Source organism: Ambystoma mexicanum, chromosome 7q (assembly GCF_040938575.1).
Source record: "Ambystoma mexicanum isolate Mex_15411 chromosome 7q, UKY_AmexF1_1, whole genome shotgun sequence".
NCBI classification, from domain to species: Eukaryota; Metazoa; Chordata; class Amphibia; order Caudata; family Ambystomatidae; genus Ambystoma; species Ambystoma mexicanum.
This window is the reverse complement of record NC_090941.1, coordinates 968,711,694-968,783,782: the sequence shown is the minus strand read 5'-3', so window position 1 is coordinate 968,783,782 and position 72,089 is coordinate 968,711,694.

The window sequence follows — 72,089 nt, the reverse complement described above, 5'->3', positions numbered from 1 at the left end:
CGTATGTTGCTCTGTGTTGGCTCGCTTCCAAGGAAGCGTTTACATTGTAACCCAAAAACAGGTTGCTGCCTATCGTAGCCATGCTTGTTTTGTTTGTTTTTCTTTCCTTTGGTTCCGTGCACAAACTCCTGCTCTCCCGTCGTAGTAGTGCTTCGTGTGTGCTCCAAGTGAGCTGTCTGGATCTCCGCCAACCGTCGCGCTCGTGTTTTGAGCAGTGTCAATGTTAAAAATTGAACTCCTGCTCTCCGGCTTGTAGTAGTGTTTCGGGTGGACTCGACGTGAGATGTCTGGATCTCCGCACTCCCGTCACACTCGTGCCTTGAACAGGGACTATGTTCAGCAATAGAGAAAGACCCTGCGGTAGCAGCAAACTTCCAGGAAAGCAGAAAGAAAAGAAGAAAAGAGTGGGAGATGCTGAGTGAACAGCGAACCTCCTGACTGTTTGAGTCCAAGTTCAGGGTCCACAAACAGTTTGTATTTCTCGTGAGCTGTGCAGCTCTTTTTATAAGACCTAAGGGTAGCCCTGGGTCTTTGATGTGTAGCTGTGGGGGCTGAGGCCCAGCCCCCAGGCCGGCTGTAGCTGACTGTCTGGACCCCCGGGGGGGGGGGAGGGGGGGCAGGTCTTTGTGCTCCTCCCTGACTGACTGTTGGTTTCCCCTGGGTGCTTAGCACCCTGGTGCTCATGGAAGGCTGAGGTGATTGTTCCCACCTCACCCTTCCTGTTCATTGTAGTGGGAAGAGACTCTGTGTCTCTGCCTAAGTGGGGGAGAGGGGTGCAGGCTTGGGGGAAGGAGCTGCCCCTCTCCTGCCGGATGGTACCAGCAGTTACCCGGCCTCGCTTTGGGAGGCCCTGCAACATTGCCCAGCACTAATGTATCCTCCACGGAATAATATAGTACTCGTACTACATGCTAGTGGATCCTGGTTTCTGTGATTAGTCTGGGAAACCGGACCTTATTTATTTTATTTATGCTTTTTTTTAAATGTTGTGTTAGCCATCAGATCAAATTTCCCAGTTTGGTGTAGATTTCGTCCAGCACTTTTGATTTCCTGAAGACTGCTGGGATAACAGTTTTCTCCTTCCCTTGATCATAGGCATGGTGCAGTTTGCCCATCAACTGGGTCACCTTGTCTATATCTTATTAACCTTCTCTAACACGACCCAATACCCGCTAGGACTAGTTACATAATCTGAATTTTCTCTGGTGCCCAGTTCTAGGTCATGAGAAGAAGAGGTGCATGTTTGAGAACCCTTCAGGGCCGTGGGCAAGTCACGAGTCCTTCTTGTTACGTGAAGCACTCAGCACACAGTGGGGCAAGTTAACAAGCATTGGCAAAGCAAAAATCTTTGTCTATGATATAGGCATGGGAACAGCATTTTCCAGGCACTGGCATAACGGCACTATCAGACCATAAGACAGCAACAGCTGGCAATTGTTCTTAGCTCCTCAGTATGTCATGACAGTCCCTGGCAGATGCTTATCTGGTGTCTATACAAGAGCCACATTATTGACTTTGTCAACACGTGTTATTAACAGGAAAGCCATGCTAACAGAAGCAAAGACACACATATCGGATATAAGTCAAATGCCTTGGTTGAGTCGGTTTAATTACATCAGGAGCTGGTATATAGTTGCAAATATGTCACTGCCTTACAGAAAACTGCTGCGTAGAAGTAACATAGGCTCCACCTCAACAGCTCAGAGCTAGATCAAAGAGATGCTGGGGTAAGGGTGTTTTAGATGGGGAAGGGCAGGTAGAGAGTGAAAACAGTCATAGGGACTAGCACGGCCAAGGGTGGTCAATGGGAGGATACAAATATATGCAATGCCAACAGCCTTGTGCCCCCTCACATCACATCTCTCTCATTTCCCCTGCCAATAATTGTGGGTTATAGTCGGCGCTTAAACGCCACCTTGTTGTCAAACCTTATAAATGTCAGGAGAGTTAAACATTTGTTTCAGACTGCAATGTTATTAGTGGGCTCAAACATACCTCAAGAAAGCCTTTTCATTTGCCTCAATCTGCAAACCAATGGGTAGGGTGCACTCTGTACAGCGCTCCGCTGATCTCGAGCTACGTTTGTGCTTTAAACAAGAAAATAAAAAAATACAAATAAAATATATTATGATTAGCCTCCAGCCACTCTTCTCCACCAGCCCCCACTCCAAGTTCTAGAACAGGGCAAGCTGAAAATAAAACAAGTCACTGTAAATATTTCAGAGACGGTTAGGGGAAATGCAGGGATATGGCAAGTGCCCACTCAAAAAGCACTCAAAGAGAAAGGTGTGCATGGGCATAGACAAACTAAGAATGGCGTGCACAACATGCAAAAATCACATTTGCATTAAACTATAAAATAATCAAGGACGTGGAAGTATTTACCATTTGCACAACATGCAAAAATCACATTTTGCATTAAACTATAAAATAATCAAGGACGTGGAAGTATTTACCATTTGAAAGCTGCCACTGTGTAAATGCCCTAGTAGGCACAGTAACAGAGTCTGGTCACAAATTAATAATTATCTTGCCTAAATCAATATATTGGGCCTCATTACGAGGTTGGAGGTAGCCATGGTGCTATTAGCGCCATGGCTGCCTCCAAAATCGTTCCGACTCCGGTCTGGTGGATGAAGCAATTACCGGTCCATTCCGAGGTCGGCGGGACCGGTAATTCACCATTCACCAGAGCCATTCCCCATTCCCATTTGAGCCCCCATAGGGCTCAATGGGAAGGGGGAAGGCAGCAATAACGGTACCGCTAATTGCGGTACCGTTATTGACCCCGGCAGTAAAACCAGGCGTTAAGGACCCGCAAAGGGAACTCGTAGTAGGGCGGTAAGGGATTACCGGCACCGGTGCCCTTATCGGTGCCGGTAATCTTTTTGTACCCATCGTCCACAAAAGGTTTGGACCAATAATTATCAAAGATGTTCATGTAAAGAAGGTAATGCTTGAATAAGACATTTTGATATTTCAAGGGAAACAGCTTATCTATTAAGAAACAATGTGATGGCCACTTAAGGATTTCCTTCACTCAATAATATGTAATGATCATGTGCCATGAAGACTTCCAGTTAAAAGCTGCAATGACAAATCAGAACATGTTCTTGTACCCATAGGACATAAGGTGGGGTCTATGCCTTAGATAACTATAAAATGAAATCACATTATTTTAGAGCTCATATACTGCCCCGTGTCAAGAGTGAGTAGTCTGAGAAAGTTAGATAAAACTGTTGTGTTTATCAGTGATTGTTTTTAATTGACCTTTAGTGCAAGGAAAACATATAAATCAAGTGGCTGCAGGCACACTTGGTTAAGACATTTGTATTACACACAGCCATGAAGCCATTAGCTCTCAGCAGAGAGCTTAGAAATAATACTGCATTTGAAAAGTGCTTCTGCCAAGTGCTGTTCTGCTGGCTGTGGATGTGCATACCCTCCCCCTTGAAGTTGAATTCAATTCAATGTGACTTTGCTAACCAAAACGGTACGCTATACCGGTGGACACTAGACTGCAGTCTAGGAACCCTTTGAATTAAATGTGACCTCTTTATGTACTCTATACACTGTGGCAAAACTTATCTTAGCTAATTGTATCCTGTTTGCTTCTAATGTCACTAGACTAACCCGGAAGCATATAAGTGGTAGGCTTCGCGCATCTGTGCACGCACATTTGTGAAGTGCTTCTGGCAAGTGCTGTTCTGCTGTTTTCTGGATCCCTGGGACTGTGGGCTGTGGAGGAATTATTCATGAGAGGTAACTGGAAATAGGAGCGATGTTGATATGGTGTTAATTTGCGCTGTGTATTCTTGATATTAGGTAAACTGTGCATGCTGCGAGTGCTTTGTGAGACATCAAGTGTAACGTGTACTGTGTTTAATTGTGAGAACCTCTTTTAGCCTGACTTTGAGTTTACAACATCCGGTTTTGTTTTGTGACATCTGTAGGCACAGGTGCTTTGGAAATTAGGAATAGTGTGCGCTGGGTAACACCCGTCTTAAGTTCCCTTGTTTGTCTACTGGTTCTCAAGTTGACGAGTGCGGCAGTCTGCCACTGTGTCTACAATAGAGCCTCCATCAACAGGGGGACCTCACTTAGCTTCTGCAGGTCTAACGGCACCCATCCCACATGTGCCTTTAATCCCCAGTACAGACCCTGTGACAGCAGTGTCACACATAGAGTCGGGGGTGAGACATCGGAACCCCGACAGTCTAGACATTGTCGCAGAACATGTGCTCAAAAGTATAACCAAACCTCCCAAAATGGCAAAAAAAATCAGAAACTGACCACCTATTTCCCTAAAATTGGTGGGTTAAATGCAATCTAAGAGGATTATGCTATTAGCGAAATAGTCGATGATCTAAATAAATCTCTAATTTGCTTGTGTACAAAAACGAATCAGTTGTGTTATCAGTCCGTCACAAGTTGAGAGTTCTGTATCTAATCTAGAAAAGCGTAATATATCTGATCAGACATGCCTGATGGTCCACGATACACACTCTGAATTAATAGGCTCCAATGGAGTAGCAGTGACTAGCCTAGACAAATGCACAAGTATGTATGTATGTATGTATTTAGTTTTTATATAGCGCCGATAGCCCAAGAGCATCAGGGCGCTTGTACAAAGAACACTGAGACTGCGAGACAAACAAAACGGGAAACCCGTTTGAGACGGACAAATGGTACAGCTAGCTATTGAGCGGCGAGGTCTCAGAGTGAGGTCCTGCGCCCACGATCCTATCTGAAGAGGTGTGTTTTTAGCCTCTTCCTAAAAACTGAGTGATTGACTTCAGACCTAAGTGATTCCGGGACGCTGTTCCACAGTTTAGGAGCCAGCACAAGAAAGGATCTACCCAGCCCTGTTTTTAGCTTAAACTTGGGCACGTGCAGAAGGCATTTTCCACCCGAGCGTAGGTTTCTGGTGGGGTTGTAGGGCCTTAAGTGTGTTTTCAAATAGGGAGGCGCTGTGCCATAAAGGCATTTGTGGACCAGGCAGAGAGCTTTAAACTTAATGCGCTCCTCTACTCTGAGCCAGTGCAGAGCTAGCCTCTCTTCGGTAACATGGTCTTTCCTTTTCAGATTTTTTACTATTCTGACCGCGTTGTTCTGGATAACCTGACAACTGGATAGATCCATGGAAGCGGCCCCCAACAACAGGGCGTTCCCATAGTCGAGCCGTGAGAGAATGATGGCTCTTGCTATCGTAGCCCTGTTTACTTCGTTAAGCAGTGGTTTAATTGCTTTCATAAGCCTAAGATAGTATGCTGTGTTTTTTTGGAGGAAGTTAGTTTGGGCGTGAGAGTCGACAACTGAATCGACCATCATGCCCAGGGTCTTCACCTTGGGAACCACCTGGATAATGGCATTTTTAATTTGAAAAGAGTTATATTCTGCCCCCAGTTTTTCCAACCGACGACTGGAGCCGAACAACATTAATTCAGTTTTGGAGTCGTTCAGGCACATCCAGTTTGCCTGCATCCAGTCATCAATTAGCTTATAAACCTTGGTGAGCACTTCGCTATCTGTGGCGTGATTCCTGCCCCCCAACTCCAATATGAGTTGGGTGTCGTCTGCGTAGTTAGTAAATGACACTCCGGCTTTCACCAGAAGGGTGCACAGAGTACGCATATATATGTTGAAAAGCATTGGGGATAAGCTAGCACCCTGGGGCACTCCGAATATGATGTCGCATGAATCGGAGAAGCTGTTACCCCAGTGTACTCTCGCTTGGCGGTTGGAAAGAAAGGATAGTAGCCAATCAATAGCTCCCTCCGAGCAGCCAACGCTCTCCCTAAGCGCCTTGATAAGAAGGCTGTGATCCACTAGATCAAATGCTGCGCTGAGATCTAAAAGCATCAGCATCCCCAATTTGTTGTCGTCCAGCATCGTCAACATCTGATTCTGCAAGTCCAGCATAGCTGTTTCAGTACTGTGGGAAGCTCTAAAGCCGGATTGTTGTTGGTGCAGAATCTCCTGATCTTCGACGAAAAGTTGGAGTTGCTGTGTGGCTACCTTGTCCAGCAGTTTGAGAACAAAATTCGAATTAGTTATGGGGCGAAGATTTGCGGGATCCTTGGGATCTAGTCCCGCTTTTTTAACGAGAGGAGTGAAAGTGTGAATTGTATGCAGGAAGTAATTGATGTGACTATGACCCCTGCGCTGAAACAACAAGTTGTACTGGCTCTGATTCATGCGATGCCTGATAGAGCAGACAAGTGTGATTTGTGTATGGAAGACAATATAGAAAATATGGCTGAGACAATTCCAAATATATGCATCACCAATGTATACCATCAGGAAGACAGAATTCTGGGTGATCAGGACAACATCACTTATGGTCATGATGTAGAGACCACTAATAATGACAAGGGAAACCAAAATAATGAGTGGAGGATCTTATAGCCAGTGAAGAGTTGTTGGTAGAATATGGTGATGCTCTTGGGCTTGACCTTACATCTAAGCCATGTCACAACACTATCACTGGTGAGACTGTTCTTGAGGCATTTGCAGGTGGGTAGAATAATATTCCCAGCACCGTGCTGATGCCTACTCTATTTAATAATGAGAAGGACCAATCTAAAGCACACAATATCCCCTATGACACCTTGGCCATTAATGAGGGTGATATGAGTTATGAGATTAATGTGAGCATGAGAGAACTTACTTGCGTCTCTCATAGAAAAATGTGCCCATATTGAAAACAAACCAGATTTGAAATCTCTGCTACTACACAAATGTTTTAATCGAGGTGGGAAAACATTAAGAAAACAGGTTACTAACACTTTGATACTAAATAATGTGGTAGCTGGAGATGTAATAGAATTCGAAGATGTAGATAATTACACTGAAGCAATGGCTGTGAGTTAAAAGGAAGGCAGAAGAATGACTCAAAAAAACACAGTGAGAAGGTGGTTGCCCAAGCTGCCATGTCCACCAGTAGAGGCAAAACCCAGAGAAACACGTGTTGTGAATGAGGATAATTTTAATTTAAATATTGCTACGGCTGACTGTGTAGAAGTGGGGATGGTAGATAGTATCCTTAATGGTAACCACTTATCTACATATACTAATTCTGCCTGTGAGATGGGACAGAAAGACAGCAATAACTCACCTTCTCTTATATGCTCAGTAAGAACTGCATTGCTAGAAAGTGATATACGGAATTATATGATTGAGAAGGAAAGCAGCAAGACCAACGAGGATGATATGGTTAAATGACACACGCAAACTGCAATGTATCAAACTAAAAGATCCAAGAAACAAAAGAAAGCCTGTGTTGATCAGGCTGAGAATACCCTAGGGGACATTCAATGCCTGTTTCTAGGTGAAGTAGACCCCGCTTTAGTGATCGGATTGAATCTGTTAGTTACAGCGGACGGCTTGCATGGCTACCTCGTCAGGAACAGCATTTCCCCTACGAGCAGTACACCTCTAGGAGGAAGAAGCTGTACAAGAATCAGCTTTTGTGCTCGCTAGCCTGTATTATCCACAATTTATGCATGCAGGAGATGGAGCAGCTTGCCCTCCCTTTTTGCCGCCAGTGAAGGCAAAGCTGGAAGTCCGACTTATCACAGAAGATTACTTACGGTCCTGAAGAAGATGGTTTGAACCACCCTGACCATCTAAACCGGTCGACCCCTGTGGTCTTGGGGGCTCCCATGTCCACCTAGATATCCCTATTAATCAGGAGGGATAGACAACAAATTTAGATACTAGCGCACTACTCACATCACGTGAGCATTTTAAGGCATCCAGTCAGGTGGGAATAAAACATCTTTTTTAGATATTATAACCATCACTTCTGCATATGGCCAATTAGATGCCCTAGGGTGAATAAAAAACAAGTAAAAATCCCATGGCTAACTGAAAGTCCATACAAGCTAACCAGCTGTCTTGACAATGGTCTAATAGTCAATCTTGCCATTTGCAGCAGCTTAGGAGTTTCAGTTTTTTACTGTTGGTTGCTCCTTTGTGATGATCTAAAACATCTATGTATTTAAGTTTCCCCATACAATTGGTGAGATAAGGGACAGTTCCCTTTCTATCTATCCCTATCAGATAGGGGTCACACCATATGCCACCTAGGGCCAGGCACCCCCGCTAGCTATTGGTTCACAAACATTTGTTTCTAACATTGTTTCTCCTAAAGAACTGTTGTTTATGTGATCCGGATCAAATAAACAACAGGCTACTGGTGTTATGAGACCCAAAATGGCAGCACCAATTTCCAATATTGATCAGCAATCCCAGACAGACCTGCATATGGAGACTTGTACAAACCTATTGTGGAACAAAACTAACAAGATTAATGAAAGATCACATGCAATAAAGGATTTTAATGCATTACAAATCCAACCAGTATCCACTACTGACTACACTCCCCCCCTAAATAAAACAGCTATCTTCCACAGCCTACATAACATTGTTGCACTCCGTGCCATAAACGCCAAAGAAATCATAATTGTCGATCAGATTGAAGGGGCGACCCTTTCAATATCCAAGATCTGGTTTACATCTGAGGCCAACCTTAGATGGCCACCTTAGATTACATCTTACAATATGAAGATGAATTGTACGGAATGGATTATACCTGTAAGGTGGTACAAATGACCTCACATAAAACAAGGTATGTAGACCAAGTAGATAATATAGTCTCTAATAACCAGCAAGTTGCAGAACCTATTAAGAAGATGATATGTGCTGTGGACATAGTCACAGTAGAGCCCTGCACAGAGTAGACACTTACACAGGCCAAAATGGTAATAAATGTGCGGTGAATGAACAAGAATTGAGTAGCCACCTGAGTTGCCCTGAAACAATTCGAGCAGTAGATACTACTGGCGAGGGCTATTGGCAATGGTTACCCTCGGTCTTCAAGGCACACTTCTCATCAATTAGTCGATGGCATTTGCCTTATATGCTCTTGGAATACTCGAGGATATGGCAGTTTGTCTATTGAGGGCAGCCTGCAGATGCATATCGATCTCTTTAGTATCATTGCGCTGCAGGAAACCTGGATGATAGAAAAATGTGAATTTGGCGGTAGGTCCACACAACATATGCTGGCAACTAAAGGCCCCATTGGCTGACCAAAGGGAGGATTAATGATCTCTGTCCGCCACCCGTGGCGTATTAGGCGTATTCCTCGGTCTACCTCTATGGTCCAAGTTGTGGAAACTGCATTTAAGCAGATAGAAATGATAGTGCTTAACATTTATGACCCTCCAAACAATGTAGCCACCAAACAAAACATAGCCACTGTGAAAACAATATTAGATGCAATTTATTTTAACATGCCTGTGTGGATAATGGGAGATTTTAATGCAAAGATACATTTAGAAGGCACAGATGTGTTGAACAAGGCAGCGTCTAACGCCGTGAATGTAATGCAACCAAACAAACAGGCTAAGCTATGGTCATTCCTCTTGGACTCTTTTAATATGACAAAGCTCAATTGTTTTTGCCCAGGCGATGCCCAGAATGCTTATACAAGAGTAAGTGGGCAAAGTGCATCCATTATTGATTATGTGTTTGTGAAAAGGGGGGCATTGACTTTTGTGAAAAATGTGGCCATTGTCGCGAAGAGAGTGACCACATGCCACTGTGTGTCCTCTTAAATATTACATCTAACTGCGAAACAGCTGAGATATACGATCAAAATGGCTATATCTTCGTGAATAACCGTGGCAATCATACACAGGGGAATGCAGTTAATATAAGTAAAGCCAACATGGTGACTGAGACCCTAGTACCTGCATATATTGTAAGAGGATTCAATTCAACACTACAGCTAAGTCAATGCCTAGTCTGGGATACTGAATGGAAACCCTTATTGATATATCTTTATGTCCAGTTCATGCGTTCTGGATGACTACCCCTATATAACACCCCTCTCTTGGAATCCCCCTGACCCCACTGAGCCAAGAAGTAGTTCTGTTTTGCAAGTTTAAAGGTTTATTTGATAATTTAAACAATATATATATATCACGCTTTATAATAAATTAATAATTGAATATCACACTTAATCTGATCAGTCATCAATAATGGATAGTCTGGCACTAGCACACTTCTTTATAATCAATGATGAGTGGTTATAGGATGAATAAGATAGCAACAATACTTTTATGGTTTCAAATGGATGCAATGTGGAATGAAATGCAGTACAGAAAATAACTTGATAGGATTTCAGCAAAAGACAATGTAATCACTTTCTTGGACAATTCACCCCCCCCCCTTTTATGCAATGCAAGGAAATGGAAGGAAAGCACACAGTTCTCAGAAATGCAATCAAATGTGATTCAGTTCACCCCAGCAAGCTTAGACTACAGAAGTTTGAAACACAGGCCCAAAATGCTTTTACATGTGCTGGCAATGAAGTGAAAAATATGCTAAAATGCTTTTAATTCCCCCTAGAGGTTCAGGGTGAGTGGTATCTAGTTAATATTAGTCCAGGCTCACTCTTGCAATGATTCAGGGATGATTAGCAGGTTAAACGAATTTCTGGCAAATGGAAGGCAAGCAGCAGCAGATTTTTACACGTGAAGAAATTTTGTAAATCGCGGCAAATTCGCGAGTGCGTTTTTCCCGATTGCGGCAAAACTATAGGGGGTAGGAATGCTGTTCTAGGTTCGTAGAAAAGCCACGATACCCAGCTTTCAGAGGAAAGTTACTGCAAGTCTCTACGACAAACGGTCACGGAGATATGAGCGATTTTGTGAAGGTTGTTTTTCGGATTTGAAATTTTAAAGTTCAAAAAGACAAGTGCAGCTTGCAACTAGAAAATGACAGGTGACAGTTAGGAGGCAGTTCTACTTAGATTAAAATAGATTGAATTATATTATTTTAACTAAGAGATTGGTTCTGCACAGTCTTGCTAGGTACTCACACTATATTCTTGAATTAAATGGGCCTCGCCACGGATCTGGTCAGGTTTTAGACTGGACTCTGGTCTCTGCACTTCACAGTGATCTGGGTCAGCTCTCTCTCTCTCTGGATTCTGGAGATTGATGGATTTAAAGTCTGGATCTTTCTGCACAGCTTTCTCTAGAGATTGATGGAGGTAAAGTATGGATTTTCCGGCAGAGCTTCCAGCTGCAAATGGATTTGAAGGTCCCTATCTGTCCTGTCTGTCTGCTTTTATGTGTTTTGAAAATGGGTGGAGAGGCTAGCTTCCTAGGCCCTACCCCTCTCCCCTTGTCATTGCCCACTTCATCCGCTTCCACTTGATTGGGGGAATGAAATGAAGTGTCATCATGATGAGGTCTTTTTATGGTACAGAGAACCCACCCCTGTCAACTTACACACAATCTATATTTTGATCCAAAAGGCATATTTGCACAGGTACATATTTGTTTAAAATTACATGCACCCATCACATATGACAGGAGGTATACCCTGTCCAAATCTGCTCTTCCTGGGAGCTTGCATTCAGAAATGGCGACATTTGCACTTTTTAACTGGTTTCGCAATATCGGACATTAACCCAAATTTACACACATGTGCGCAAGGAGTATGGACATTAAGTGATGAAGTGTCAGATTTTTAACATGCATACATTTTGAGTAATATCCTCTTTTCCGCTAAAACCCCCCTGAACATACCACCGGGTCCTAACACGTCTTCAAATGTGCACCGAAAAATCACAAGAATTATGGCATCATTTAAATAATTATGACAAGTCCGTACTATGAATGATCCATCTTTTTAGAGTTATGTTCTGGCCCCAAAGGGGTGTGGTTTCCCCCCAGCACAAGGTTGAATTTCTGGTTTTTCCAGTTCTGCCAAGCCAGCTTGCTCTCACAGGCAGTGCCCCTCCCCTGTCCTTCCAGGAGGAAGCTCCATTTACGACTCCCGCCAATAAAACATTTGCCTGAGTCAGGACAGGGCTTTGTTCAGAGCTCCTGTATTCTGTGGGGGCTCCCCTTAATTCAATTATCAGAGAGATGGCATATCCTTAGTGTGGCCAGCAAAAGGCAGATAGGCCTGGGAACACAGCTGTGACTCAAGATTCACTCCTGATGGGGGGTAGTTGCCAGGCAAAATTGGAATCTCTTTAAGCCAGCTTTTAGCTACATGTCATTTCTGTTCCCCAGTTTTCTGCATTCAAATAAAACTAAACATTTTTACATATGCAGCTAGAATGCTGATTCTAAGTTTAAAACTATGACATTTAAACAGTTGAAACCTATGTGACACTCAAAAGTAGGTCACTCAGTCAATTTAAACATTTAGATTTTTAGAGTCTTTCAGTCCAAATTTACTTAAACTGCTGAAATCCACAGCTCAGCCAGTCTTGTTATAAACCTTCAAGTCACTTCAGAATATAACTTTACATTGGATCCACCTCTCAGTAAGTCTTTCTTTGGCATGCTTTGGGTTCATTTATTCAGTTTTACACAAAAAAGTAAAATCTGGTGTTGTTTTAAAACGCCGGCTTTCTGATAGTGGTGAGTACTGGTACTGCACCCCTTTTTGGGATTTAAGAAAATGAATTCCCAACAGTTATGGGTTTGCTTTTGGCAATCAGCATTGCCATTCCCAATGGTTTCAGACTACTGTGTGGGTAGTCCAATGGTGGTTTTAGGCAGTGCCCTTCTGTGCCCATAACATCGGCAAAAATGAGTGGCAGCCTATTCTTCATGCATTTCCCTGTGCATTTTCTGGGAAGCTCTGGCCATCATGATGTTTTCCATGTCAATACTGCACAGTTTTGAGGTAGGGCTTGGATGGGTGGATAAAAACATCCCACAAGCCCCCCTCTTGCGATGGCCATTCTATTTCACTAATGGGACTCGCAAGACCTGGGATGTTTCCTCATCTTCTTCCAATAGATGGCACAGTTCAGCATCTTTTCCTCCATCCGGTACTGATCGATCGGTCCTCCTCGCCGGTCCTGATGGGAAGATTGGGCGGTACCCCGGGCCCGTTGCGTCTCTGCTCCCGGTCTCCGGATCGTCCTCCTTGGCCCGTCTCCCGGTTTTCTTTCTCCTAGGACGACAAAGGAAGAGCGGCAATACCTATTCATAGACATTTTTCCACCACTGTTGAGATAGTGGGGCAGCATCTGCATTTCATCATAACGAAACATTACATTCTTATTTTGAAAAAAAAAAACAGTATAACTAAGTGACAGTTTCATGCAAATCACAATATTTTAGAGACTCGATGTGGTATGTTTTATGATTGGAACTGAATTAGTCTGAGACAGTACCCGCTAGGATTCCAGAGGATTCCTCCAGTTGTTGCAGAGTGTGCCTGGGATGGCAACATTTCAACTGGTTTATGTGGACCCACTTGTCTTCCCCCGCTGCCAAAGGACCTTTGGGGATGTGGATTTTGTAGGCCACAGGGGAGATCTTGTCGATGATCTCAAAGGGTCCCTTCCATGTAGGCAAAAATTTGCGCTGCTTGGCCTGGTTCCTTTGGAAGTTGTATAGATAGACCCGGTCTCCCACCTGATATTCCTTCCTGGAAGTTTTCAGGTCATAATGGGTCTTCATGCTATCAGCCGATCTTTCTAGATTCCGCTGAGCATAAGCAAAAGCATGTTGAAGGTGTTTCCTTAAATTCTCCACATACTCATGAGTTGTGGAGGCATTTATCAGTGTCTGCTCTTGGGTCCTGTAGAGCAAATGCTGAGGAAGCACCATCTTGCGTCCAGTCATCAACTCAAATGGTGACATTTTGGTTGCAGATGTAGGGGTAGATCTGATGGCCATTAGGACCAGAGGTAATCGGATATCCCAACTTGGCCCAGAATCTGCCACAAACTTTTTTAAGATGCTCACAATTGTCCGGTTATACCTCTCTACTGCCCCAGAAGAAGCTGGCCGGTAAGCAATATGCAACTTCCTTTTGACCCCCAGTATCTCCCACATCTTTGTCATTACTTCACTGGTGAAGTGGCTACCTCTGTCTGACTCAATCCTTTCAGGTAGACCAAAACGGGAAAAGATGTGGTTAATCATCAAGGCAGCTGCCGTTTTTGCCTTGCAGTTTGGGGCTGGGAGACATTCCACCCACTTGGTAAACAAGCATGTCACAGTCAACATGTACTTATTCCCCCTAGCAGAGCGAATCACGGGGCCTACAAAGTCGATTTGTAAATCTGACCATGGCAGTGTCATCCCCCTCTTTTGGAGAGGCGCACGGTGCGTGAGGGATGATGGCTGAAATTGTGCACACACAAGACACCCCTTCAAGTATTGGTCGAGGTCCTGCCCCATGTGTGGCCAGTATGCAACCTCTCTTAAGATTTCCAATGTTGTGTGAAACCCCCTATGACCGGCGGTGGCCGCATCATGGGCGTGACTTAACATCAGGCTTTGGAATGAGGTAGGAACCACCCACTGATCGTGGCCAGCTTTGGATTTCCTTACCAGTAAACCGTCTTGGATTCGGAACATTTTTGGACATTTCATCAACACTCTTAGGTCCTCTTTCCCGATGTAATCGGTATCCGTCAGGGGAAAGTTCTCAGGGTCCTCAAGGTGTTGGTAAAACTTACCAATAATTGGATCCCCCTTCTGAGCTGTAATCAAATCAGCATCAGGGGTCTCCTTACTCCATTGTGCAATTGAAAGGTCGTTGTGAGCATTTGTCTGGGACCTAGTGATAGCAGTGACCTGGATTTCCCCCAACAGGGACTCAATCTCAATTAGATCCCCTTGGATGGCCCCGGTTTTGGCCAGCTGATCAGCTAAGTCATTTCCAGTTTTGTCTGGTCCCTCTACTTTGGAATGACCCTTGATCTTTTTCCAATAGATGGTCATCTCATTCGAGGTGACCAGATCATCAATGTTTTGGATCAACTTCCCATGTTTCAAGGGTTTGTTGTTAGCACATAACATGCCTCTGGTTTTCCAATTAACCAGGTGCTCCACGAACCCGTTCCGTACATAATCCGAATCTGTGATTATGACCAGTTTGTGGAGTTGATGCTGGACAGCAGTGAGGATGGCCTGATGCACAGCCATCAATTCTGCCACCTGACTACTTCGGGGACCAATTTTGTATCCAGCGGAGGGTTCTGGGGACTCATTCACCCATGCATTCCCTACGCCGGCCACCAGTTCTTTCTCCCCGTTGTTGTCAACATGGTAAGAGCATCCATCCACATAGACAGTGGGCATTCCCTCACACTTGTCTTCTTCAAAGACTTTGTGGGGGGAATTAAGGTATGCCTCCATGTTGTCCTTTATTTTTAGACTTTCGTCCTCGAGACAGTTTTCTCTGGCACAATCATGCAAGTCAGCCAGACCTTGCGCGAGGGTACTCTTCTTCTTTTGGCCATATCTGACCTCCACAGGAAAGCCTTGCATTGACAGAATCCAGGAAGTAATTCGGGAATTACTCACATTTCCGGCCCGGATTCTGTCACTTTGGAGATATTGCAGAGGCTGGTGTGGAGTCTCCACTATGATGTGTTCCCCCTGGATAAACGGGCGGTAATTCTTCAATGCCCACACCGTTGCCAGGAGTGCCTTCTCACAATCATTGAATTTTTCCTCCACAGAGGATAAAGTTTTGCTCGCATAGGAGATTACTTTATTGACCTTGTCATGCTTTTGGTATAATACTGCCGTCAAGCACGTATTAGAGAACCCCGTCTCCAGGAAGAACTCCTTGTTTCTGACAGGGTAAGCTAGGCAAGGCGCTTGTGAGAGGCTTCTTTTGAGTTGTTTTACTGCCTCGGATTGTTCTGGACCCCATTCCCACTTGACCCCCCCCCTTCAGGAGATGAATCAGGGGTCTGGTGATCTCTGCGTAGCCCTCAATGAACTTTCTGCTGTAATTAGTCAGTCCAAGGAGGCTCCTTAGTTCCCGCAGAGTTGTGGGGTCTTTCAGTTTCTGAAGTGCTTCCACTTTCTTTTCCTGGGGACAGAGACCCTGAGGAGTAATCTCATGCCCCAAGAAATTAACACGGGTTCTACACCACTGTGCTTTCTGAAAGGAAAGTTTTGCTCCGGCGGCCCTCAACTGCGTCAGAACATAACGGATCTCCGCTATGTGTTCCTCCACAGATGAACTTTTGATGAGGACATCATCTACATAAGCCAGGTTACCCCTTGCACCCAGGTCGGGCATGGCCTTATGTAGAAAAATATTGAATTCATTGCCGGAGTTAAGGTATCCGAAGGGAGTCCGGGTCCATGTGTACTGCTGGCCCCCAAAGGTAAAAGCCAGTTTGTATTGGTCCTCCCTGCTGACAGGCACAGTCCAGTATCCATTGGTCAGGTCTATTGCAGTGAATACCTGTGACCCCTGGATCTGGGCCAGCCCTTGGTCAATGTAGGGCAGAGGCCATCGGGAAGTATGGACCCGTTTGTTGAGCTCCCTGAGGTCGGCGCAGAGTCTCCACTGGCCGTTTGGCTTCAATATTCCCAGCACCGGATTATTGAAAGTGCTGTGGACTGGACGGATTATTCCCCGGGACTCAAGGTTCTTAATTATTTCAGTAAGGGACTCCATTGATGCGAGAGGCAAACGATATTGCTTCACAAACACAGGAGTCATGCCAGGGTCCGTGGGGATTGTTGTTGTGTGGATGTCAGTGCGACCACAGTCATATGAGTCTACCGCAAAGAGATCTTGGAAATCCAAGAAAACTTGTTTCAACTTTTGCTTTTGTTCCAGAGTCACACAGGCATCAGCTAGGTTGACTCTCTCTTCCACCATCTGCCTGAAGCCTGGAAAGACTTCTGGTTTGGCTATCTCAGTGGCCTCCTCCAGCTGGGTGGAGAAGTCCCTGGTCAGAGTGCTGATTTGGACTGGAGGCTTCAGGTGGAAAAGGCAGCCCTCATGGACCTGGAAAATCACCTCATCCCTCCTGAAGTCACAAGTCACATCTTCCTTACCATAAGGGCAAGAAGTGTACACCAGGAAGTTCCCCCCATGCCGGGTAAAAATCCTGTCTGGTGTTGTATTGTCATCACTGTCGCTGTCAAAGCAGTCCTTGGGGATTGGCCCTAACAGTTCATTACCTAAGTCTATGGAAAAATGTCGGTCATCAACCGCCATTCCAATAATGGTGCCTGCGGCTAGAGTAATACTCTTTAAGTCACTGTTATCCACCTCTATTAGAATGGTGTCATGTTCTTTGTTGACCAATGGAGTTGGGTTTACCCCTAACCCTTGCTGTTGGAGAGAAGCATTTAGATGTATGTAAGCATCAGGGTTTTTCAAATGTTGTCCTCTTTTAACTTTCACTTCCAGGGAGAATTGTCGGGTCCTTTCTGGGATGGTGCCTTCCTCTTTGATCTGGATTTCAACTGCATAAGGTATCAATTGAGCTGACCTAAATGCTTTTTCTGGATCATCAAAGCCCATGGGATTATCCGCTAATCGGGACCAAGCTTTGAAATTTATTAGGTCCAAACTAATGGCAAAGCGATTGAGAATGTCACTGCGTAAGTAAAAGGCGGCAGTGACGTCTCGCACGACCCAACAATTATGGACTATGCTCTTGTTGCCAATGGAGATTTTGAGCATACACCTGCTTGGCAGGAGATGTTTGGAATTAGGTGCTTCCAGGTCCATTTCCCATTTGTCTATCAGTTTGAAGGTGGGAATGGCTGGATCTTTTGGGAGTTGGCGAAACATGGCTTCGCTGATGAAGCTCTTACCATTGTTCACGCACACTCGAGCGAGAACAGAGTCCTTCCCATCATTTAACTGCACAGGGATGAACAACTGCTCTCCAATTTGCTGTATATCAGCCAGGCTCTGAGATGATTTCACATCTTTCTGGACTATAGGAGTGGGAGTTTCTGATTGTGGATTAGTATAGAATCTCAGAGTGTTTCCTTCCAGCGTGGAGTACCACTTTAGACTGGAAGGAAGGTTGATTTTCAGAAATAGAGAGGACCCTCCATCACCAGTCTGTTGTCCTACTGCTATTACTGTCACGTCTGGAATTTGGCTATTCTGGAAGTGAAATTCTACTTGGTCAGATTTTTGTTCAACCATGTGGCAGGTGCCGTTTAAACTAACATGGTTGACACTCTGTTTTAATTTTATTGGTCGGCTAGTCTGGGTCCAGAGGACCTTGTTTACGCAATCTATTAGGGGTGACAACCTTCTCAGGAGGTCATTCCCTAGTAAACAAGGGGTGCCCTCTGGAGTCACAACTATGACTGGGTGTTTCAACTTGTGTCGCCCAATTTTAATGTCCAAGTCTGCAGTCCCCTCAACGGGAATTTCCTTCCCGTCAAAGTTCTGCAGTTGTCCAGGAAGAGTGGTGAGAGGAATTTGGTAATTCTCTCCGCTTCCTGCATTCAGTTCGTCAAAGGCCCTTCTGGACAGAAGGGTAGCTTGAGATCCAGGGTCCACCAGTGCCAAAATTGTACCCTGCCCCTGTACTTGTACCGGGGCATAGTATCTTCCCTCCTTCTTCTCAAGGGGGCACAGATAATGCACATTTTTGGACAACTGGTGGGCTAACTTTCTGGTTTTGGACATCGCTAGCGAAGAGATTTGGGCAGAATTCTGTGGAGAGCCTTGGGAATCTGAAAGAAAAAATTGGCAACTGGAGATCAGAGCCATTGTGGGTTCCCCTGGCTCCGGTTTCGGGCCGCCCCCCCTTTTTGGAGGCAGTCACCAGGATGGGTTTGAACCAGGGGATTTTCTTGCTGTTGGTTCTGGGATGAGATGGTGGGCGGCGGTAGCTCAGTCTCCACATCTCCCCAGTCTGGATTTGCATCCCTAGGGACCCATTTTTCTTTGGGAGGAGTTCCCCCTCTCTGAAGGAGAAGATCCTTTTCCCAGGATCCTCTGAGGATCCCTCTCCCTCAAATTGGAAGATCTGTACCTCCTCCTCAAACTGAGTCTGTTTGGGTCTTTTGTTTCTCCTACCCCCCCTCTGCTCCTTAGGAGGCAGACTATCAGGGGCAGGAGATTTTGTTTCCGGTTCCTGGTTTTCCAGGGGCTGTTTACAAGTAAGGAAGGAAGCTTCCTCCAAGGCTTTACACCCCCCTTCCCCTTGTGCCTCCTCCCTGGGAACCGGTGAGTTATCGGGGTGCTGCCCCCGTCATTGTTCTGGGGCACCAGGTCCAGAATTGGGTGCATTCTGCGCCGGCATGCCGATCTGAGGGTTCTGCTGAGCCCTCAGTATGTGACCCAGATCCCGCGCCATGTTTTGAACCTGGCGCTCTAACTGGGAAACCCGCTCAGGCTGATACGGGGCCCTGTTTTCTCCCCTGGGCTGATCCCGGGAAGGGTAGCTATCCCTTCTTTGGTAGTACCCCTGGTTGGGAAGATTTGGGTACCCCTCCACCCTTGGCCTCCCCTCTCCCGGATTAGGTTGTCTGGGCTCAGGGAATTGGGGAAAGAAGGATGGATGATTTTGGGGTTGTAAATTGGGTGGATACCTGGGGAAAAAGTTCTGCCCAGGATTTGGAGAATTTCTGCCCTCCTGTGGGAAGTTAGGAGGGAAGTTCCCTGGGTTAGGTGCTTGGCTGGATCCCCCCCCTTGGGCTGGAGGAGTCCACACATAACCCAGGATGGGTCTGTTTCCCTTGTAACGGGGGCTTACATAATCAGGAGAGCGAGGGACCCCATTTGTGGGGCTGCCTCCCTGGCTCCCTGTCTGTGACTGGCCCGAGGACCTTCTGGGCCTAGCATTATTAGGTGCAGGTAGGTTTTTAGGCCCCCCATCTCCAAATCCAAAACGGGGGTGACCTTTACCTTTGCCACCTTGGCAGCAGCAGGGGTGCTGTTGGCTTTGGGGTTTTTCTGGGCATTACTTTTGCTATCTACCGGTTTCTGCACCTCATAGATCCGGGTAGCCTGTTCAATGACCCAGTCTAAAGATCTTTTCTCGTGAAAATCCCTCACGAGCTGGGTCATTATGTATTTGGGCAAGGCATGAAAAAATGTATTAATGAATTCTCTACTGTCTGTGCGCACCCTTCTGGTGGTCTGCGCAAAAGCACGTTTCAGTTCTTGCACAAATTCTTGTGGGGCCTGATCCTCCCCACATTGTAAATTGTAGGCTGCCTTGCGAGCCTCTTGAGGATTTCTGTGAACAGAAAAATGTTTCAAGATGGCCGCCTTATAGGCGGACCATCTTAAATGATTTTGGTCCTCCAGCCCCGCAAAGAAACTGGAGTATTCCGGGGAGAAGGTCCACTTTACATATTGAATACAGCTTTGGCTGTCCTTCAAATGGAAAGTCTCCATCATTTGCTCATAGAGCTCCAAGTGTTCCCAAACAGAGTACTTGGCGTTCTTATGATAAGGCGTGATGACACTCCTGATTGCCTTAATATGTTTCAATGGGTCCTTAAGCAAGGCCCTTTTTGCCTTATTGGCCTTTTTGGTTCGGGTAACCCTGGTCCATTCATCTTCAGACTCAGAGGCACTGCTCCCAGAGGTTCCCGTCTGTTCTTCCAGGTTTTCCCGGATTCTGCGAGCCTGGGAATGGCTGGCAGAATGTGGGGACCTGGTCTCCTGTGTCCTGTACCGCTCAGAGGAGTCTTCAGATCCCTCCTTGCTGCCAGGATTTGATGGGTACCCCCCCACTGACCTAACTGGGCAGAGGTTTTCAGGATGCCCTTAATGGGCCTACTCTCCTGGGGTTCCCCATTAAATTGCCCTGTGCTTGGGTGCCCATACCCGGATGCCCGCCCCTCCATTCCTGGGTGTTACTGGCCTATGAGCCCCATGCTTCTGGCTGGATAGTAATCTGCCATCCCTGTGGCCCTGTGCTCATGTGCGCCAGGGGACATGGGGGTGGCAGAGTCCAGGGACTGAGAGAAATAAAGGCCTCTGGTACTAGGGCTCCTGGGGTTATGCTCAGGAGTTTCTCTTTCCCAGCGAACCTCATCTCTATCCGCCCCTGCTCCCTGTTGCAATGCAAGAGCCTGCGCCTTCAGTTCCTCAGTTAAGGCCTTACTCGACTCTATCAGTCTCTCCTGCATCGCTACCTGTTGTTGGAGCCTATCATGTGCTGGCAGAGAGCCTCATTCTCTCTCTGCGTTTCCTGATTGGTCCTGGAGCACTGGGCCAGTCTTTGCTGCAGGAGGGTTACCTCCTGAGCTGTGTCCCTATTGGCCTGCTCCTGTCTTGCCAGAGCATCCTCCACCCTCCTGGTGTGCTCTAGCAAGTCCTGGTGTTCTTTTTGGAGGTCACCCAGTCCCTGGTGGGCCAGGTGATTTTCTTCCAATTTCCTTTTTAAGTGGCAGACTTCCTGGCCTAAGGTATCCCTTTCCTGACTAAGAGCCTGCATCTGTGCCGCCAGGTCGTCCCTCTGCCTTTGAAAGGCACCAGATTTCTGGCGCTCCTGGTCAAATTCTGCCTGGGTATCCAGGTCTTTCAAAATCAGTTTATTGCTCTCTGCCTTCTCCCTATCTAGGTGGCTTTGCAGGGTGACTACCTGCTCAGCACATGCCCTATTGAAGTCTAACTGTTGCTCCAGCTTTTTCTGGCTCTGCAGTAGGGAGTCCAAACCTTCTTGGTACTCCTTCTGCAAGGCCAGAAATCTGGTATCCTGGTCAGCCTTTTCCTGTTGCAGGATGTCCATATCCCTCTTTATTTTAATGATGTGCTGTCTACTCTCATTTTCTGACTCCTGGCTCCCCTGCAGCCTCTGCTCAGAAGAGACCAGGTCAGATTGAACCTTCTCTAACGCCATCTGTCGCTTATTCGCCAGATCTTGGCTTTCAGTACATTTATCCTGCATGTCTCCCATATATAGGTACAGGTATGCTGCTATCCTAACCATCTTGTCTTGTTCATCCTTAGCCTTAGGAGCCATGTATAGTTCACTCAGGGCCACATGTAAGGGACCCTGATCTCTCCATATATCTGACCCTGTTTCCGTGACCTGTTGCGTGATGGCCTGCAACCAGACAGTCTGGTCCTGGTGAGTCCACTCACCTCTCACAAATAACTTATGTAAGAAGTGCTCTCTGGCTATTTTCATGTCTACTAAGGTCGTCATTCTGGAATTTGAGTTCCTTCCTGACTTACAGAAGTTTGTATTTTATTTTTGCAAAACAGACCTTTTTCTTAGAGCGTTCCTTTGAGGAGCGCTTTACAGCGTAACACAGCGTGTGATCCGACCGGATATGTGTATCTGGTCAGCTGGCACGCTGTATTAATCTGCACAAGTGATAGATCTAATCCAAACGTCCGGCACGAGCCCCCAATTTGTAAGAGGATTCAATTCAACACTACAGCTAAGTCAATGCCTAGTCTGGGATACTGAATGGAAACCCTTATTGATATATCTTTATGTCCAGTTCATGCGTTCTGGATGACTACCCCTATATAACACCCCTCTCTTGGAATCCCCCTGACCCCACTGAGCCAAGAAGTAGTTCTGTTTTGCAAGTTTAAAGGTTTATTTGATAATTTAAACAATATATATATATCACGCTTTATAATAAATTAATAATTGAATATCACACTTAATCTGATCAGTCATCAACAATGGATAGTCTGGCACTAGCACACTTCTTTATAATCAATGATGAGTGGTTATAGGATGAATAAGATAGCAACAATACTTTTATGGTTTCAAATGGATGCAATGTGGAATGAAATGCAGTACAGAAAATAACTTGATAGGATTTCAGCAAAAGACAATGTAATCACTTTCTTGGACAATTCACCCCCCCCTTTTATGCAATGCAAGGAAATGGAAGGAAAGCACACAGTTCTCAGAAATGCAATCAAATGTGATTCAGTTCACCCCAGCAAGCTTAGACTACAGAAGTTTGAAACACAGGCCCAAAATGCTTTTACATGTGCTGGCAATGAAGTGAAAAATATGCTAAAATGCTTTTAATTCCCCCTAGAGGTTCAGGGTGAGTGGTATCTAGTTAATATTAGTCCAGGCTCACTCTTGCAATGATTCAGGGATGATTAGCAGGTTAAACGAATTTCTGGCAAATGGAAGGCAAGCAGCAGCAGATTTTTACACGTGAAGAAATTTTGCAAATCGCGGCAAATTCGCGAGTGCGTTATTCCCGATTGCGGCAAAACTATTGGGGGTAGGAATGCGGTTCTAGGTTCGTAGAAAAGCCACGATACCCAGCTTTCAGAGGAAAGTTACTGCAAGTCTCTACGACAAACAGTCGCGGAGATATGAGCGATTTTGTGAAGGTTGTTTTTCGGATTTGAAATTTTAAAGTTCAAAAAGACAAGTGCAGCTTGCAACGAGAAAATGACAGGTGACAGGAGGCAGTTCTACTTAGATTAAAATAGATTGAATTATATTATTTTAACTAAGAGATTGGTTCTGCACAGTCTTGCTAGGTACTCACACTATATTCTTGAATTAAATGGGCCTCGCCACGGATCTGGTCAGGTTTTAGACTGGACTCTGGTCTCTGCACTTCACAGTGATCTGGGTCAGCTCTCTCTCTCTCTGGATTCTGGAGATTGATGGATTTAAAGTCTGGATCTTTCTGCACAGCTTTCTCTAGAGATTGATGGAGGTAAAGTATGGATTTTCCGGCAGAGCTTCCAGCTGCAAATGGATTTGAAGGTCCCTATCTGTCCTGTCTGTCTGCTTTTATGTGTTTTGAAAATGGGTGGAGAGGCTAGCTTCCTAGGCCCTACCCCTCTCCCCTTGTCATTGGCCACTTCATCCGCTTCCACTTGATTGGGGGAATGAAATGAAGTGTCATCATGATGAGGTCTGTTTATGGTACAGAGAACCCACCCCTGTCAACTTACACACAATCTATATTTTGATCCAAAAGGCATATTTGCACAGGTACATATTTGTTTAAAATTACATGCACCCATCACATATGACAGGAGGTATACCCTGTCCAAATCTGCTCTTCCTGGGAGCTTGCATTCAGAAATGGCGACATTTGCACTTTTTAACTGGTTTCGCAATATCAGACATTAACCCAAATTTACACACATGTGCGCAAGGAGTATGGACATTAAGTGATGAAGTGTCAGATTTTTAACATGCATACATTTTGAGTAATATCCTCTTTTCCGCTAAAACCCCCCTGAACATACCACCGGGTCCTAACACGTCTTCAAATGTGCACCGAAAAATCACAAGAATTATGGCATCATTTAAATAATTATGACAAGTCCGTACTATGAATGATCCATCTTTTTAGAGTTATGTTCTGGCCCCAAAGGGGTGTGGTTTCCCCCCAGCACAAGGTTGAATTTCTGGTTTTTCCAGTTCTGCCAAGCCAGCTTGCTCTCACAGGCAGTGCCCCTCCCCTGTCCTTCCAGGAGGAAGCTCCATTTACGACTCCCGCCAATAAAACATTTGCCTGAGTCAGGACAGGGCTTTGTTCAGAGCTCCTGTATTCTGTGGGGGCTCCCCTTAATTCAATTATCAGAGAGATGGCATATCCTTAGTGTGGCCAGCAAAAGGCAGATAGGCCTGGGAACACAGCTGTGACTCAAGTTTCACTCCTGATGGGGGGTAGTTGCCAGGCAAAATTGGAATCTCTTTAAGCCAGCTTTTAGCTACATGTCATTTCTGTTCCCCAGTTTTCTGCATTCAAATAAAACTAAACATTTTTACATATGCAGCTAGAATGCTGATTCTAAGTTTAAAACTATGACATTTAAACAATTGAAACCTATGTGACACTCAAAAGTAGGTCACTCAGTCAATTTAAACATTTAGATTTTTAGAGTCTTTCAGTCCAAATTTACTTAAACTGCTGAAATCCACAGCTCAGCCAGTCTTGTTATAAACCTTCAAGTCACTTCAGAATATAACTTTACATTGGATCCACCTCTCAGTAAGTCTTTCTTTGGCATGCTTTGGGTTCATTTATTCAGTTTTACACAAAAAAGTAAAATCTGGTGTTTTAAAACGCCGGCTTTCTGATAGTGGTGAGTACTGGTACTGCACCCCTTTTTGGGATTTAAGAAAATGAATTCCCAACAGTTATGGGTTTGCTTTTGGCAATCAGCATTGCCATTCCCAATGGTTTCAGACTACTGTGTGGGTAGTCCAATGGTGGTTTTAGGCAGTGCCCTTCTGTGCCCATAACATCGGCAAAAATGAGTGGCAGCCTATTCTTCATGCATTTCCCTGTGCATTTTCTGGGAAGCTCTGGCCATCATGATGTTTGACATGTCAATACTGCACAGTTTTGAGGTAGGGCTTGGATGCGTGGATAAAAACATCCCACAATATACAGGACCCTACACAAGGTGGTAAAGGTAATGGCTCTACTCGGATTCAAGATTTTATGAACATCACCTTGGCAATTAAGGTAGTAGTCCAACAAAGAAGGAAATATGCAAGCCCATATGAACGCTGGCATTCTTATAATAAGAAAGGGATGCACTATGATAAAAGAATCACAGCCACAAAAAAAGAACTAAGGTTAAGCATAATCAGGGTAATTTATCCAATAATGTGTGTATATCGCGAGTGATACCAATGATCGGATACAAAAACTTAAACATATCTACCGTATATGGCTTAGATCACATAAACAGAAATGTGAAACGGAGACATGGTTACAAATAGCTGACCAAGCGAGAACAGGCAATACAACAGGAATATGGATGACAATTAGAGGTACAAATAAAAGAGATCTCCCTATTAATAGTGTACATGAAAGTGAGTGGCAAAAACATATCCAGCTTACACTGGGTGCCACGTAACCGATAGATGTAGGAATAGTGATCACTTGTGAAAAATGCGTATGTAATCATCGATCACAGACATTACCAAGGTCATCGAGAATCTTAATAACTCTCGAGCTGCAGGTCCTGATGGTACTTTCAACAGTTTGATTAAACAATCACCAGGCATGTGGGCACAAGCACTAGTTATACTCTTAACCATATAGGTGAATGTGGGATACTCCCGAGGTTGTGGAGGGAGAGCCACACACTCCCTGTCCCTAAAAAGGGTTGTTGGGCAACTCCCTCTAACTACAGAATGCAAGCTATGCTAGACATCCCTTGTAAAATATTCGCAAAGATTTTGCTTTGTGTATTGACTAAGTCGATTAACTATAATAATAGTGGTTTAGACATAAGGAACTTTTTGGGCAATATCAATCTAGTATACACCTGCGCGTCAGATTGAACTTTAAATGTGTTGCATTGGTGGATGACAAAAACCGGAGATCTCGAGTTGCTCCACTCCTTTGAAAAAATATTTTACTAAAATGTATTCCATCCACCCTTTACTGCACCACATGTTTAATGTAGCTTGGTAGACGGTATAAACACTGTTTGGTGAATGAAAATAAAGTTTCAATCTGACGGTTGTCCAAATTAGTTTATTAATTGCCCTCTGCGATAACACGTGTTTTTGTGGCGCAGTAAAGGGTGGATGGAATACATTTTTGTAAAATAAATATAATAATATCCTACCCCCTAATCAGATTGGGTTTTGTGCAAACTCAAACATGACACATAATCTGGCGATGTCAATTTTTGCTGTCGAATATGCCTGCTTGAGACACCAAACAGCTGTGTATGGGGCCTATATCAATTTTAGCACAGCTTTTGACACTGTAATGAGAAACAGATTGTTAAGCAAACTCATTGCCTTGAATATCCCTTGTGGCCTGTTGCAAATTATTATGTTGCTCCATCAAGACACTAGCATCAGGGTACGCCTGGATGGTCGAGGAAAGTTATCTGAGCCAATCCCCACATACAGAGGTATTAAACAGGGATGTATAGTGGCAGCAACCCTGTTTAACTTATATTTTAGCGATTTGGCAGTTGCCTTCGAGTGCTTGGATCATTGTCCAGTTAAAGTGGGCACACTGAAAATTAGTTGGCTTGGCTACGCGGATGACTTACTACTGTTAGACCATACTCCCATAAGACTGGCTGAGGTTATGGCTGAGGTTCTCTCAACATAGGCAACCTTGAATGGCCTCAAGGTTAATATTAGCAAAACAAATATCATGGCATTCACCGGCAATGGGCAGAAAAATATACTGAGTATTGTGTGGAAATATGATGATGCACCCAATGAATATTTGGGGATTACAACTAATGAGAAATTTAATTGGAACGCACACTCGGAGGAAACCAGGAGAAAATGCATGAAGATGGTGCATACCATAAGTTCCTTTATTGGGACAAATGATGGATGCTCCGTGAAAACTATCTTATTATTCTATTCATCCAAGATTGTACCGGTGATGACATATGGAGTGGAAGTGTGGGGACATAATTTTAAAACATAGTTGTCCAAATTTGAAGCAAAAATTCTCCGACTTCTGTTTCACATGCCTAAAATGCAATTGAGAGAATGTATAAGATTAGAATATGACCTTAAAATGATATGGGTTGAATTTTTAAGTAAAGTTGTATTGTGGTTTGAACGAGTACTTCATCTTGATAATGAGACCATTATGGTAAATTATGTAAAAACATTTGTTGGCCTAACTCGACCCATGGGTGTAGGTAAGATCATGTTGCTGCACACAAAATGGTTACAAGGTTTTGAAAGAAGACTGAATGGCTTGACGCTGATGAGATGTAAAAGCTGGATGAAATGTAAAATGGCAGATTTTAGTTAGGAAACTGATCTAATACAACTATGTACAAAAAATAAGAGGAAACAATATATTCACTATAGTATGACATGGACAAGCTTGCCTAAACACATCTTGGACTATCCAAATAGTTGCGTGATACAGCAGTATCTGCTGCTAAACTGTTATGCTAGTCAAGTAATGGAAATGAAGGTGCTCTCAATGAAATACCCAGAGAAAAACACTTATTTCGTCAATGAGGCAGTGATGACATAATGTCTGTAGAACACACCATGTCCAGTGTGAGAGCTTAGAACAGCTAAGGTGCCGACACATTAAAGCTTACAACTATGCCATAATACACTGTGTGGAAATACAAACTCTATGGCAAATGCTCCTTGATGGAAATGTTTTAAATTGTATTTTTCATATGGTTACATTTTACGGGAAATGGAATGAGATTATGTGTGAATTATCTGTAGGAATATTTTAAGCCTCCAATCTATCATGATTTTAATATTTGACTCCTAAAGTTGTGTTTTCACCAGTGTAATCTTTCACCTCTAGTTCAGAGGGGTAAATCTACTTTTGATGTAAATAAGAGGGATGTAATGTTGATGAAATTGTTGTCTCAGACTGAAAATGATGGCATGGATACATTTGTTGTTTTATGTATTTGTGTGTTTTGTATATATAAAGCCAACGTGGCTATGCACATGTTAATAAATAAATAAATACAATTATACTGGCAGGCTAGCGTTTGATGTTACTGTTTGTTAAAGATACCTCAAAGAGATGCCAGGAGGATGTGCTTTAGGTGGGGAGGGGCATGTACTGAGTTTAGTCATTTAGTCAATCGGTGGCTAATTAACCAAGCAGCCCCTACAAGCTGGTTGTCCCTCCTCCCATGTCCTCTTCTGCCTAGCTGTACTGCAGTAGAATAATTTTGGCTTTTGCCGAAACGCCACCTAATAGCCAGAATTAACCATTACAGGAGAATGATGAGCACATAACTTTGCTTTCAGATCCCAGAACATGGCAAAGCACAACTGTTAATAGAGGTGGCAATCAATCTAGTAGCAGGTTAGACCATCAGCGTTGGCAACTCCCTGAATATTTTTATGTATGATCGGTTTAAGGATGTACATGCATGTTTTGTATTTAGCACAAGGCCTTATCATACAAAACATCAAACAGGCGTTTGCAACCTGCAGCTCTCAAGATGTTTTGGGCAATGTTGCAGTGCCTCACAAAGCGAGGCAGGGTAACTGCTGTTACCATCAGCAGGCCTGGAGAGGGGCAGCACATCCCCTCCCCCTCTCTGCTCCTCTCCTCCCCCTCCTAGTGATAGAGACACACAGTATGTCCTGCACAAAGCTGAGAAGGGTGAGGTGTGAGCAATCACCCCACCCTTCCTTCATGCAACTAGGTGCTAAGCACCGAAGGAAACCAACAGGCAGGCAGGGATCAGGTTCAAAGACCTGCCCGTCCCCGGGGGGCCAGATAGTCGGCTATCCGGCCGGGGGCTGACACATAACAGCCCCCACTACTATACACATCAAAGACCCAGAGTGGCATGCTCTGAGAAAACACAATCAGTTTGTGGACCCTGAACGGGCCCCCAAACACACAGGAGGTGCACTGTTTACTCAGTGCCTTCCAAACCTTTGCTTCTTTTACCACAAAACCCTCCCACCATACAAATAAGGGAGAAGAACAAAGGAAAAGAAGTACAGGGCACTGTACGGTGCCCACAACAAGTCGTGGGACATAAGAAGGCGGGCACGGGCCAGAGGGGGTAACCCCAAGACCCGGTGCCCAAAAGTATTATTTATTATCTTATGATATGTCATTATTGTTATTGGCATAACCATATCTGTACAATAAAAACCTACGGCCTTTTATTGCCAACACTTGACAAACAATGTGTGAGCCAAATTATTTCTGGGTAAGGGTATGGTTTTGGCAAAGTATAATGATGCATGCATATGGTTCAGCAGTTATGGACTACGATTCCCATGAGTCCTGACCATTGATTGACCTGGCAGGGGGTGATGGGGTTTGTAGTGCAACATATCTGGAGAGCCAAAGGTTGCTGATCTCTGAGAGCCATTCGTTGGGCATGCTCTAGTAGCACATGCACTATTGTTGACCGTTTTTTTGTGTAACTTTCGCAATCTTGAGTCGTGACACAGGAACAAACTCTAAATATCGCCTCTTTCTGGCCACAGTGCTGATGGTTTTTCCTCCAGTTGGTTTTTTGTCCTGTTCTCTACCTGAGGCTCGTTGTATATATACATCATAACGGGTCGTCGGGAGAGCCGGCTTGGCAGACAGTGGAGCCGAAAAAGAGGGGACCTTCATTAAGGAAAACCACAACCACGACATAATAACAAAGAATATCCACAAAAAGGCCGGCTGCACGTGACGTCACAGGAACTCGCGATCACATTTATTCAACCTGATTTTCTTTGGATTAGTTTCCTAACATGGCCTGCATATTTTCCGGGGCATATGTTAATAATTATAATTCCCTGCGAGATTTCTAAACAGTGACTGATTGCAATAGTAAACACTTCAGATCAACTAAACGAAGGCCGCAGCGGTGTGGGGCAGAGGGCCTAGAAGCCAACTGAGCCAGAAGGCGAGGACCTGCTGTACTGTGAGAAGCAGCAGCAGCCCTTAGCAGGTAGCACACATATTCATTCCACAGCAGCGCAGGCCCACTTCGAGGTGTTTATTGTCTTTGCTAACCTTTAGATTGCTTTGGAAACAACTGTGCCATTGTGGGCTGGCAGGATTAAGGGTACCTAGAGTGGAATGTGCTGGAAATCAAGAAGGGCAGGCAGTGGTGGTTTTACTTAGAAACTGATTGCCACCACTAAACAGTGAGTTGGCGATTGTACAATTTCAATCTTAGAAAACAAAAAATTAAATGGGTTCTTATATTGCGCTTCATGCCAGAGTCCAGCCCTCAAGCGCAGGAGCCAGGTCTCGAACCCTGTGCTGCTCAGCGTTGCTTGCTTTCAAGGTGAGCACTTTGCACTTGGGCTATCCTCCAGGCCAATCCTGGTGGGACCAGGTCGCTTTACTGTGGATTCTCCTAATGGTAAAGGTTTTTACAGCCTCCAAAAAACAGGGGATCATTGCAATGTCCCCACGCAAAAAGGGAACTGGAATGCCTGTCAACCAGCCTACTAAATAAGTGGCAGTAGGGAGGAAGTGACACGGTAGATCCGGAATGCGAAAACATGACGGGCAAAGGGAAAATCGGTGGCAGTAATCGTTCCACACTTCATGAAAACACCAATCCATGTTATCTGCTTCTGGAACCGCTAGTCTCTGCTTCAGAATCAAGTGCGACTTTTACAGTACATATTTTAGTTTCTGTTCCTAGAAAGAAGCACCTGCTATGACATTAGGGAGGATGGGGGCTTATTTTGAAGCCCCCCATAGCGTAAAACATAGCATTCAAGAGTTAAGCTAAGTTTAACCCGTTTTAAGGTTGCGCCAGTAGATGTTGCTTGGGACGCCTGCATTAGAGTACTGATAGGGAAACATGGCATCTGGGGACGGACATACAGCCTGTAGGTGCTGTATGTTCATCTGCCCAACCATTGACGGTCCATGGCCGTTCTAATCCCTACGGCCATTCCCATCTCATCAAACTTGGACTGCAAGCTGCAGCCAGTGTTTTTTCAAAGGAGTCTTCCGGGAGTTACTGACTTAATAGGAATTGTAAACTTGTTACTAGTGTAATAAAAATTTCTTAACCAGGTCTGCATTCAGCCACTCATTTATAATCACTCCTGTATGTCCTTCACTGAAGTCCTGCTAAAGGCAATCATTGGCAAAGCCAACCGTTTTGTCATGTGCATAACACATTTACCAAGGTACTGCTATTAGATGCCCGTGTACTTGCATCATTTTGCATCTGCTACCATCAATGGGCAGTTAATAGCACTACGGCTGTGCTTGGCAAGTGCCTTTTCTATGCCTTCATACAATCCAAACTGTTGAAATTGCCCATGCTTGTATAGGGGGAGGGGAGGATTTCCAACTTTTTTTTTGCAAGCAGAGTGGCTGCATGGAATTAGATGTTTAGTCCAGCCAGGTGTAAATGGTGGGCAGAAATATGGAGTGCAAAAGCAAGGTGTAAAGGTGAGTTCACCTGTTTAAATACTTTTTTTCATACTTCATAATACAGATGATGAAAATTACACGAGGGACCGAATTGATCTTAATGCAATTTCCAGTTTTATTTATTTATTTTTCAAAATGAAGCCCAGTGCTTTCTGAATGTGCTACACCCTGGTTGTTTATTACTGCCATGTAATAGGGGGAAGGGCTAGTCCATACCTTTTAACAGAGATGCTCTCCCAACATGTGTAGTCAATATTGCATGTTTCTGACATCACATGCAATTTGCATATGACCATCATTTTAATTAGTAACCCCTCCTCTCCCCAATAACGAAGTCAATTATTGTGTGCTCTGCTTTTCCTCACTGACTGAAGGATATGCATTTCTGCAGCTTAGCGTGCACCGTAGATTGTCACCAGCTTCAAACAATTATCTAAAATGAATGAGAATAGAAGATTGGGGCAAGAAGCTAAGGGGGTCGTTTTACATTGAGAGCACATTGCCCAGATAGGGCACAACTGCCAACACCTGCATGCAATGTAAGCAGTCACACACATGCAGTTGTGATCACATTAGGGACCAGGTGTACTTGAGGAGCTGAAATCCGGGTGGTCGTGGGTTTGAATGCCTTAAGTACAACCTTTACCGAAAATAGTCAAAGGTTCCCTGCCCTGTGCATGGCTAGGGGACGCCATTTACATGAAGGCACATGGATTCTGCCTCAGGAATTCAGTGCGGATGTGAGCATCTCCACACAAACTAAATTCAATGTGGGTAGAGATGAAGCTAGATTTTCTTTTTTTCTTATTTGCTCTTTATTGTGATTTAGCTTGTAAAAACCTTTCACAATAGCTAGAACACACGAACTAAGCATACACACGAGTAATCAAGAAAACTACAAATACAACAATACAACATTTACAATGTCAAAACAAAAACCCATTCAACTGGGAGAATAGCTCAGCGTCAACGTGCTCGCCTTGGAAGCAAGACGACACGAAGCAACACAGGTTGGATACCCAGGTCCGCGCTTCGAAACCTCTGGGTATTTAAGCGTGTTATAAATACGCAACTAAGACAAAAAAACAATTACACAGCTAAAAAATGAACAATTCCTGTAACAGCGCCTCGATGCCTGCGGGCTGTGTGAGCGCTTTAAAAACGCAAACAAATCAAATAAATAAATAAAAGTGAACGCAGCTATTGACAGCGCTGTCTGTCCTGCCGTGAGGATTATGGGCCAAATTGATGAGTTTGCAAGCTGAACTTCTGGCATACACATTTACATAGTCAATGCCGCTGTATTTGCGACAGAACTTCACACTCTACAACCGAATGCATAAGAGCCTCAATATAAGATTTACTTTTTATGGTTTCTACTGGACGAGTTCCTATAATGATTGTGCCTCGGACCCCGATACTCCCGGGTTCCCCCTTACCTTCTGCTTCAGGTGGGAACGTCTGGGGGTTGCTCATGGTTCGGGTACCTCTGGGGTACCTCTGAGCGTCTTTGCCTGACGCGGCTCGTCTTCTCTCCCGGCTTTGTTATTCCTCACTGTGGGACCGCCGTTTTGGCGACAAAACTTCACATTCTGCAACCGAAAGATCTCCATATAAATTTTGCAAAACCAACATAATCTCTCCTCTCGAGCGACTCTACTTGTAGCAACCATCGCTTCATTGGTTAAGAATAGATACAATTTTAAACTAATTAAATTAAGTCTAAAATCATGAGAAGGATAGCGAAGCAAGTAAAAAAAAATCACATTAAGAGATTTCACTTCCGTCAGTGAATGATAAAACAGCTGGTATTTTATAATGCGTTCTCTATTTACAAGCTAGATTTTCCGGAATAGTACCAAAATGTCGACCTGACAACTGCGACGGCCGAAACTGCCGACTTTTTTTTTTACCCCCCTTACACCACATATATATGTAGGGCGGTATAAAATATAATATTAATAAGGGGAGACACATATGTGGTGCAAAGGGTTAAAAAAAAGTCGGCATTTTCATCCGTCGCAATAATCACATAGATCCGATTTTCCTGCATGGAACAGCTCTGGTATGGGGGAGCGGTCTGTATGGAACCGTCCCCCCTCTCCAAGCAGCAGTGATAGCAATTTACTAAATTACAATTCAGGCCTGCTTACAAAATGGCCCCCAAGTGTTGATACATGCTGTAGAGTCACAATTATAAACAGCAGTCCCTCCTGCATATCAGATGTATGCGTTTGAAGAAATATATTTATAAAATAAAAAAACGAGGGTTGTTAATACTATTTTGCTGTATAAACTAAAAGTACCTACAAAGATGGCAAACACCTATATTTGTAAAGGTCAAAAATAAAGAGACATAAACGTGCATCATTATGGCATCCCTGTAACAGTTTTCCACTTCCTGCATAGTTTTGGCTACCACGTGGCTACCACGTGGAGCTTCAGTGCCACCTTTTGCACTGAGTATGGGGGAGATGACAAGCAAGGAGAACACATGGATTGTGTGTTTTTCTTGGTTGTTTACCTACCCATGGCTATGCGCAGGGTCGAACTGGGACATTCAATAAGCCTGGCAACAAAATAAAAGTGGCCCACAAAAACAATATTCCACATCTGTAAGTTCCAGTGACTCACAACATTTGTCCGTACTTTATTTTATAGCATGGTGGAAGGGCTGCACTATACAGACATTTGCAGTTGTTGCATAACATAACAGATACAAACACGTCATCACAACCGAAGGGGTCTACTTTAGCGTGAGCTGATTGCATTGTCTCAACATTACTTGAGAAAACAATTCCTTGTGTATGTCAATCTTAGCTCATTAGTAAAAAATAAAATACCCCTGTAACCCAGCTGTTGTCCTCCCCTTTGATTATCAGCCTCACCAGCTGCAATAGGTGTGAAATATAAGGAGCCACTATATCCCTACCCGTAGGGACTCCTGACATCCACTCACACCTTTTTCTGGGCTCTGATTGAACAGAGCTCCATGAGACCAGGGCATTCTCCCCAATCGGAGAATTCACATCGTGGCCTGCCCAAGGTCACAGATCACAGAGTACTAGGAATTTTAGGGCAAAGCACAGAAGTTAACATTACACTTTAGAAACTTAATTCCCACTTTGCCACCCACCTTACACTAAGAAGGTATGCAAATCTTACAACTTGAAATTTGTGAACAGAATTTCTCTCTGTACACATATTCCATACAGAGACCCCGCAGTTATGCTTAAGTTGCTCATCCCATACTAAGAGTAATTGTTGAGTGACTTATATCTTTGGCACTGTTTTTATGAATCCTCACAGTACTTTGATATGATATTTTATTTATATCGCGCCTATACACAAGTGTTTCAGAGCACGACGAGGCAAGGGAGGGGTACAAGGGAGGACAAAACAACGATCTTACTAGGCCCAGTGACATTAAGAACGTGCAAGTGCAGGAGCAAAGGAAGGGGGAAAAGTGCAACGGGCAGGGGAGGAGTGGAAAGTGCTGAACACATGATGAAAACAAAAACACAAACAGGTAGTGCGGCCAACAGGTGGCAAGTTCAGGAATTAAGTGCGGACAACGGGTGTCTCATAAGTGCAGGTAAGGGGACTGAAGGATTGCAGATACAGACCCAAGTGCAGGGGTTGCCAGGAGGCAGTGCGGGTATGCAGCTGGGTGGGCAGGGATCTGGGCCCGAAATCAGAGGGTTGCCAGGTGCCCAGTGCTGAGACAGATCAGCAGGGGATAGGAAGAGATAAGGCAGAAGCCAAGAGGAAGGTCTTGAGGTGCTTCCGAAGATGGCTCTCCTCAAGTTTTATAGAGGAGGGAGGCTTTTCCAGAGGGAAGCCCCAGCTGAAGGAAGAGATCTACCACCAACTTGTTGATTGGAGAAGCAACTGACCCTGAGGGAGTTAGAGGTGGAGGAGCGAAGAGCTTGAGTAGGAAGGTATTTACGAAAGGAGAGTTAAAGGTATTGCGGACCGTGGCCCCAGAAGGCCTTGTGGACAATGCAGACGGTCTTGAACTTAATCCTTGCAGCCACAGTGAGTCAATGGAAAGATTTCAGGGCTGGAGTGAAACGATCCCTGGGCTTGAGAGCAAGGACAAGTCTTGCAGTCCCATTCTGGATGAGTTGGAGAGGGTGGAGAGTAGTAGCATGCAGATTTAGAAAGAGGCTGTTGCAGTAGTCCAGCATAGAGAGTACCAGTGCTCCAGAGACAGTGAGCTTCTGGGGGAAGGAGAGGAAGGGAAGAATACCTCTGAGGAGGTGCCGTTGGTAGTTTGACTTCTTAGAGACATCAGACATGTGTGGAGAAAAGGAGAGTGTGGAGTCGAAAATGACCATGAGGTTCTTAGCCTCACAGGTGGGAGCACGGAGAGGGCTAAGGGAGGCCGGTCAGAGAGTGACAGGAAAGGAGGGTGCAGGAGGGCCAATTATGAGGATCTCTGTCTTACTGGCATTAAGGAAGAGGTCATTTGGTGGCACACCACTCCTGGATTGAAGACAGACAGTCAGAAATGAGAGAAGGAGAAGAGGTATCAGAGGGAGCCTAAAGACAAGCTGAGTGTCATCCGCATAGCACTGAAAGTTGGAGCAGAGAGCAGCAATGCAGTGGGCGAGTGGGTGCCAGGTATTGGTTGAAAAACAAGGGAGAAAGGTCACAGCCCTGGGAGAAAAAGTATATACTTTTGCAAAATAAAAGTATACAGCCCACTCTGAATTATTTTGTGAAGTTTCATACTATTTCGTCAAGAGGGGTTTATAGGGAGGGTCCCAAAACATTTGAAATCTGAATAGACTGCCCAGTCCGCTGGAAAGATTTGCACCAAACTTGCGCAAGGAGCTGTGGCCTTGTCCTGAAAGCATACATGGGGTTATAGTGGACACTGAACCAGGATGCAGATAGGTGCAGTGGATAATGGGGGTGGTTTAGTATTTTACATACTTTGGGACCTGAGGCATAGCCTGAGTCCATGGACAATCTGGCAACTGGCCATGACCCCTTTTGGGAAGGGCAACGAGCTACAAGTGGGCATGGCCACCAGGGACCAGCCACGTGGTCACATTTTAGAAATTATGATGGGGAAAAGATTCTGTTTGCGGCTACACACTGAAGTGCTGGACGGGTTTGCAGCAAACATGCGCACGGAGTATAAGTAAGGACCTAAAACCATGCTTTTGTAAATCTGCCCTGCATTTTTATTTTTTCCAAAGTGTCAAAATGTAGCTCCAAAAAATAGTGATATAACTTTGATGCCTGGTCAGTGGGCCTGGCCCCCGGCAAGGACAAACTGTCTACTCTGATTTGCTTATTGGCCCCTGTGGCATGGTCGAAGTCCGTGGCCCATGGATTGTGGACACTGGCCATGGCTGCAAGCCAGGAACACTGCCAATTGGTCACATGATGGGGGTATAGTTGACACTGGACCAGGATGCAGGCTAGGTGCAGCGGATAATGGGGGTGGTTTAGTGGGGCTGAGGCCATGGTCGAACCTCATGCCATAGGCAATTCAACCATGACTTGCATCCCGAGAATGTGCTTCTGAAAATGACACACATCAGAATACGCTGCAAAAAAAATGTTTCTTAGGGATGTTTATTGTCCTTCCATATATGTTAAAAGAGCAATTATTAATAGCTTTTACACAGTGATGTAACATCATGAAACAGTTTCACTTATAAAAACCATTGAAATTCAGTGAATAAAAAATCTGTTAAAAGGATGTTATGGCTAAGTTGTACTAATAAATTCCTGTGGAATTCCCTGAAAAAACATTGTTAAAGGAATGTTTTGTTTGCAAGATAAAAAATAAATAAAACAAATGTGCACGTTATGGTAAGCGGTGCAACCAAAACCTGCCCCATTGTCATGCACTGTTAAGACTAACACCCAGAAATCAAAGATGACATCACAAATGGCATCATCGATGACATCACATAAATAGAAGCACACAGTAAGACAGAGATCCTACTCATTGGGACCCCTGCTCCTTGTTTCCCACCTCTCTATGGTCAGACTCCCTGGGTTCACATCCCCTCACCCACCTGTGAGGAAATAAACCTTGGGATAATCTTTGATTCCTCTCTCTCTTTCTCTCCACACATCACAGACCTTGCCAAAAAGTCCAGCTTTCAGCTCCAGCTTCTAAGGGGCATTCTACTTTCCTCACCTTCCCCAGAAGATCAACGTCTCTAGACCCCTGGTTCTCTCTATGCCTGACTACTGCAAATGCCTCTTCCTCAATCTGCCTCTTTCCTCCCTTCGTCCCTCTCTGACTAATCCAGAATAGGACTCGAGACTTATCCTTGGCCTCAAGCCCAGGGACTGCATCTCTCTAGCCCTAGAATCTCTCCACAGGCTCCTGGTGACCACAAGGATCAAATTCAAGACCCTCTGCAGCATCAACAAGGCTGTCTGGGTACTGGGACTTCTTTACATCCAGCTTTATCTTCCCAAATACCTGACGGCCAGAATCCTTTGGTCCTCTGGCTCCAACTCTCTGCAGGTTAAACATTTCTCCAAGCATAGAGTTGGAGGTAGATCCCTTTCCTCGACTGACTCCTCCCTCTGCAATGCCCCCCCCACTTGAGCCGGATCTTCTAGAGTTCCGGAAACTTCTGAAGACTTTGCTTTTCTCCTCTTCCTTCCCTCTCCCCCTCCCATGCTAACTCTCCCTCTGCTGCTGCGACTGGGGACTGGTCCTTTCAGAGTCATACAGGGGCCAGATCAATCCCCACCAGTCCCCCCTGCATTCTTTGCCAGCACTTGCCCTAGGGCTCCCTTCTCCAGACAAGTCCAACTTGGTCCTCCCTGCCCATTCCACTCATCCTCTTTGCCCCCTTTTCCTCTGGCACTTCCCACCTTCGCCTGCCCAGCACTTCCATGCCCCCTTCCCTGGGGGGCACCCCACTCTTGCTCTTCTCCCTCCACCCCCCTGCACTTACCACCTTCTCAGGCACTTGCACAGTAGGGTTGTCACAAGGCAAATTTTACAATTTTTTGTTCTACGTTTATGATTCCCTCAGGACTCCCCCCATCTTGTCGTGTGGCGCCTGGAAAAACTTGTGTATAGGCGCCATACAAATGTTCAATAAATAAAATAAAAATTGACTGAGCACCCAATTTTGATGGTGCACATTCTCTATGTAAGCATCGTGCGGGTGGGAGCACAGCACCTGCACTGCGATTGGTAACCGCACATTTCAATGCTGCTGTTTCTGTCCTTGGGGAACAGAGGCCAGGATTATCAACAGGCGGGTGCTGTTCTTGTTTTAATGCAAAGTATCCAGTTACTGTTTCTTTCCAGATAAAATAAGATAAAGCGACAGTGTGTGAAGCAGGATTCAAGACTTCAGGATTGTTGTAGTGTCAAAGAAAAAACGTTTAATAATATAAAATAATCATATGGCAGTCGCCCATAAATCAATGTTATATTACAGTGACCTCAGTGGATTGCCTTGGTATTCTTTATTATTTCTGCTTGCTTTTTTGCAATTGTAACATTAGCTAGATCGCTCACTGTGGTAACTTCTAACCCCTAAATCGATCAGTACAGCTTTGAATCCTCCATTCAGTATTGAATGAGGGCTTCATATTGACAGATTATGTGGTCTAATTGGCAATACAGCAAAAAAAAAAGCGATGGTGACTGAAGGGTTTCAAATTAATCGTAATCACTAGCATTATTCTGGGCAATTCCTCCAGACCATCGTTCTTCACCGGCCAAGTCATTACCAAAAGGGGACTGACCGTTTGCAAATCAGGCTTGGTCCAACCCCAAAATGGGCGGTCCTGCGCAAAATGCTTTGGTCAAACCTTCTTGCACGAGACTACAAGCAAACCCAGATAGGTTTTGGCCTCATTGGGCATCATCAGTGAGGAACAGCTTAGTTCACTGGCCCAGCAGGCATGGTACTTGCGTCTGGGCATACCTGTGCCTTTCAGGGTAACTACAACAAACAAACAAAAAATAGAGGGTGACCGGAAGGTTTAAAATTAATCTTAACCACTGGCATCACTCTGGCAACCCTCCAGATCTTCATTCTTTGCCTGGCAAGTCATTACAGAAAGGGGAAAGATCATATGCAAATTAAGCTCTTTGCCACCCGAAAAAAAGGCAGTCTGGACTGAACTGCTTGTTGACATCCTTTTTGCATGAGGCCACAAGCAACCCCAGACATGCCTCATTATGCATTATTAGTGAGGTGCAGCTTGGGTCTCTAGGACAAGCAGGCACAAGACCCACGTCTGGGCATCCCCATCCCACTCAGGTGACTACAGCAAAAGAAAAAGTGGTGGTGGCTGGAAGTTTTCAAATTGATCTCAACGTCTGGCATTGCTCTGGGCCACCCTCCAGACCATCGTTCTTCACCTGCCAAGCCATTACAGAAAGGGGAAAGACCATGTGCAAAACAAGCTTCGTCCCACCCCAAAAAGGGGCAGTCCAGCCAACACTGCTTGGTCACATCCTTTTTGGTCCAATTGGTAATGCACACACCATTCAAAGTCTTTTCACAAAACTGTGGAATCAAGGGTGAAGGGCGTGTATGTGCTGCTCGCATGCTTTTGTGGCATATTACACATTCATAGTTATGAGTGTGCCATGGGTTAGGTTAGGTTATGATATGCTATTTTCAGCCAATGAGTGGATAGCTACATTACGTAACTGAAGTGGTTACTTGCTAGTAATGACTCCGTGCTATTAAATGAGATAACCTGTTAATGTATAAAAAGGATGTTTTCGGTGTTCTTCTGAATGATGGGTGTTACTCTTTGAATCCCTGCACCAAATGCAAATCATTCCACACAATGTCCACATGAACCAAGAAGATACTGCTTCCAACTTGTCTTTTCATGTAGTGTGGGGCTACAATATTACACAAAATTGTGGGACCCCCTCTACTGAGAAAGAAAACGGTTCATACAACCTGTTCTATGGGAGGTTTCCCACTCAAGAAGGTCTACAATCACGTTTTAGCTCACTGTACCTTTCACAGAGGAGAAAGATCTATTTGCATATCAGTCTGGTAGGTAGTGTGGGACAATTTGTTAGTGGTTGCATTATCTCTCAGGGACAGTAGCTAGTGATCTGACCCATCAGAAACAAGCTTTATCTATAAATGTCAGATGACCTTGAATGTTATCTGTTGCACCATTTCTTTCCTGGCCCATACTCTTGAAGTCTTTGAGGATTTGCTCATGTTATGGTTTGAATCTACTTTTTGAATAATCCAGCATTCCTCTGTAACATGAAACCATGTTTGCTTCCGCAGTGCTAGCAGGATTCCAGGTCTGCGAGTCCATGCTTCGCATAGAAACGGAATTCAGTTCGGGAGAGGATCAGGCACAGTTCATGGACCTCTTCTTTTGGGCAAGGTATCATCTTGCAGGAACGTTCATTCCCTGTTTGGTGGTAGTCTAAGATCACACGTCTTCATCACGTGCCCTGCAGCACTCACACTGCTCTGGTACACCTTCCAGGAAGAGGAGGAACACACCAGCTTCTAAAGGACACTCTGCGGGACAAGTGACCTGCACGGCCATGTCAAGTCTGGATAGGCACCACCTAAATATCCACCTGGTCACCAGCTGGCACCGCTCACAGATTCTTTTAATATTCTTAGCCTCCTCTGGACTTCCAAAATTCCAAATAAGAAAGCCCTTTCAGACATCAGTGTAGTATAAAACCTGATTATCTTCTCATAGAAACAGCAGCCAATGTCACCCATATGTTATTTAGTAATTTTAGCAAAGTCTTCATTAGTTTTATTCACGGTAGTACACCCAGCTCCTCACCAAGGTTCAGCTTTTCTGTCTCAAATTTTGTTCATGAAATAATCTACTGGTCATCCACTGCTCACGGTTTTAAGAAAGGGGCAATAATCGCCTACATCGATGTGGAAAACCGAGCAATGGTTAAATCCTTTTTTCCACTTTCAACTGAATGTACTTAGATTCAACACAGCAGAAATGTGTGGTTTGAAATGATTTGAAATGACTGTGAGGTTGTTAGTGATCTAATGGGTTCAAGACCCAGTTTGATGTGCTTCGGTCATTCAATTAGCTGTTTTTAGCATCATTTTAAAATAAATTGGATTCATCTTTGTATTTGTACATATTTGGGGTACAGGGTGTTTCTCCAAGGAAAAATATAGAAAAGCAAAAGTAAAGTAGGGAAATCCTAAATCAGGTGCCCTACATGGAATAGGACAAAATGTCCGAGTAAAAATTACCGACCCCACCAAAAGACCTAAAACACACACCACGAAAAGTTCTAAGTACCAAAACTTCGAACCTTTCGTGGTATGTGTTACCGCCCCCGTGTTCTCGTGGGGTCGGTGTGAAATGTTTTCTTTTTAAAAAGGCTGCAGAGGGCTGGGGGGGGTGTCACCCGCAACACCCGATTCACTACAGTGAGCGGGAGGCACAGGGGAAACTCTGAGTTCTCCCAACAGAACAGGGGGGAAGAAAAGAAAATATGGGGGCTGTGGGGGTGTCCCCCGGACCATCCCGCTCATTATATTACACAGTATAGTGAGTGGGGGTTGCGGGGGAAACCCCTGCATGTTTGCATGGGAAATGCACGAACATTTTGTGTTCGTGCATTTCCCATGCAAACATTTCCGTCGCGGGAAATGCAGCCGTGTTTAAATCACGTAGATCCGCCGTACATTAGCAGGAAAGGTATTGAGCAACATCCTGCAGGATAAAGCGGAAACCATGATAGAGAAACCGTGGGGTAAAAATACGTGACAGCCAGTAGTCTGAGGGGACAAAGTATGTGCAGGTTAATATTTTATAATAGACTTAGATTGAGGGTAATCAGGAAGGAAGAGTAATGTGGACGTGTCCCGTCAAGGTTAAGGAGGTGGGGCTTTAGTGGAAGTGTATAGCATTTTTCACACAGGGAGAAAGCGAGTGCCCGTGGTGAGGGGAAAGAAGGGAGAAGAGGTGAAATTGAGAGGAGGAACAGGATGGCCATGGGATGGAGAGATTAAGGAGTGTACTAGAGTGGATGATGCATGGAAAAGAGCAGGTTGCAAACTCCTGCAGGGATTTGAACACAAGGAACAGGAATTTAAATAGGGACCTGTTTTTCAAGAAGGCAATGTTTGGCGGTGGGGGAGGAGTAGGGGACATTTTAGAGAGTACGGGTGGCGATGTTAAGCACTTCCTCACATGACAAGAACATGAAGAGGGAGGCCACTGTTGGCATAGTAATCAAGGCAAACCAATATAAGTTAATTACAAGGGTTTAGTGGAATTGAAGGGAAGAAGGGGTAGATTTTGCTGATGTTCGGTAGGTTAATACTGGCCTTCATCAGGCAGGAGTAATGGAGTGGTGAAGGCTAAGTTTGCTATCAACAGGTTGTGCACCTGAGGGGAATGAGACAGGTGAAGGAAGGAAGGAATGAGTGAGAGAGCCTTGGAGGCAGGAAGGTAGATCACTTTGGTCTTGAAGGAATTAAGCATATAACAGCAAAGTGCCATCCAGTGATGATCAACAGAGGCAGGGAGATAAGCGAGGGTTTCCTAGTGATTGCATCAAATGCAAAAGCCTTGATTGCAAAACTGTCGAAAAATAATGCATCGAAAAAATGCATTTAAAAAAAAATGTAATGGGGGAGTTCCACCAACCAAACCCCCGTTTTTTTACCCCTTAAAACCCATTATAGTAAAAAAAAACTTTACCTAAAAATAAATGCATTTTTTCAATGCATTTTTTTTTTTACACTTTTGCTTTCGAAACTATGTATTCGATGCAATGCCTGGATACCTAATCGAGGAGATGGATCAGAAGTACTGCTTGGGAATGTAAAGAGGAATAACAAGCCATCTACAAAGAGATGGAAGGAGAACCCAAAGGAGGCAATCAGTTGGCTGAGGGAAGAGGTGTGGTGATTGAACAATAAAGAACAAGATGGGAACTTTTGTGGGTGACAACTGGGGTGGGGGGTTGCATCAGAGGTGCCTGTTTACAAGAAAATGGAGAATTATTGAGGAAAGATGTTGGAGGCCACCAAGTCAAGAGCAGTGTCTGGGACTACAAGGTCAAGGTCCAACAGAGAGAGTGGTGGTTGCTTGTATCAATGGTACCTGATTGGACCAGTAAAATAAGGATAGAGGATATTTTACAGTGAATAACAGAGGTTAGAATGTTGGAGACATGGGTGAGGGCCAATTCCGTTGAGTGTACATTGTGAAATATAGATTCAAAAGGGTCCTGGAGGTCATTGATGTATAGGTCAGAAGAGATTATATTGAACAAAACCTACTAAAGGATTTTAAAACAGTGGGGAGAAGAGATACAGGTTGCTAGTTGGCAGGAGTGTTGGGGTCAGCTTAGCACCCCTTAAGAATAGGTAAGGCAGACGCAACCTTCAACCAGGCTGGAAAGTTTCCAAAGGAGCGAAAGAAGATGAAGATGGAGAAGACATGGGAACATGTAAGAGGTGCCAAATCATAAGGAGCATTTAGAAGAAGGAGTGAAGGCCAGAGGTAGTAGGTATAGGCAGTGGGGGGTCAGAGGAAGAGGAGGGTAAAGAGGGTGGCACAATTACTTTCTACATTAGAAGTGAAATTGTGTGGAAAGTCACTAGCAAATAGGGAAGACAAAATAACACGAGGGACAGGAGGATTCAGCATAGTCTGGAGTGTTTCACAGAGGTTGTGATAGTATGAACACAAAGTAGTGATGAGATCTGTGAAGTAGAATGATTCTGCAGCATTAAGAGCTGTGATGAAGGAGAGGAGGGAATACTCATTGGTGAGGAGAAAAGGGGAGGACCAGTACTTGCACCTGTTGCAAAGGTGGTTTGCTTGTCAATTTTGAGAAGGCAGATCAGAGGGGTGACCCGGGCTGGGGGAAAGGTCACAAGGTATGAAGTTCTGAGAGAGATAGCAGTGGCCAAAGGGTGGGGTCGAGAAGCAGTTTAAAGTCAGAGAGGTCCTGTTCTATAGTGGAGGCCTCTGGAGGAGCAAAAACAAACAAGAAGGCAAGACCTGACTTCAGCTACGTAACTAAGTGGGCATTTGAGTTTGCTGGCAATGTTTGAAATTATAATTTGTGATGGCAAATTGAGAAAGGGAGGGAGTGATGGTGAACAATAGATACAATAAAGTTAGCATTGTGATCTATTGACATTCAACTCCCCGGACAGAGAAACTGGCATTGTTACTAAAATCATTTCTATCTCTCGAAATGGTCAAAACCAAGGCTCTGCAACCTTTGGCTCTCCTGATATTTTACAAAGGCTCCGCACTTATTCTCATCTTTGTGCTATAGTACAGGCACCCATCTGGGGAATGCCTCAATCATCTGTAAGTGCGTTATTGCATGTCATTTCCGAGCAAATGCAACATCCCTGTTTTTCAAAGAAATAGCAATACAAACTGGTTTGGTCTGCAACCCCCCATCAACTCTAGCCAGCATTGCAATGCTGAGGGGTCATGGAAGTTGTTGTTCAAAACATTTGGCAAGCTGCAGGTTGCAGACCTCTGGTAAACTCTGCTGATCAGGGATGTAGCTGGTGGTTTTCCTTAAGGAAACGTTCTAATTACGCAGAACACCTTATTTTTTATCAATATAGCCAGATAGAGCAGGTTTTGAATATTGGAGAGTTGCTTGCTAGATTTGAGGGGACGATTTGTGTTTTTGATGGTTTATAGTGAATGTTTCGAATTACATTTTTTCAAATGCAAAAATGTCGAAAAAATTAAGAAAAGAATTTTGAGTGTTTTTTTTGTTTTTTTTATGGGGGGGTTCCCCCCAAACCCCGTTTTTTTTTTCTTTAACGCTTTATTTTTCTTACAAAACCCCCCAAAAAACGTATTAAATAAAAAATATTACATTCGAAAAAAAAATCCTGACTTTATTTTGTCGACATTTTTGCATTTCGAAAAAATGCATTCGACATATTGACTGGACACCGTTTTTGACAATAGTGGATTCACTACAACCCTTTCAAAATGAAGGGTCACCGAAAGTGATGCTGACGACACAGCTATCTAAGCCTTTCGCGTAGCTCTGTGGAAAACGTGTCAATTTCAATGTTTACTTTTTTATGATAATATGTATTAGAATTGCACACATTTAATTTAGTGAGTAACATTTTTGGAAATATAAACATACATTGGTATTGGTGACATGTCTTTAAATGATCAGCTTTCTTCAATAACTTTGAAACTATTCTGAATACAAAAAAAACTTTAAGAAAGGGGAGACGAGATTCAAGTAAACGCTCATTTATATCACAAGAAAATCGTGATAATGTATAAACAATTAAACATATTTTAATGTATGTTCATGCATTTTTAGACATTTTCAAACTATTTCAATTATTTGATTGACATGGTCAAAGGTATTAGAATACTTTATGAATCCAAAGTATAACAGTTGGCCCAATTCATCGAATTTTGTGACTTTGCACTGCTAAAACGTGCGGACACAAACCTTGATTCGTGGAACTGTGCAAAGTGTATTTTTGCAGTGCAAAGTCGCTGCAAAGACACTTTGTACTGCAAAAATGACTTTGCACTGCAAAAATACACTGCACAGTTTCATGAATCAGGGTTGTGACGTCAGTGTAAAGTCAATTATTAGCAGTGGAAACCTTGCACCGTGCAAAATATTCCATGCATCGGGGCCAAGTCTTTAGGTTAAGTGTATTTCCCGAACATCAGTAGTTTGAGCGCTATCGTATTATCTGCAGCAGAGCTACCCTTAATGAAACCTAAACATGACTGAGAAAAATAAATCATGCAAATACTATCTGATCACTCTTTGAAATAGATGCATCGCGCTTTTTCACAATGCCAGGTCAGCAATCGGGATTTCTAAACCTCCCCTTGTCCTGAGATGATAGGAACCCCTCTCAGCCATGGCTAAGTGGCCTGCAGGGTGGAAGCCAAAGCCAGTCCTACCCCACAAGAGGGCACTCACAGTTGTGATGCCCCAAGTTCCTGTCCCCTCCACATATCCCTGTTTGTATCTGAATAGAACCAGCTTGGATCACCCTAGACTACTTGCGAACCATGCTCGCCGATTTCTCTCTTTTTCTCATAAACCAAATAACAAGCCTTCCGAAGTTTGGAAAGACTGCCAGCAAGACAACAGTCCACGAGTGCATCATGCTAGATGCCTCCAGTCATCTGACTGCCGGAACCGACAGGGAGAGAGAGGGCCGGCGAATGAAGGAACGGAAAAAAGCCTGTGCCGCCACCAGGGATGCTGCGTACTACTACCCGGCACCGGCAGAGCTGTGCCGGACCTAGAGGAAACAATGCGAGTCAGACTTGCTTCCACATAACTATTGCTTACTTGCTTTGGAGTTAACTTCAACATGGCCCCCTAGCATGAACTGGGACACTCTGCAACCTGGGCCGCCATTGTCGCAGCATGGCGGTCCTGTGGGGAAGAAAGTGACTTGGCTTGGCTCCCTATTTGTAACCATTGATGTTTGTGACATCTCCCGGGTGGGGACGATATGGCCGGATTGGTAAGGACCAGCAGTCCAATGTGAAGGCGAGGATACCAGGAGTGTTGGCAAACAGAAAGCTTTGGGTTGTTCAGATGAGGTCAGAGGAAGAGGTGGCACGCATAGACAAAGGGCAGGAGGAAGGATAAGGACTGAAGTGTGGGGAAGGTTTAATGAAAAGGTGAGGTATTGGTTGGTGGTACTGTGGTGTGAGTGTGCCTGCAAGGTAGGTAAATCAGAGTGATAGAGGGAGTGTAGAAGGTAAGTGAAAAGTGTGTATGAGTGTAAGGAGGATGACCTAGTAGAAGGTGGTGTGGAGTGGTAGTAGTGTAGAAAGTGGAGAGTAGTAGTAGTAGTGTGGAGGAGGGTGACTATTAGTAGAGTGGGGGGGAGATAGTAGTGTGGAGTAGTAATGTGGGAAGGAGAGAGTAGTATTAATGTGGAGAGGAGACAGCAGTAGTAGTGTGGTGAAGAGAGAATAGCAGTGTTGTACAGTAGTAGAGTGGAGAGGGGAGAGTAGTGATAGAGTGGAGAGGGCAGAGTCATAGGAGAGAGAGTATTAATATCAGTGGGTGGTGGTAGGAGAGAGAGACAATGGAGGAACAGAGTAGGAGGAAGTAGCGAGGAGCGAGGAGAGAAGGCGGGTGAAGTTGGACAGAGAAGAGATGCGAGAGGAGGATATCAGTAAGAGAAATGGAGTGGAACATAAGGGTGCGAGAAAGGAGACTGAGTTGGGGTAGAGTGTCTGGATGGCATAACCCTAATATCCCTCTAGAAGTAATGACATTGACAGCATGGGCCCATCTTAGAATATGTTGCCAGGAGTTTAGATAGGTAAGGTGATTGCCTGTAGACCCTCATTGGCAGCCACTTGGGCAATGGACAGTAGGTATAAATAAACTCTAGAACCTTAACTGAGGAATAAGAATGCCTTGGCTCGGATGTAAAACACTTTGTTTGGATGAGAATGCAAGGGATTCATTCACAGGCCTCACTCATGGTTTAACTGGCTATATTGTAGCTGAATGTATGATAGTAATGACTGTTGATGTATTGCACACCACAACTATTATTTTCCTTGCTGTCTAATGGCAACACCACTTAGAAACAGTGTCCCCCTTCTTATATCCCTCTATGTCTGGAAAGGTTCAACTTTCTGGTAGCTTCTAATCTGCATCCACCATCTATGCTATGGTGTGTGTACCTTTCTTCTTGCTTCCAATTGGCAACCAGTATCCAGGCTTGAACACTTTTTCATTATTTGAGGGTGCCAATCTGAGTTCTCTGTTTATTCTGGGGTATGCACATCTTTTTCATATGGCTGCTTAGATTTGTCCTGCATTTATACAACAGTCTGTATAGCTTTCTTATGGCAGATATTGCATATGCAAAGCATATGATGTGCCTCTGCTACATCAACACCGCCTATATGCCAAAACTGCTGCATTGGAGTACAGTTAGGAGGAAGATGGAATGTGATGAGGGACACAAAGCTTGTAGGTGTTAGGCTATTGACTCACCCATGCACTGCCTATGGTCATACTAATTCCTATGACCATTTCTGCTCAGTACCCGCCCCTCCCAGCCAAAGAAACACCCTCCTGGGATCTCTTGGAGCTATTTTTATCAGGAAGTAGCATCACACCTTGCCCTGACAGTATTATTTCTAAGCTGTCTGCTAAGAGTTAAAGGCTTAGTTGCATCTGTAAAATGCAGTACTGGTGCAATACAATGCCTTCAGCCCCTTGATTTAAATCTGTTCCATGCACTAACGTGCTGTTAAAAACAAGCATTGCTAAAGCCAAACGTTTCACCTGACTTTCTCAGACAACAGGCTCCCGACATTATGAGAGATATAAAGTCATAAGATTTCGTCTGACTATTATATAAGGCAAATTCCCAACCTTGCAATGCGCTGATACAGACAGGTTTTCTGGCTATGGGAACACGTTCTAGTTTGCCATTGCTCATGAACAGCTTTTAACCGGCGGTGCCCATTGCACACCTTCATTACATTTTATTGAGTGCATGTATTCTTTATATCTAACCATGTGTTGTGTGCTCCATTCCGAGTCTGTCTAAGCGTAGGCACGCCTTTCTCTCTGACTGCTTTTTGAGTGGCAACATGCCATACTCTTACATTTCCCAAACTCTTTCCTGAAAAATGTACAGCAACTCCTTTTATTTTAAGACCGACCTGTTTTAGAGACTGGAGTGGGGGTTTGGGGGAAAAGTGGTTAGGGACAAATTACAATATACCACACTACCCATTGGCTTGCAGATGGAGGCAAATCAAAATGCTTTATTTAAGTGTGTTTGTGCTCATTGATAACATTGCAATCCAAGCCTCAAATACTTATCTCTCCTGATGTGAAAGTGAGCCATGGGAATCAGAGGTTTCAAGTTCCCCATGGCAATGAGTGAGAAGGCCACCCGCTACTGTGATTCAGGAGTGGAAGTTTTTCTAAATTTCGAATGAGAAGGAAGAAACTACAATTCCCCAGATCCAAAGGGGAAATAAACACAGCTCTGGGTGGTCTTCTCATGCATGGCCACTTGATACTTGGAAGCTCTGGTGTCACAATATTTAAAAGTAGCACAATAATAAGATAACGTACCTATGTTAAGATTCTCTAAAAGCTTTTGGCAATTTGGTGGCACTTTTGGCACTGCCTAAAACCCACAACTATTGGCATGGGAAGTTATGCTAGGAGAGAGATGGGATGTGAGGAGGGGGCACTCATGCTTTGGGTATCGTTTGGATGTGTATTCATCGCCATTCTAATCCCAATCACCATTCTCACTCACTACCTTGGCCTCCACCAGCTAAAACTGGTGGAGGCCAAACTCAAGTTTCACCGTGGCAGTCGGGGGTTCTTGGTATTATTGTGATTCTTTGCTATGGTCGATGTTACAAAGGCCTTGTAATAAATGTGTCTATATTTTTAATACAATACCTGTCTGGAGTAATTTGTAAGTGTCCTTGCTTTGTGTGCTCATTGAGGTCTTTCAGTCACCCTCACCCCTCTCGAGACTTGAAACAGGTGAGTGGACAAGCGGTGCAAGAGGGGGATATTGGGACCAGGGAGGCAGTGAGGGGAAATGTGTACAACATCTCTTGTCTGATTAAAAAAAAAGGTTTTCTCTGTATATATTATGGTCTGGGATACAAGGGCATTGTCACCAGGTCCTTGATATCTCTGGTATTCGAGGTATCACAGTAATTGTAAAACAAGTAATTCTGTACCTTAGTCATATTGTGAAGTAGAAATATACAAATGTAAGCACTGTGACTGGGGCCGATATGGCAGTAAACATGAGCTGTAAACATAGTTTCATCCTAGTCCTCATCTACCTGAGATACGTGCATTTCATGTGAATGAGCCGCACATATTAAAAGGCTCAGCGGCAACTCCTACACAAACACATGATGTTCCACGATGAGCAGCAAATGCACCACACAGGAGTGTGCTGCTAGCAGTGAAGTCCACACATGTTTAAAGGCAGCTACAATGAGTGGGTGAAGGGGCACGATTCTCTGTGGGTGCTCTGGGGATGGAGGGGTCATCGAGAGAAGGCAATCAGTGGCTGGGAGAAAGGTCTCTCGGAGCAGCCCAGTGTGCTAAGGGTATCCAGGCAGAATACTCTACAGGTAGTGTGTGGTGCACATCAATGTGCACAGGGGATACCAGGGATTCGGGGGAAGGGTTGCAGTGTGTGGGATTCAAGGAGGATCAACAATTAAAATAACATTAAAAAGAGAACATAGTTGGTACATAGAATAGTAGCATTAAGAAGAGAGAGAGGCCCAAGTGAACAGGAAAGTGCGTTATTCACATAGCAGCATTTTTGTGAGCGAGTATAGCAGGCAGCAGGCAAAACACAGTGACAGAACACAGAAATGACTCATGAGGCTTTGGGATGTTGCTTTGTGGCCAGTGTGTGCCCCACAACCAAGGAGTTGCTTGTAGATAGGACCAAGTCTTGGAAATGCAGGTGCACTCAACAGATCCCCTCCAGTATCACCACTGTGGTACACTGCCACACTTTGATAGCAGGAATTGCCATTAGCGGTTAAAGGTCTGAGGCAGGGGTGTGTGGTTGAAGAAGGTATAACATAAATGTTCTTCTATGTAAGGGCACCAAGATGTTCTGTGATCACTGGCACATTGCACCAAAAAAGAGAAGTGACATATTTACAATGTTCATTTCTGGAAGGTAAACCATTCTAATCTGAGGTCAGGTCCTCATCTTCCCATCTCAGGTGCATGTATTCAGATACTACAAACCAGTGAATCTGTTCTTAATGAATCACTATGCCGCTCCCCAGTGAGAGGGGGGAAGATACAGCAAGCAAGAAGCACACGGAAAGGGAGAGTACCAGTGTTAGTGACTGTCAGAGACTGAGAGATGGTGATTGAGACACAGACTACGACTAGGGCAAGGGGCTAACATGACACCAAGACACTAGGGCCAGAATGAGATGCTCGAAACTAAGACGAGTACTGGGGCGAGGATGTGAGACAAGTACTAGAATGAGAGACTACGATGAGGACAAGAATGAGGGACTGTGGCTAGGGTGAGGGAACAGGATGAGGGATTAGTACTAGCATGTGGGATTAGGCCTGGGGCACGAGATTTGGGCAAGAGTATAGGACCCGGGACTAAGAATGATGTACTAGGAATTGGATGAGTGACTAGAACTAGGAATGATGGAGTAGGATGATAAAGTAAAACAAAAAGGAGAGAATGATCTAGAGAGGCCATGACAACGGATGAGGAACAAGAGACTAGGAGGAGGATAAAATGCTAGGATGAGAACAAGAATCTAGGATGCGGGTGAGTGACTAGGATGAGGGTGTGACACTAAGGCCCTCATTACACAGTAGTACCGACGGCCCACCAGCCGCCTTGACTTACGATTTTCACCACCGGATATCCCGGTAAAACTGGCTGCCATCATCACATCAGGGGCCCTGCAGTCCCAACATATACTGCAAGCCTCATTGCCAGGGCCCCTTGTTCCAACCTACCAAGCAGGGCGGCCTGCGCCCTCTGGTGGGCCATTTATTTTACACTGCTGATCGCATCTTGGAAATAGCCAGGCAGGCAACAGCCATACTCTCAGGAGGGGGATCCCCTCCCCGGCAGTGCCCCGGGCTGCGGGTGCGCATCTACCACCAGTCATACAGTGTCATCACCAGCCGGTGGAGGGCTCTACCCCACGCCTCACGCCCTGGACACGGAAAATTATCACACTTGCTCTGCGGGGTTGACTGGGCGGTCCTCTAGCGCCTCGCCCCGCGTGCCCCTGTCTGCTCGAACCTGGTATCTGGGGCCCACTCTGCCCCCCTCTTGAGCTCATCCTGTTCCTGCACCCTCCTTTTGTTGCACTTGGAGGCGGGGGGCCCCCTACGGTCTCCTGCTGATCCCGGTGCTTGGCGGAGAGACCTGCCCCTGACCTTGCGACTTCCCATCTGGGCCCCCCCCCGCCGGGCCACTCTAAGAAAAGTTCCACCAACTGGTGCGCCAGCACTCTCGGTCGCCTAGACTGGGCCCGCTTCTCACGCCACCTCACACTGCTGCCCCAGGGGCCCACCAGACCTGCTCCCCGGACAACACAAGTAGCGCCTGCCTACATCTGCACGCCATATCACCCACCCTCGGGATGTCCAACAGGTCTTGCGGAGCTGCCAAGGCTGGGGCCATGGACAAGTTTACAAAACTGACACCTAGGGTGGAGCAGGGTGCCACCTCCTCAAACAACGACGACATGGAAACGCCATTGGACCCCCTGCCAGCCAAACCTCACGGCAATGATGGAGTCCATGGCAAAGAACTTTGCCTCCTTCCATGAAAAGCTAGATGATATAAACGCGAATTTGGCCTCACTTAGGTCGAAGCTAGATCAACATGGCACCATGATTACTGAGGCTGAAACCAGAATCAGGGCAAACAAGGATGGCGTACTCACCCTCCAAAATACTGTGATAGAGCTAGTGCGTGACATGAAGAGTGTCAAGGCCAAGTGTGCCGATCTAGAATCGAGATCACGCAGAAGTAATATCCACATTGTGGGGGTTCCTGAGTCCGCACTCAAGGGTCGTATAGAACTGGCGGTGGAGACCCTCCTCAAAGATCTCCTCGGCGACCCTCCACTTTCACCATTCTTCACAATTGAGCGGGCGCATCGCTCACTAGCTCCCTGCCCCAAGCCAGGTGACTTCCCCAGGCCAATAATAGCGAAAGTCCTCAGCTACAGAGACCATATACTGCACCTTGCATGTGAGAAGGGTGAATTGAGGATGGACTCGCAAACTATTCGAATTTTCTCAGACATTTCCGTGGGGGTCCAGGCAGAGTGCAGACAGTTCAACGGGGTGAAGAAAATGCTGTGGGAAAGGAAAATCGAATATGCAATGTTATTCCCTGCACGCCTGAAATTCACCTACCATAATAAGCTATACTTTTTTACGGTTCCAGATGAAGCAGTGACATTTATTGAATCACAGATCACACTGTGAGCACCTGCAGACGACCTGATGGACAATGACTGAGGTGTCCTACACTTCCAATATACTAACAGCAACCAGATTTTTCCTCGTCTGCTACCATCCGACATTATGCCTTCCTTGGAACATAGCACATTGGAATGCTGACACTGCCCCTGAGGCGCATCTCGTGCTGCACTACTTGCTAAATTGGATACACGGAAGTGGCGACCCCTGCTGCAATTGCAATACCAGTATTTTTGCTTTGTTCTCAGTTTCGCCCCTGTTGGGCAAATGGGCTGGAGTTGCCAGGTTGGACATGGCACTCTTGCACCTCTGTTTTGGGTGGGGAATACTACACTGCTGATAGGGGGAGCGTAGTGAGGGAGGGGGGTGGCAAAGGTGAGGGTTGTTCAATTGAAAATGGCATGAGAGCAGGGGCAATGGTTGCAGGATGGTGTGGTTTCATTGAGGCTGTGTGCATGGTATTGAATGGCAATAAATATAGCTGCAGGGATGTTCCTTGATACGGCACTATGCCCCTTAGTCTTATGACATGGAACATCCGTGGGCTGAGTAATTTTACTAAAACCCGCAGGATAACTGCGTATGCCCAGCAGCATGGAATTAAAACACTCCTCCTTCAAGAAACACATGACACGGGGCGCATAGCAACATTTCTAGCTCCGGCCTGGGGCTGCAATAGGTACTTCACAAAATATTCAACCCAGTCTAGGGGTGTGCTCATCTTGGTCCACAAATCAGCCCAATTTTCATTGTGCACCAGTCATTTAGACCCAGAGGGTAGATATGTGATTCTTCATTGCTTTCTTGAAAATATGGAATGCCTCCTTGTGAACACATATGCCCCGAACTTCGACTCCCCAGATTTCTTTGATGAAGTCATCACCATTCTTCTGAGATACATTGGAGTCCCAATCCTAGGGGGGGGGGCAACATGAACCTAATTCTGAACAATGAGCTGGACAGATCCGGCACTTCCCGCAGAGCCACTTCACGCGCGGCCAACCGTCTCCATACATACGCTGCCACACTGGGCCTCATCGATGTGTGGAGGGCCCTTCATCCACTTCTCAGAGAGTATTCCTTCTACTCATCAGTGCACGATAGCCTATCAAGAATCGACCTCTTTATCATATCAAGCGAGATGGTGGGTAGGACTACAGACACACAGCTACTACCATGCACACTTTCAGATCATTCCCCAGTAACGCTGCGGATCAAGCTGGGGCAGGGCCGGCCTCCCCACTCCGCCTGGTGCTTCAAATCTGAGGCACTGAGGGATATTGTTTTCAAAGCCGATATCCTGGCCGACATTAACACCTTCTTTGAATGCAATATAAGACATGATACATCTGACGGGATTCGGTGGGAGGCGTTCAAGGTCTTTATTAGAGGGATATGTATCTCCATGGAGGCCAGGGTCCTCAAAGACATTAAAAATAGCCTGCAGCGCTCTGAAACAAAGCTTAAAGAACTTGAGAGGGACTACATCACTGCCCCCTCCCCGCCCATACTGGCACAGATAAGGTCGGAACTGGAGACCTTCGAGGCCCAAGCTCATAGTGAGGTACAATACTATGCCCGCCCCTTGGTGGCGCGAAAGTACGGTGAGGGTGAGAGACCTGGGAGAACTCTGTCCAGACTGGTCCGCACGGAAGGGGGAAGAACCCGCATAGACTGTATCAGGGATGCTGGGGGCACCCAGCACTGGTCCGACCAACGCATCCTCGAGACATTCACCGAATTCTACACAACTCTGTACGCACCCCAGCAGGAGCACAGCACACAGGATACGGACCTCCTTCTGGGTCAAATCCCCATGACCATTCTCTCCCGTGCTACCAGGGATCAGCTAGATACCCCAATCACCCTTGATGAAATTACAGCTGCCATCTCGGGCCTCCCGAGGGGTAAAGCCTCAGGGCTCACCTCTGAGTTTTATTTGGAACACGTTGCTATCCTAGAACCCAGGCTCCTCGCAGTCTGGAATGAGTCGCTCAGGCTGGACACCTTGCCCCAGTCCATGCGCGAAGCCCTCATAACCGTCCTCCCCAAGACGGGTAAACCATTGGACAAATGCGGTTCCTATCTCTAATAAACACGGACCCAAAAATCTTTGCCAAAATCATTGCAAATAGATTCCTTCCCATAATGACTCACTTGGTCCACCCTGACCAGAGTGGCTTGGTCCCTGGCCATTCGATGGCCCTCAACATTCGCCAGCTGTTCAATGTCATGTCCAGAATTGATCCTGATGCCAGAAGGCATTCGACATGGTGTCTTGGCAATACATGTGGGCTGTGCTACATAAAATGGGTATTGGCCCCTGCATGATTTCATACATCAAACTACTGTACATGAACCCGTTGGCTAGGCTCCTGGTCAATTCCCAGGCCTCACCTTTCTTCACACTCCACAGGGGCACACGCCAGGGCTGCCCCTTCTCTCCAATACTGTTCGCACTTGTTATTGAGCCCATGTCTGATAACGTTAGAAACAAGCACGCCCGAAAGGGTATACGTCTGCGAGATACTCCGGAGATAATCTCGCTATACGCCGACGACGTACTTCTTTATATAAGGAACCCATCCACCCACTTTGAATCGATTATTCGCGACATTACCAGAATAGGCACATTCTCTGGCTTTAGTATAAACTACACTAAGTCTGAAATATTCCCGCTCACCGCGGCAACCCCCCAACCAACATGCAAATTCCCCCTCCGCTGGTCACCAGGTGGGATCAGATATCTCGGGGTTCATATATCCATCTCTAGACCTTCGCTGGGGAGGTGGGGGACCAGATGCTGAGATGGCGCAACCTCCCCCTCTCCCTATCGGGCAGGCTGTCCCTAATCAAAATGATAATTGTCCCTAAGCTTCTATACACCTTCACAAATGTCCCGATCTGGCCGGGGAAGCAATACTTCAAGAACCTACACACCTCATGCACCCAATTCCTGTGGCACTCCGGCGCAGTTCGTAAAAAGTGGCAACACATGGCTCTCCCATATGAGAAAGGGGGCTTCACTGCCCCTGACCTTGCTCGATACTGGATAGCTGCACAAGCACAACATGCTACACACTGGTATACATGCTCAGAGCCCCCCACACGTGAAACTTGAGAAACTAGCAAGCGAACGGATCAACACTGTCCCTTATCCTTCACCACGCATACCGCAGCAACACTCCAGTGGACCCTGCGGCTGCCACGACCATGGCGTGGAGATGGTTATTGCAATCCCATTCTGACTCCCGCCCATACTACATATGGCAGTTCCCGGGCCTCAGCCCCACTCACAACAAACTCCTTATGCGACTTGGCTATCATGCGCTGTCTGACCTATATCCCGAAGGGAAATTTATCACCCCGCAGACTTGGCATCCTGGTCACTCTGGCTCGGCGCTGGAACTACTACAATATTTTAGATGGAGGGCGGTGGCCCTTCTTCCCCAATGAACCCCTTGACTCTCCTGAAATACACTTTATAAACAACTCAGCTGGGGTTAAAGGCATAGCATCCTCCCTATACAAAATGCTACCTGAAAAGTTAGGTGACACTCTTTCACCAACGGTGGAGGCATGGAATAACAAACTGAACCTGACTATCACAGATGCCATGTGGGGTATGATGTGCATGCACACACGTAAGGTCTCCCTAAATGCCAGATTTCGGTGCATACAACACAAGCTCCTGAACCGCCTATACTACACTCTGCATAGGGTGGGGAGATTTGCACATAGCCAGACCCATACTTGCCCGAGAAGTAAATCCATGGAAGCAGACCACATTCACATGTTTTGGTCTTGTGATGCGCTGGACCCATACTGGAAAACCATCACAAAGTCCCTCGCTAAGATAACTGGGATCCACATTGCTCCTGACACACCGGCCGCTCTGTTTGGACTATGGGTTGGGCCTGAGTTGAGAAAGGCGTCCAAGTTCCTGAACATAGGAAAGATGGTTGCCAAAAAATGCATACTACAGTGTTGGAAGCGCTGCTCCCCCCCCTCTTTCGAAATGTGGCTGAAGGCCCTCACCTGGACCGAAATGTGTGAAGAAGACTATATCAACACTCTCCCATGTCCTCTCGCCCAAAAAATATATGGGTTGACTTTTGCAGCTATCCGAACAGTAAAGATGATATTGAACTGCTCTCCTCTCCCCCGTCGGACTCATAGCCCCTGTTACTCCTTGAAATGCTTTGAATTGCGTGAGATTCCGGCTGTCCTTTTCTGTTAACCCCTGTATGTAATGCCAGTCAGTTATTTGTAACACTATTTGCTATGTGCACCGTTTTGTTTACCTGCTCTTGCCTCATGCCAATAAAAAAAATTAATAAAAAGAAATTCAAACTGAAGTAATCCATGTGCATATTATTGTATGAGCCATAAGTGAACTCGGCACAAACTCTAGACCACAGATTATTAACCTGTATAGGGGCTGGACATTATTACTGAAATGTATAAATATGCGAATGTCCAGATGTCCAGTACCCCTCACTCCTGACTCTGAAGGGCTGGTACTCATTACTCATTGTGATGTACTGAGGGCCAGATAGCTATCTGAATTTGTTTCTTTGTAACTGCGCAGTAGAATAAAGATCTGTGAATCTTTTTAAGCCTGTGTTTGGTGTATTGCCTTTTGTGGTACTCAGCCTCGATATTTCCTTTTGCTTTTACAGATGGCACCTGAACAGGGACCCTCAAGATTGATGCCATCTCGTTGAAGGTTGATGTGGCTATCGGACCGGGATCGGACGGGGAAAAAGGGGGCCCCTTTCTTGGATGAGACGCGATACCACAACAGTACTGCACGATCCGATCCCTGGACGGTGAGCCCACGGTCCTAGATGGCATCTTGAGGAGGGTCCATATATCGAGGCGGGCAGTTTTGTCGAAATCACCAACCACGTGGGTCCTTAGATATCCGATCGGACCTCCTTAGTCCTTTGATCAGGTGAGTCGTGACCCAATTCTTAAGTCTCCTGATAATTTGTTTTGGGGCATTGTTCTCGCGAGTACAATTATTGACCAGGTAACACCAGTAATCTGATATGCCTGAGAAAATGTCTGCCTGTTTCAGGGCGTTATTCCGTAAGGACAGACAATCTTTGGAATTTAGCTGTCTGGTGCCACAGGAGGGGCCGCCGGCATTTACTATGTACTGTAAGCATGGCATTGGTAGTATAGTATTTAATGATATTTGGCACAGACAAACTAGACATGCTTCCGAACTTCAGTGGCCAACCAATGGTAGTTTTGAAATTCCTCGTATAGAATATTTAGTCTGTATTATTAAAGAAAAAGGCTAGACCTGCAGCATTTGATGTATTACAGAATTGGAAGAAAGAAGCTATGCAGCAACTTAAATGTAGAGAAAAACATGCACGTCGTCACATGTCCAATGCCGAAAAAGCGTTGTTGTATGATCAAAATAAACAATCTGAGTCAGTTAGAAATATGGATAGGGCTTTTCAACTTGGTATTCAGAAAATGTATCCATCTGAAGACTTTTATGAATCTGATGAGTTAATTGACAAACTTCTAAACGAACGAAGGTCTGGTGCCACTGCGCCACCTCCGTTTGTACCTATTCCTGCTGTTTTACCTCTTCCTGCTGTTGTTCCTTCTCCCGTAGTAATTCCTGCTCCTCCTATCATTCCTCCTATTGTTCCTCTTCCTCCGGTTATTGTTCCTCCTCCTATCGTTGCTCCTCCACCTGCACCTCTGCCTTTGCCTACTGTTACGGGTTTGGTATATTTGTCTACTTCACCAGCGATAGCACCTTTGTTACCGATTGTACAAGATTTGTCTACTCTTCCTCTTCCGAGTGATTCTGTCCCACTTATAGTTGATAATGGAGCGGAATCAAAGATTGTAACTCCTAATACTTTGTCTAAATAGAGAAAGCGCGATTTGACTACATGGGCTAGACAGTGCATGGAGAAGGGTGAACAATCTGACATTTTTGCCACACTCTCTAATCTAGAAAGTTTTCCTGAGAAAAATGTTTTTATTGAAGGACTGGGAATTCATTTATCTGTGATGTGGACAGACTGGATGATGTAGATCTCCCTCAAGGGTTGAGGGATTTACATATTTTAGCATATTCAAGGGATACTGCGGAGAAAGTATATGAGCACGTCAAAAGGGTTTTTGAGTATAGAAGGGAGTTAGAAAGGTTACAGAATGAAGAAACTGATGGTGATAGTTTGAGTGCTATTTTTGTACAGAAACGGTTCCTTCCTTTTTGTAAATCAATGAGTGAGGAAACACAAATTTGCATAAAGGATGCAATTAGATGGATTTCAGACATGTCGATATCTCCCATAGAAGTATATGACACGTATAGTCAGTATACGCCAGAAATGCAGAGGAAAGTGACACAGGTTATGTAGAATACCTGCAGGGTGAATGTATATAGAAAGATTTGTTGTTCTGCCGAATTATTGAATATCTATTAGAGAGCTTTTTCGTCTGACACTTCTTCAGCTACTTTAACGCTCGATTTAGCTCTGTTGCTCAGTAAGCTTTTAGAGTTTCCTATCTCTCAGATGCCTATGAGAGAGGTTCCTCTGACATTTGTCCCAAAAGTCGAGGTTCCAGCTGATGCCGCAGCAGGCACAGCTGCCTATGACATTCCTGCTCATTATGTATCGCAGTTTGTTCATATCCCGTTCTCAAGACAGGAAGTGAACGCCATCAAAAAATCCATCCCAGATATCAGAAAGAATCCAACAGGGTTCTATAAAGAGATAGTATCTGTCTTGCTGTCGTCAGTATTTACTCTGAGTGATATAGATTTGTTATTTCCTGTGCTCCTACCCGTTGATTTGTGGAAACAGATTAGGATAGTAGATGATGTACCAGGGTTAGGGGACACATGGGATAATATAGCTAGACTAGACAGAGAAAGACCAGCTGGCGAGAGACCGCCACAGGTAATACTGACTTTGCCTGATAGAATAGTCACAAAATTAAAAGCTATAATTCCTGTATGAAGGATTATTTGGGACAAACTTACTGCTTGTGTCCAAGGGAAGTCTGAGGGTGCTACCAAATTCATTAATCAGTTTGAACAAGTATTTTCAGATTTCAGTGGACAAGATTTGAGCACAGCGTCTGGAAAACGACTATTTATAGATACATTTGTGCATGGATTGTTGCCTGACATCCAGTCGCAAATGATGTCTTCCGAGAGCGCTTGGCAGGCTAAGTCTCAGTCTGAAGTATTACATATGGCTCAATACTATGAAAACCGAGTCAATAATGAGAAAAAAAGAATTGAAAAGAGAAAGGGTGACTTGAAAACTAAAGTTATATTGCAACAGATTGTTAGAGGCCCTAGAGGGGGTAATTCACAATTTAGGGGACAATATGCTCCACAGGGTAATGTGCCGTTGGGTCCTGTACATGTAAATAAATGTGCTTATTGCAGACAAGAGGGTCATTGGCGAGCAAAATGTCTGATCCTCCAACAGAGGTCGAATACACATTTGGTACCATGGGTAGACAATCCAGAGGCCGCCCTGGGGCAGATGGTCCTGGTAGAAACCAGTTTTCTCAGAATTCGCAATCTTTTTCACAAGAAAATCAGTCACCGAGTGTGGATAATAGAAACATTTTTGATCATCCTTCTACTGCATATCTCTCTGAAGACCTTCCTTTTGACGATATATTGTTTCACTAGGATTGCCCTAAGCAGGGTTTGGAACCAACGCCTATTTCCGGTAATCAGAAAGGTCCCTAAGTTGAAATGATAGTGGGAAATAGGAAACATCTATTCTTGATAGATACAGGAGCACAGAAGTGTTCCATTGACCATTCACGGGTTCCAAACATTCCACTGTCAGGGCAAACCAATGTTTCTGTAGGGTTACCGATTACACTGGGTCCATTCACGGATCAGTGTCCATTTCTTTTAACAATGAACTGTGGAGCGAATTTATTGGGGTTGAATCTGTTGAAAGAATTAAATGCGGTAATTCATTGTTCTTCGGATGGAGTACGTTTGACGATTTCACCACAGCAACTTTCTGTCTCTCAGTTCCTGACTAGACTTTTGCCGTCGGAATTTAGTGATGTTCCAGAGTGTTTATGGGCAATTGATGATAATGATGTTGGTGTTCTACAAATTGAGCTTGTTAAGATCATTTTGAAACACGGAGTAAAGTTGCCACGTATTCCTCAGTATAAGATTTCGGTTGATGGTGAGCAAGCTTTGAAGTGCATAGTCTCCGATTTTGTACATCGTGGGGTAATTGAGGAAATTGCAGGTAGTTTGTGCAATAGTCCGATCTTGCCTGTGTATAAGAAAGGCGATAATGCAATTCCTTTTCGTTTTATCATTGATTTACGTGCCATCAATAAGATTGTTGCCCCACAATTTCCTATTGTGCCTGATGTGACGACAATACTAACCATGATCCCGGCTTCTGCTACTCACTTTAGTGTTGTAGATCTCAAGAATGCTTTCTTTAGCTTTCCTATACACAAGGATAGCGGATACCTGTTTGCGTTCACCTTAGGGGGACACTCATTTACATTCACCCGTGCGCCACAAGGATACATGGAAAGTCTGAGCATTTATAGTAGAGCTTTGAAAGAGCAGCTTGATTAACTCGAGTTACCTACCACTAGTACACTGCTTCAATATGTAGACGATCTACTTTTAGCTGCTGACTCAGACAATGCCTGTAAGGAGGGCAACGTGTTGTTGCTTATTCACCTAGCAAAACATGGACATAACACTTCACTCAAACAAAATGTTTCAATATTGTTGACAGGAGGTCGCCTATTCAGGCTATCTCCTGTCAAAGGAGGGAAGAAGGTTGACGCCTGAACAGATTAAAATCATTTCTACCATGTCTGTCCCAAATACACAGAAGGAAGTCAGAGCCTTGATAGGATTGGCTTCTTACTGTAGGCAGTGGATCCCGAACTTCTCCTTAGCGATTAAACCAATGTTGGCTCTGACAAAGAAGGGCATTTCTTTGCCATTGCCGTGGAACTTGGAACACCACAAAGTGTTTGATCTGCTCAAGACTGCACTGTGTTCAGCACCAGTTTTGGGCACACCAAATTATGAAAAGGCCTTTGTGTTGTTTGTGCAGTGCTTTGGCTGTATTAACGCAGGAACATGGATGGAAGAATAGGCCTTGCGGCTACTTTTCTTCCGCCCTTGATCCTGTTGCATGCGCTTTGCCAAGATGTTTGAGAGCTGTCCCTGTGGCTGCTGCGTCTGTAAAACAGAGCAAGGGTATGGTCCTAGGCCATGCTTTAACCCTGATGCTACCTCACTCTGTAGATGTTCTATTAAACAGAACACAAACACAACACCTCACCTCCACACCATTAACGAGATACAAATTGATCTTGTCGCACCGCACATTAAAATTCAGAGGTGTTGTGTATTGAATCCGGCTGAACTATTACCTTTCCCGCAAGATATTGCTTGCAGTGACGAAGTGTCACATGACTGTCTCTATACCACAGAGCAAGAGACTAAAGGCAGGATCGATCTGAAAGATACTCCTTTGAATGACCCACAAGGGGAGCTGTTTTGTGATGGCTCCTGTTTCAAACTTACGGATGGTACATCCACGGCTGCTTATGCCATCACCACACTAAGCACGATTGTGGAAACCAAAAGAATCACGCATAACTCAGTGCAGGCCGCAGAGATTATAACATTGACTCGAGCTCGTGAATCTTCTGAAGGGCTTAGAATAAACAAATATACTGATAGTCAGTATGCTTTTGGGGTCGTTCACAACTTTGGTAGACTTTGGGCAGAACGAGGTTTCTTGACTTCACATGGAACAAAGATCCAATATGGTTCCTTGATAGTGCAGTTAGTTTCAGTGCTTGCACTCCCCACTGAGTTCGCAATCATGAAATGCGCAGCGCATCAGAAAATCATAAATGATGTAGGAAAAGGGAACATTTTCGCTGACCAGATAGCCAAATAAACTGCCACTGATCTCTATTCAGAAATGTATATTACAAGGGAAGCTACAAATGTTTGTACTATGGATGAGGGTATTGTATCTGTAAAGAATATCCAAGCCGATGCCACGTTAGAAGAATCTAAGCAATGGGCTGAGGGCTTGGCGAGGTTGGATGATGACAGGTGTTGGGTGGACAAGTTAGAAGGAAAATGGTTGCTGCCAGATGCGTACATGCATACATTACAATGATGGTCGCAATGGCTCATGGGCCCACCCATATCTGTGCGAGGAAGGTTTTCAAAATGTTAGAAAATGTCTGGGTGAATGACAAAATCTCGAAAACAGCTGAACGTTTTGTTCAGAGTTGCATGATCTGTCTACAACACAATATGGGGAAGGGTACATCGACACCTAGGGGTAGTTTTGGTCTACCTTCTGTCCCCTTTGAAGTCACCCACTTTGATTTCATTGAAATGGAGCGTTGCAATAACTTTAAGTATGTCTTAGTGGTTATCTGCGCCTTTAGTAAATGGGTTGAAGCCTTCCCTGTTAAAGATGCCATAGCAATGACAATGGCGAAAACCATGCTGAAGGAATATTTTCCTAGGTTTGGTTTGCCAAGGGTCATCTGGTCGGACAATGGTCCACATTTTATCGCTGCTGTAATTCTACAGATATGCGCGGGATTACAGATCAATAAACGCTTCCATTCGGCTAGACATGCTCAAAGTGCTGGATTGGTAGAAAGACACAACGGAATTATAAAGAACAAGCTCGCTAAAACGTGTGCCGGCACCAAACTGAAATGGCCGGACGACTTACTGATCATGTTACTGTTGATGAGAACAACCCCACAGACTAGGACTGGGCTTTCCCCTTTTGAGGTGGTTATGGGTAGGCCAGCTAACATTTGGAACTTGCCTAAACCTAAGGCCCTGAGGGACATTGTACATGTACTTCTTTCTGATAACTGTGACCGGTTAACTAAAAATGTATATTTGATTCATCAGCAGGTGTGAGAAGCCCTCCCAGTCAAATATGAGGGGCCAGGTCACAGTATCCGACCTGGTAGCTGGGTGCTTGTAAAAGCATTTGAATGAGCATCCTGCCTCGCACCGCGTTGGAGGGGCCCTCGTCAGGTCCTCCTGGCCACACAGATCGCTGTATGAGTGACTGGACGAAAACATTGGATCCACGTGTCGCATGTCAAGAGGATTCCCTTCCCTTTGCCACACAATACAGAAGATACAGAAAATCCTACCTGCTCTGCTTCCAGCGATCATTCAGCATTGAGCAGCATCGGGAGTGCTTCGGAAATTCTCCCTGAGCACGTGGGGCCTGGGGAAACAGCCGCTTCATCTCCACACTCTCCTACAGATCCTTTTTCACCACTGTTAGGGTCCGTTGCGAATCCACCACTTCCATCAGGAAGCAACGACACGTTGGTCGCAGATCACGCCGTACCAGGAGTCACAAGGTACGATCTGAGAACACGGAGCTAGACTTACTGCATGGTTCGGCTGTGCCAATGGGAAAATCATCACAGAGCTTATCTTTTGGCCCTGTTCTTTTGCATACACAGATAATTGCTGACTAGGGATAGGGAAGGACTATCAGGAGATCGCCAGCAAATAAACTCTGGAGTATTTCGTTTGAAGAAACAATGTCTGCAATCGCTCTCACTCATACAGAACAAATAAGTGACTGTGTGGCCAATCGAAACAATGGACAATCGAATGCATGGTCTCTTAAAACATATTGTTTTCTCGTAATAAGGTTAACCGGCTTCACAATGGTAATTGCTTTGGGATTTTTGTACATGGAAGAAGTACATCCGCTTGAAATTCTTTTGCCCACTGAAAATGTACCTACTGTTTCTGTACCTTTCTCCTAGAGACTCTCAGCACAGTCAGAGTTACTACAATAATACTTTACTACTCATCATGAATGCAACACATGCCATTTTGAACAAGTCTAATTGTTGGGTCTGCTCACATTTACCGCAACATGGAGACAAGGGGTTGGGCTGGTATATTCATCCTTTGCCTCTGACTACTGCATGTTAGGCTTCTTTAATGGCTCTATTCTTTGGCCGATGGAATGATAGCATCTCGGGGAACATTGATGGAGCAAATTTGAACGAATTTGAAAAATGAGTTTTAACGCCCCTGCGATGCTCACCTTTTGCAAATAGGAGCAAGCTTAATGTTGCTTCTATTAGGCCTTCTGATAGACTGTCTCGACCTTTTCAATCTTTGATCTCTTTCAAGATGGCTCTTATAGGCAATAGGGATGCCACGCCACCTTCCCATACTGTTAACCAAAGCCCCGATTCAGTTTCTTTCTGCATACAGAGGAATGGTACTCAGTCAATGGGCGATTTCAAGGGCTGCACCAATGTTGCGAACTTGACCAGTGAGGACAGACCTTTGTATGTAGGCGAACCTGTCTATTTCGTTTGCAGTAATGAAGCTTTCCCATGGCCACCTAGGGATTGGCAGGGAACCTGCTATTTAGGGATTCTGTTACCAGGGGTATTCCTAGCAAGAATCATAGAAATCTCTAAGGCTCGTCCAAGGCGGGATGAGAATGGCAATACTTCATCACAAGTTCTGGGTGACGTAGCAAAATCCTTTGTACCTTTTTGGGGACAAATATTGAATTCTGAGGATATCAGAAGACTAGCGAGAGTACTGGAGAGGACCATCAACTGGACCACTGACATACTCTATAACATGACTCTAGAACAGAAAGCGGTAAGGTTAGTGGCGCTACAGAACCGGATGGCATTAGACATCATCCTGGCTGAGCATGGTGGGGTATGTAAATTAGTGGGGTCCGCTTGTTGCATTTTTGTACCAGATTCCTCCCCAACCATCTTTAAGGCTACACAAAATCTGCACGTCCTTAGTTCAGAAGTGCACGTTCCCGAGAGAAATTGGGATTTTAGCACTTGGTTCTGGGACTTCTTACAATCTTCGGGATGGAAGCTTCTTTCGGTCTTGTTGATTATTCTGGGCATTCTGTTGTTTTGCTGTTGCTGTATACAGTGTCCTCCAGTCATATGTTTAGTGTTAGGAGGATGTTTTGCACAGACTATGGGAACGTTAGGACAAAAGGTACGCGCAACGGAAAGAATGACTAATGAATTTGTGCTGAAAGAAATTTCTATTACAGACCTTATGGCGAATGATATCTCCGATGATTGTGATTCAGGGTGTATGGACATTTAGACATGGGGTTACTTGTAAAGTGACTAAAAATAGTTTAGCGCTTGGCTTAGGCCAAAAGGAGGGTTTGTTAAACAGGAAATCATATTGTGCCTCTTTCTAATATATGTTGACCTAAGCCTAGTCGCTCTGCGAAGAAAACCGCGTTGCAAAGTTCTGATTTTAGATCGACTTCGCCGCCATTTTGATTTCTGTTCATATGTAATTCTGTGTTCTAAAATGGTAGAATGTGTTTCCAACTTGTAACCGAGCCTTCCCGACCTTTGTGCCCAAGTTAATGGTTAGACTGTCCACGGGCGAATGTTTAGACTAGGTAATGAGACTTTGTCTCAAGCATGACTTGTGGTCTAAGGATTGTCTGTACTAACAAGCCTCATCCACGAACATACATTGAGGACAATGTAATGCAAATGTCGAGCGTGGACACTGGCAGAAACACATTGTGAAGGGATGTGTTAAGGCTTACTGCTAAATCCAGGAATACACTTTGCCATTGTAACTTGTTAGAAATTCAAACCAAAGTAATCCATGTGCATATTATTGTATGAGCCATAAGTGAACTCGGCACAAACTCTAGACCACAGATTATTAACCTGTAGAGGGGTTGGACATTATTACTGAAATGTATAAATATGCAAATGTCCATATGTCCAGTACCCCTCACTCCTCACTCTGAAGATCTGGTACTCATTGTGATGTACTGAGGGTCAGATAGCTATCTGAATTTGTTTCTTTGTAACTGCACAGTAGAATAAAGATCTGTGAATCTTTATAAGCCCGTGTTTGGTGTATTTCCTTTTGTGGTACTCAGCCTCGATATTTCCTTTTACTTATACAATACCACACCAAACTCATGGGACAATCAACAGTCTGCCTTTGCACTTAATCTCACTTTTTTTTAAATAGTAACTCAATATCACAGGTGGTCACCAACATTATGCAAGTGAAGTCACCCACAACATCATATAATCACAGGGAACTTGGCTAAAAAAAGAGAATCATTTGTCTGCTTTTTCTCACTAATTGTCAATGCACAAAAGCAGTCATTCATACAAATCAAATCTATAAAGTTTATTCTAGGCAACAATACGAAATGTATATTCAAATTAGCACTGCTTGTCAGGTTGCATATCTTTACTTATCTTACTGAAGAGCGGATCATTTAAGACATTTTTTTTTCTTGAACACCATTAACAAATATTGTGATCAGAGAAAACCTTTAAATAGACATTTTGCTGGCATTTCTCTCACATCATTGACAAGTATTGGCATTAGAGAAAATCTACATCATATAAAATAAAATACACAAATAACCTTTTAATTTCCTAAACACATTTACAATATGCATATGATTTGGTTGGTTTCTAGTTTAAACATATATGTGGAATGCACAGTGTGATTTGTTGAACTAGTAACCTATAGGCTTGGATTCCATACCCCTATGCTTTCATGTTGGAGAGCACGGAATACTGGTTGATTGAATAAATTACACGTGCATGGCATTATAATTCTCTGAAAGGGCAGCAGCTAACTTCCCCCACCCACAAATCCCACTTGACCTTGGCATTAGAAATCTGCTTAATGCAGAATCATTTATTTTCTGCATCATGCACTTGGAAAGGGGGCAATGGTTGTTTAAATTAGCATAATTTTCTTTGGAATGAAATTGCACACATTAATCTCACCCTCTTCCCACTGGTGTGGCTTCTCTCATAGCGTCTCTTTTTTATATAAACTATGGTCAAACGTTGAATAATCATCTGTAAACTGTGAATATGTTGTAAACCAGTTCACAATTGTATTCTTAAAATACCCCATGAAAATACATGTATCCATTTATTTGGCTCTTGTCAAAGAAAAATGTGCATTTCAAATGCAAAATGCTATGGCATCGTATTTTACATAACTTTCCCGTTGCTTCCCTTACATCCCAGACCTCATTTAAGGGTCTAGCTGGTAAAGGATTTCGGAGGCTATATAGCTATTTGCACAGAGATTTCTATACTCACTTTTGAATTTGTCTTTTACAAGGCACCGGACAGGTAGGACATCACAGCTCCAGGCAGCTTCCAACAGTCAACCCTCTGCTTCCAAAATCCGTCTATGAGAATATAGTTCTGTTTTGGGCACATTTTCTGTATAAGGCTCCCCTGGACCAAAGGCCTTTATGACAGGATCTGCCAGCTACCTCCATAGCATAATTCCACATCAGTACTCCTCCGGTTGAATAGGGTCCTCCCATCTGCAGACTTGCCAAAACCCTATTACTCTCTCCTCTTCCAGTGTGTTTGGACTTAAACAGAAGGTCAACTTTTTATATAAGTGTCATTTGATGCAATGATTTTTCATTGAACAAGTTTTGCACATTGAAAAAGGAACTGGAATCCTGGTGGATCAAGCTTCTCTGGCAAATAATTATTGTGTGAGTATTAAGGCAAGGGTAAGCATGGCTTTATGCGTTTGGACAAAGGTGTGGTGATGCCTAATGCCACAAAGAGAAAATATGAAGAAAAGATGCACTAAGTATTTTTCAAAGCTAGAAGAAGCATCCAAGTTAGGACTAAGAAAAACAAATACTCCCACATAAATTCTGATCAAATAGTGAAAGTGCGACAAGAGGGCCTTTTTGAGATAAAAAAATATGAACGGTAATTCTGTCACAATCAAAAGGGTAAAGTTTCAGACCTGTTCTTGTTTCACAATGTGTTCAAAACGACTGTAGTACTTCTATTATCTGAGTGTTTTAAGATGATGGGCTAGGTATGGTGTGCTATATGTTCACCATCAATCGCACATCGGGGTACAACAGAGCTTAAAACACTCAGATAAAGTGTAGGTCGACACACATGTTGGCTGTAGTGTTTCCTTAAATACTCACACAATAAAGAAAACAAACCCAACATATGAAAGTTCTTGTTGATTATTCACCAGCCATTTGGCTTGGGACCTCGATTGTGCTTAAACCCAATATTTCTTATCTATGCAATTGTGCAGAGTGCATGTTTTGTCCATGGATCTTTTCTTCAAGTTTTATCATTGGTTCCCTTCATTGGATAGTTCCAAAATATTTAGCCATGAGAAAAGGGAAGTTCTGGTCAGATTATGACCCAAATCCATTGTACTTCAATACCATTTGTTAGGAACATATTCTATTATTGAAACATGGATTTTTAAAACTGCATAATAATCATGCATTTGTAGACATGTTACAAGACCTACTAGCATGAAACATGAAAAAGTTATACAAATATGTAAATGTATTATTTATTGATAAATGTGAATATATCATGTTAAGACTTTTTCAAAGGGGCATGCTCCACTGAATCCAAAACTGTTTACATGTTTTCAAACAACCAAATGTTGCAAATATATAAATAAAAAAGGTGATTTACATTATTCGTACTCTATTAACTGGACACCATGGCAATTTACCTGTTTTCATATTTCAGTACACTAAAGTCCTTTCGTAGCCCAATTATTAACTTGAAAGGCTGGGTTTGGCTCCAAGTCATGAAACAGACACACACAGATAATATTTTATTGCTGAGCCATGTCATAGGTCCAGATATGGCTAGAGATACATTTCTTTGATCAATTGTATTGGGCAAATAAACCTTTCTGCATGTGGCCAGCTCTAAGTCATATGCTCCAAAACCAGAAATGCCACCCTCTAACGCTTACCTCTGGTGTCCTGCAGGAGTGCCTATTCAGGATTGCCAGAAGTGTGATTGTTGACAGTGGGATGCTTAACCCAAACCACTCTTCCCACTGTTCCACTGAAAGGCTGTGTGCCCAGCGCACAGTGCTGTTGGAAGTGGTTTGGTATGGTTCTTTGGTGTGGGGCGGATGGGTAATGGACAATCTGGGTGAACCTATGGGTGAAAAAAGGGAAAACATAAGTGACAGATTCCCTACTTTCCCCCCAACTCCCTTTGCTTCCCCAAGGTAGCTGACTGGCATGTCTAGGTGGGTCAGCTCACCGTAATATCAAGGCTGTGTTCAGAAAATCAGGTAAGCAACAGGTTCCAGTTTCCTCACTGGTGTTCCTGGCAGAGTACAGCTGCAGCGCATGTGATGCCATTGAAAGGTAAATGTCGTTGCTTTGTGCACTGTCAATGTTCTTCTCCGCCTTATTAATGTCCTCCCAGCAGAGTTCAAGACTTTGGAGAATAGCACAGCACGGAGCACGTTGTTAGGTCCCTAGTAACTTATCTTTTTTCGTCTTTCAGTTACTGCGTGTCTTTCCAGATCTACGATGCGGTATCTGAGACCATGGTGGCACTGAGAATCACTGGCACACTGAGTGCCTGCTGTTGGATGAAGAAAGAAAGGAATTTCAGCAGCAGGTAAGCGGGGCTTGAAATGGGTGTGGGGGCACATGTCTTTATCATCTGAAATAATGCTTACTGTGTCTTTCCGCTTCCAGGGTGCTGCGGAATGCCGTGAAGGATAAAAGAGCCCAGATGAAGGTGAGGTAAGTATGCGAATCGTGGAGGGCTCTGGAAGACTGCTGGGATCCAGGATCAGGTAAGCAAAAGACTGGCAGTGAAAATAAAGCAGCTGCACGTTAGAGTCAAAACGGACCAGCAAGCGTTACACTGCTTGCCGGTCAGCCGGAAAAAACACTAAGCACAGGGTGTGTCCAGGGCGGGGTTTTGTAGCCCTGGGCTGTACCCTGCACTACTAGGCCACCAAGAATTCTTGAATGTGGATTGCCTGGGGCCATCTTGCTTTTGGAATAGTGTAAAGACTGGAGGGGGGTGTCTGTACTTCCGTTCTCTATCTGGTAGAGGAGAGGCACAGAGGACCCCAGCCAACATTCTCTGTTTGGTAGCTATGGTCGAGCAATCAAGGCCTAGCTTCTCGGGAGGTGATGCAGGCTGATTCTTAAGTACAGCGTAGTCCCCAAGCACCCACAAAGGAATGTCCGCACACTGTATTGGTCAAAACACAGTCTTTATATAATTAATATTCAAAGGTATATACAATATCACGATAACGCACTGTGTGCTCGGAAAATTAACAATGGTAAATAGATACAGTTCTAACGTGGTACCACAACAATTATTAGATCTCATTAAAGTGCATCAACTATGCAGTAAAAATGTCACACAGATCAATAAAGAGGTAGAGAGAGGAAGGAAAGCAAGATGGTTGAGCGATTGGCAGAATGCTGGTCACTACCGTTAAACACAGCTCTGTGTGGAGATCCCCCCACCTGGGCAACCTGTAAAGCAAAGATGTATCACAAGCCCAGTCCATATATTGTTCACCCTAGACTTTCCAATAGTTCTGCAACCCTAAAGTACCTTGGTATTGT